Source organism: Dreissena polymorpha, chromosome 8, assembly GCF_020536995.1.
Source record: "Dreissena polymorpha isolate Duluth1 chromosome 8, UMN_Dpol_1.0, whole genome shotgun sequence".
NCBI lineage: Eukaryota > Metazoa > Mollusca > Bivalvia > Myida > Dreissenidae > Dreissena > Dreissena polymorpha.
The window spans coordinates 61,023,778-61,095,866 of NC_068362.1; the positions used below are offsets into that span (position 1 = coordinate 61,023,778).

Consider the following 72,089-nt stretch of genomic DNA (forward strand, 5'->3'; position numbering starts at 1 on the left):
GCACGTTGTGCTCAGGTGAGCTAAAAATATGAAAAACTTAAAGTTATCGCAGGATCCAGAAAAGTGTGACAGACAGTGCGCAAACCATAAGTTCCCTCCAGTTTCACCGGTAGGGGACTAACAATGTAACTGCCCATTGATTAACAATAAAGTATATCGCAATATTGACAGAACATGGTAACTTAACTATTCATAAATATATATTATCACCTTCAATAAATTAATAATGTAACTACTTAAATGATACATACAATAACAAAACAATTTGAAAACATTTTCACACATGAATAGTTCTGCATTGTAATGCTAACATTTCAATGATGACACGAATCTTGCCCTGGGACAATAATTGGGCTAAATGCATAGGAATGAGCAAGTCTTTAATTTTAAATAACAGTAGATGGAAAAAAAGGTAAATGAGCTTTCAGACATAAGACTAGCAAGCCCAAATATGAGCTACGTCGTTCGAAAATGGGTATTATGCCATAACTCTGGGGAGTCCTGACCAGCCAGCACAATCATACCGTCTGGTAAGGAGCTACATTGTCCGATATAAAGGTCACGTGGTCCCATCAACCATTTACCACTTAGATACATATTTATGGAGCGTATATTGATGTCATCTAGAGTCCATCTTTTAACGCATTTGTAGTCCGTTACAGTAACATTTAATTAAACAGCTTTTTAACTAAATTGAAAATGCTTCATTTCCAACACTTAGTTACTGATGAGCAGAACAGCATAAAACCTGAACAGACTGCGAGTTTCTTGCAGGTTGTTCTGGTTTTATGCTGGTTGCAATTGCCATTTTTACTTAACTTCTTATGGGGGAAAGGGTTAAGGAAAAGCTTAGCTTCTAATCAGACTGTGCGGATCAGCAGGCTGGTCTGCAGCTACGATGGCTGCATATGGCACAAGACCCATTTTCGTCTGATGCGGCTAAAATTAAGCTTGATAAGTAAATACCCATTAAACTGATGATAATATATATTAAAATTTTATTAAATTGTAAACAACATAAACAAATACTTAAAGACGATTCTTAACTTTTCTATCAATTAAATGCCTTTAAATTAAGTATTTGTCCAGTGCACTTATACATATTCATCAATTGAACTATTTCTTGATCTCCTAGACACAGGATCCTGTAGGAAACACAATAACAACATAATGTTTGACTAGAAATTTCAAATTAAAGAGAAGATAAGCTAATTATGTTCACATAACAAGGAGACGTGTTTTCAAAAAGGAGATTATATGTTACCAATGCATCAATGTGAGCAATACATGTGAAACATAATACAAGCCAAACATTTTGAATCTTAAAATTAATAAATATCAGTAACTCTAGAAACCTTTCCCTCAATCAAATATAATTCAAAGTTAAAGAAACCTGCAGTATAAAAAATACAATGCAATTGTTTAGCAATACAGATGGGCCTTCTTACAGGCATACAATAATTGATACAATTGGCAAAAAAATGTACAAAACCATAATTGCTTATTATTTAAAGTGATTCAGTTGATTTTGTTTGCACATAATGACATGCAAATTGAAATCATACAAATTATACTTAGTTATTTTACTTTGTTCACAAAATGTAAAACATCCGACACAAATTTATAGATTTATATGTTAATCATTCTGAAACAGGAAACCAGTCTTAAATCTTGTAAGTTGTTTAAGGGCATGGTAGACAACAATGCTCTATACACAGGGGATTTCAAAGGGTGAGATCCAAAAAAGAAAATCATAAACTAAACTAATAACAAAAAAAAATCTATAAATATAACACATATAAATTCAGAATGGTTGTATCTCAAAACAGATCACGACTCCACAGATCATTTCTGAAAAAAATCGTAGGACGCAAAAATCTTATTCATTAATATAATGAGCCTTACTCTGTGAAACCTGAGTTTATCCCTTTCCCACTTAGATACGTATTTTGACAACTTTGTAGTCCCTTAGAAAGTTACATTTAATTAAAGACCTTTTTTACTAGATTCAAGTTATAAAGGCTTCATTTCCAACCCTTATATACTGATGAGCAGCAAACAGCATAAAACCTGAACAGACTGAGTTACTTGGAGGCTATTCTGGTTTTATGCTGTTTGCACATGTGTATTCCAATCAGGGACAACACTTTCTGCTTTTTATGGCAGTTTTTGTTTAAAGGAAGTCTCATGTCAGTGAAAATCCAGTTGAGACGGAAAGTGTCATCCCTGATTAGCTTGTGTGGTCTGCAGACTTATCTTGTATAACACTACGAACATGCATTAAGCCCAGTTTTCCCAGAATGAAGATCATTAGCATTCCCCATTAAGATTCCTGGGACATATAAAAGGTTCAAAATAAAATCAAAGATTACCTGACTTTTATGACAAACCCAAACATTACATGGAAGTTAACACGTTCCAATGATTAAGTAAGCATAATAAATACACCATTATCAAGTACTAGCATTCTACATTTCTTGGCCCACACTCGAGCGAGTCTTCGCCGATGTCTTCAGTCTGATTGCCCACCCCATCCGTTTGTACACCATCCACATTAAGCAACCTTGTAGTAGATTTATTGCATTTCGCACCATCACAGTTCACTGACGAATGAGAAATATTGCACATTTTGTTGGCCACGTTTTCCAACAGCAGTCCAACCTGTTCATGATTCTCATCGACATCATTATAAAACTCCTCAAGATTTCCTCCATTATTACACTCCCCAATTTGTTCATCAATTTCATCATCAACAATATTCACCCTATTAGTGTTGTCACTTCCATCTATGTCACAACCGTTACTTTCCTGATAATCCTCATCGTACACATGCAGTTTCAAGCCCTCCTTGTCTGTGTCCCCTACATTGACCCCATTCCCAAAGTCAACAAGTTGTTCTACTCGACCCCTGGGGTATTCTGGAACCTGGTCTGTGACCCCTACACTGCCACCATTCCCAAGGTCTACAAGCTGTTCAACTCGGCCCCTGGGGTATTCTGGACCCTGGTCTGTTACCCCTTCACTGCCACCATTCCCAAGGTCCACAAGCTGTTCAACTCGGCCCCTGGGGTATTCTGGACTTTCACAACGGGTCTCAGGAGTTGCTGCATGGTTTACCTGACAATTTGGAACACTTCGTTCTGGTGGTTTAAGTAATGCTGGAATGTGTGAACTGTCCTGCACATTCATGTGACCTGTGAAAAGGATAAATAGTTTAAAATAAGTATTTAAGTTAAGCCTTTTAACTTCAGCTTGATATAACTGAAAGCCTTAGGCTTATGTAAGCCACATTCTGGGAAAACTGGGCTTAATCCATGTGCTGACTGCACAGGCTAATCTAGAATGATACTTTACGACAACACATTAAGCCCCATTTTCCCAGAGCAAGGGTTACTAATGTTTTGCATATACAATTATTACAAGCCATTAAATGTAACAAATTGTAAAATGTCTATAAGATAAACAAATTCCAACATTTATTATTCCAGAGAAATGATGTTTTAAACCGAACGTACAGATTTCACATGAATGTTTATGCCTGTTTTAACAAGATTAGCCTAATCTCCCTTTGTTCAGATTGCAATAAAGCATATGAAATGTTTATTTTACACATAATACAAGCTTGAATTGAAATTTAAATATAAAATAAAAACCAGGAATACTATTTTATACACCTCAATCAACATCAAAATAAAAATATGAATTTATGAAATAAGTGACATGACCCAGAATTTCTTTAGTCAGGCCAACATATTTTTTTGCAGAATCTAGGCATGACATGATTTTATAAAAATAACTATAGATTGTGAACATTTGAATTCCTATATGAAAACAGAAGCAGTATGTTATATGTTAACATTTAACCCTTTCCCCAATAAGAAGAAAAGTGAAAATGGCTTTTGCAATCAGCATAAAACCAGAACAGCATGCGAGTAACTTGCAGTCTGTTCAGATTTTATGTTGTTTGCTGCTCATCAGTAACCAAGGGTTGGAAATGAAGCCTTTGAAACTTGAATTGAGTAAGAAAGGTATTTAATGCAATGTAACTTTCTATGGGACTACAAATAAGTCAAAATACATATCTAAGTGGTAAAGGGTCAAATAGACATGTGTCAAACTAGATTACCCTAATTAAATATCTTGTTCGACTATCAATTTAGTTGACACTCCCTACTCCAGGATATATAACAGACTATGTTCTCCCTAACCTAGGTTATATCACAGACTTTGTTCTCCCTGCCCTATGTTATATCACAGACTTTGTTCTTCCTACCCTAGGTTATATAACAGACTATGTTATTCCTACCCTTGGTTATATCAAAGACTATGTTCTCCCTACCCTATGTTATATCACAGACTTTGTTCTTCCTACCCTAGGTTATATAACAGGCTATGTTATTCCTACCCTTGGTTATATCAAAGACTATGTTCTCCCTACCCTAGGTTATATCACAGACTATGTTCTCCCTACCTTAGGTTATATCACAGACTATGTTCTCCCTACCCTTGGTTATATCACAGACTATGTTCTCCCTACCCTAGGTTATATCACAGACTTTGTTCTCCCTACCCTTGGTTATATCACAGACCATGTTCTCCCTACCCTAGGTTATATCACAGACTATGTTCTTGACCTTTGAAAAACATATTCATATGATTTTTTTCCAGGAATCAAGAAAAAATGGGGTACATGTTGTGTGATTTATTGAGTGTGACACTGTTAGAGCAAACAAGGGACATAAAAATAATGAATATGAAGAGACACGCGCTCAAAGAGACCTGATTCAGGAAATAGTCTTACTCATAAACGAATATTATGATGCAACAACATGAGAAGAACAAACATTTCGCCACATTCCCCAGCTTCATTTTTTTTCCAATATTTCTTGTAGTGGACATACAAGTTTTTCCAGAAAGTCTCGAGGCCTGCCTCAAGCTTCACAGGCCATTGATAAGTTGGTTTATGCGTTTTGCTTCTCATCAGTATCTTAAGGTTGGAATTGTAGCCTTTAAAATTGAATCTAGTAAGAAAGATCTTGAATTTCATGTGATTTTCTAAGGGGCTACAAACCTGTTTTGAGCTCTCGATTGTGCAGAGGCTTGTCAGAGACTTCCTTGGTAGGCAGCAGATCTAGATCACCGAGCTCCAGGTTGTTAAGAGGCTTGCAGGCGTGCTGGGGGCTAGACTCTGGGGAGGGCTCAGGGCTGGAGCAGAGCAAATTGATTAGTAAGGATTCTGTGAAAATACCTTACATATTGAGCCTTGCTCATGGAAAACAGGGCTTAATGCATGTGCATAACATGGAATCCCAGACAAGACTGAGCAGTCCACACAGACTTATCAGGGACAACACTTTCTGCCTCAAATAGACTTTCACAAAGAAAAGACTTCCTTCAAAACGAAAAAATCGATGAACGCAAAAAGGGTCGTCCCTGATTAGACTGTGAGGCCTGCACAAGCTTTTCTGGGAAGACACTTTACATAAATGCGTTAAGCCCTGTTTTCCCACGACCAGGCTCCATTGTTTTCTTGAAAACTAGAAGAGCATGACATTTTATCTTTGTACATATTATTAGGACAACTTCAGTCTTTCAAGAATGGATACATGGATATCAGAAATATTGTACTTTTACCTTAAGGTTAATGTACTGCAGCTATAACATTTTAAACTGACAACAGGACTCATCTTAATAAGCTGAATAAACAACTATTGTCAACTGTATGAAATGTTCCTAAATTTGGATACAGTCATAAGTATTTAAAATGTAACACTTATTTTTATTCTTTAACACATATTTTTATTCTTTAAATTACACAATTTTAATGCATCTATAAACAAATGTTCATGGAAAGAGCAAGATGTAATGGCTGACTGTTAAACAAACAAAGAATTTTTACCATTCCATCCCCTACCTGTCTAGGGATGTAACAGTCTCAAGTTCACTGTCAGCCCCCTCTAAAAATGATAGCCTTTCTGAGTCCATCTCCTCCTCGGGGCTGTGTGAGGGCACCAGGGTACGGACATCGTCAATGTCCTGACGGAGTCTCTCAAGGCTGCTGGACGTGCTCGCTGTGGGCAGAAACATAATATTGAGCCTCTTTCTGGGAAATCTGGGCTTAATGCACAGAAAAGAATCTAAAATTGAGGAGGCAATCTAAACAGAAAAGAATCTAAAATTGAGGAGGCAATCTAAACAGAAAAGAATCTAAAATTGAGGAGGCAATCTTAACAGAAAAGAATCTAAAATTGAGGAGGCAATCTAAACAGAAAAGAATCTAAAATTGAGGAGGCAATCTTAACAGAAAAGAATCTAAAATTGAGGAGGCAATCTAAACAGAAAAGAATCTAAAATTGAGGAGGCAATCTAAACAGAAAAGAATCTAAAATTGAGGAGGCAATCTTAACAGAAAAGAATCTAAAATTGAGGAGGCAATCTAAACAGAAAAGAATCTAAAATTGAGGAGGCAATCTTAACAGAAAAGAATCTAAAATTGAGGAGGCAATCTAAACAGAAAAGAATCTAAAATTGAGGAGGCAATCTTAACAGAAAAGAATCTAAAATTGAGGAGACGATCTAAACAGAAAAGAATCTAAAATTGAGGAGGCAATCTAAACAAAAACACATCTAAAATTGAGGAGGCAATCTAAACAGAAAAGAATCTAAATTTGAGGAGGCAATCTTAACAGAAAAGATTCTAAAATTGAGGAGATGATCTCAACAGAAAAAAATCTAAAATTGAGGAGGCAATCAAAACAGAAAAGAATCTAAAATTGAGGAGACGATCTAAACAGAAAAGAATAAAAAATTGAGGAGATGATCTAAACAGAAAAGAATCTAAAATTGAGGAGGCAATCTAAACATAAAAGAATCTAAAATTAAGGAGCAATCTAAACAGAAAAGAATCTAAAATTGAGGAAACAATCTAAACAGAAAAGAATCTTAAATTTAGGAGGCAATCTAAACAGAAAAGAATCTAAAATTGAGGAGACAATCTAAACAGAAAAGAATCTTAAATTTAGGAGACAATCTAAACAGAAGAGAATCTAAAATTGAGGAGGCAATCTTAACAGAAGAGAATCTTAAATTGAGCACAAAAGCATCTTAAGTTGAGGAGACAACCTTAACAAGATTACTCGACTGGAGAGTGCCCTGTTTTGACAAAAGTTATTTGAAGAAAATTTGTTGATGACCACTATCTGGTGAGATGTACCAAATATCTAAGCTACAGTCCATGTTGTTTCATGGATGCAGGCTTTCATGTTTATTCATACTTTATTTTGAAATATCTGGTGACTTTCATATGCAGCAGACAAGAACCATTTGAACAAATTTTGCAAGAATCTCACACAAACATCATTCATGTTAAGTTTTTTTAAAATCTTTCTACAAATGAATAATGAAAAATTACACACAAAAAACAACAGACGAATGCATTCACAAAAGACCAAATTGACAGTCTTTTGCTCAGGTGAGTATAAAAAATATATGAACTTCACTCTGGCAAAATGGGGCTTTATGCATGTGCGTAAAGTGCCGTCTCAATTAGCCTTTGATTAGCCTGTGCAGTCTGCAGACAGCAAAAGTTAATCTGGGAAGACACTCAACGCACAAGCAATAAGCCCCATTTTCCCACAGCAAGACTTATTTTAGCAGACCACTTACCTGGCACACTCCAGAGACCAGTCAACTTATTTTAGCAGACCACTTACCTGGCACACTCCAGAGACCAGTCAACTCAAGGGTCTTTATCTTTTTCTCCAGCTCTGCAACCCTGTTACCCAGGATTCTGAAACATAATGGTCAACGTATATGCAATATTATAAACATTTTTAATTTGAACATGTTTTGATGAACTGACCATCATCATCATCATCATCATCATCATCATCATCATCAAAAGCAGCAGCAACACAACCAATACCTATTATTAGAAACAGCAAAGGAAAGACAACTGCGGCATGTCGAGTCAAATCTTAATGAGTCTGCCTCAAGTGGTGACCCAGTGATTTTGTACAGGATGGAAAATACAATAAATGGATGAAGTGCCATCCCAAATCAGGATAGCGCCCGCTGATGTGGGACGACAATGAGTTTAGATGCAGGAGGTCCATTTTCTCGTGACAATCTATTTGAAAAACATGCATTTTCTCATCCCTAAGGAAATGCGATTCAGTCTCTTCAAGGCTGGAATTTTAAGCACAAAACTTTACTATATTTTAGCCATGCTCTGTGAAATGAGGGTTTAATGCATGTGCGTAAAGTGCAGTCCGCACAGGCTAATCAGGGACGACACTTTCCGCCAAAACTGGATTTTTACTAAGAAGAGACTTTCTTTAAACAGAAAACATATAAGCAGAAAGTGTCGTCCCTGATTAGCCTGTGAGGACTGCACAGGCTAATCTGGGACGACACTTTACGCACATGAATTAAACCCCCTTTTCACAGAGCACGGCTCATTTTTCTTTTGGTAAATGTAAACTTCTTCAAATAGATATCCTTAATGAAAACAAAGTAAATGTTTTAATAGCTTTTGAATACTTACTTTACTGAAATAAACTTTAATGATAAAATTCAAATTTTTCATTAAAATTATTTTTTGGGAAGGGATGGACAACATACATGTATACTTCAGGCTGGGGGGAGGCAGGCTGAAATCACTCACTTGTTGGTCTTCCTCTGGTGTGACAGTGCCAGGTTCTTGTCATTCACAGAGTCCAGTAATGCCCCGGCCAATGCCTGCAGGTCTGTCATGGCCTTCACTGTTGGCACAACACTGGATCTAGATTCCAACACCTCTTGCACTGGAAACAAGTTGGTCTGTTGGTTTCGATGTTTCACAGTATTTGAGTCTTCTTCTGAGAATACTGGTAAAGTGTCGTCAAAGATTAGCGTGTGCAATCTGCACAGGCTAATCAGAGGAGACACTTTCTGTTTTATGACATTTTTCATTTAAATAAAGTCTCTTCTTAGCAAAAATCCAACTTAGGCGCAAAGTGTCGTCCCTGATTAGCCTGTGCAGACAGCACAGGCTTATATGGGACGACACTTTAAGCACATGCATTATGACCAGTTTCCTCAGAAAAAGGCTCATTTAATTTGAGCATCGCTCTGGCATCAGGTTTGATGTATTTGTGTAGTGTCCTACCAGATTAGCCTGTGCAGTCCATGCTGGGTAATCAGGGATAACTCTTTTCGCTTTAATGACATTTTTCATATAAAGTAAGTTTCTGCTAAACGAAAATCCAATCTAGGTGGCAAGTTTCTGTGTGCCACTATTTACAAAGGAATTTTCATGTTATTGAGAATTAGAAATGACCTTGAATTGTACCCAACATGCCCAAAATACTACCCCATGAAAGCTTGCAATATATTAGCTTTCAAACGACTGATAAATACAAACTAATGTCATTGACTGGAAACCACTTGTTTGCTAATATTTTTAAGTAATATTTTTAGCAATAATGCCCTTGACCTAATATTATCAACCTAATTATACATATAATTATTTCAAGTTGAACTCTGAAATAAACAAAAATAATAATTTCAAGTTGAACTCTTACATACTTTATTATCCCTTTACCACTTACATGCATATTTTGACTCATTTTTTGTCCCTTAGAAAGTTACATTTAATTAAAGACCTTTCTTACTAGATTCAAGTTTTAAAGGCTTCATTTCCAACCCTTAGTTGATGAGCAGCAAACAGCATAAAACCTGAACAAACTGCGAGTTACTCGCAGGCTGTTCTGGTTTTATGCTGGTTGCAAAAGCCATTTCACCTCGCTTCTGATGGGGGAAAGAGTTATATCTCACCTCCTGCAAAAATGAACTTATCCAATTGGCTTACAGCGGTCACCTGCCCATTATGTATTTTCCATACACTTCGAGAAATAGAGTAGTCGGTTGGGATATAATCGTTACACAGTAACTGATGGTGTATGGGATATACACCGTCATTAATTTCATACCATTCTCGAGCTACCATACTCGAGCTTCGCTCTCTTATGGTATGAAATTACTGAGGGTGTACATCCCAGCCACCATCACTTACTAACAGTGTAACAATAATAGTTCCTTCTAACTTCTCACCCATCCCACCTTGTCTTTGTGTGATGATCATGCCACCTCCTCGACTCTGTCCAAACTTTAGCGAGCTCTTAGTCTTTTTCTTGTCAAGCAGGTTCTGAAGACAAGAGATTGCAATGAGCCTGGCTTAGAGAAATGCATGTGCGCAAAGTTTCACCCTAAACTGAATGTTTGATATTTAGAGAAATCCTTTATAAAAAAAATAACAGAATAAAAGCAGAAAGTGTCCTCCCTGATAAGCCTGTGAAAAAGGCTAATCTGGGCCGACACTTTACGCACATGCATTAAACTCACTTTCCCCAAAGCAAGACTCTTTATCTAAACTTTGCAAATATACCATACTACTGACTAGGGTGTATTAATATAACGCTGAAATCATCTAAGGCAGCTAGATGCTAATCATTTAAATAATGTCAAAGTGTTGTTGTTGGTTTATCTTTTTGAAGAATGAGGTCAGGGCACATTGTACTTAGAACAAGAGATGTGTTTGTCAGAAACACAAAGCCCCCTAATGCGACGCTTCTAAGCCATATATTTGACCTTTGACCTTGAAGGATGACCTTGACCTTTCACCACTCAAGATGTGCAGCTCTATGAGATACACATGCATGTGAAATATCAAGTTGCTATCTTTAATATTGCAAAAGTTATTAAGAAGGTTAAAGTTTTGGGACACATACAATGACAGACAGACAGACGAACAGACAGGCCAAAAACTATATACCCCAGATCATTCGATCCGCTGGCATAAAAATCCAATTTAGTTATATTGGGAAATTATGACTCTTCTCTTCTAAATACAATAAAATTGAGAATAAAAGCTGTTACTTCAGATTATCAGGTTAAAACTTTCAATGGGGAATTTTAGGCAGTCATTTGATCATTAGTTCTGCCATGGGAGCTGTGCAGTCTATCTATGAAATGAACAATAGCTCTCTCTTGGCAAGTAAGAAATTTGCAGTATGCACAGGCATATCAGGGAGGACGCTTTCCCCTTTCACGGAATTTTTTATTTACAGGAAGTCTTCTAAATGCAAATCCAAAATTCAGTCTAGGCGTAAAGGGGCGTCCCAGATAAGCCGGTGCTGACTGAACAGGCTTATTTGGGACGTAACTTTACGCATATGCATTAAGTCTAGTTTTCCCAGAACAAGGCTCATATATACTTTGTACTTGGACACAGCTGCCAGGGCCATGGATTTCTCTTCTTCCATCTGCTGCAATCTGTCTTGAAGATACCTGAAAATGATAACTGGGTTTATCTTGGAAAACTGCCTTCAATGATAGTGAGTAAAAGAATTATATTCAATAAGCTCTGTAGAAAATTGTATAAGCATAAACACAAATGTGAAGATTCATGTAATAATACAAGTCACTCACCTGAGATACAAAGGAACTGAACCATTCTGTTCAGCCCAAGATATCATTAGAACAAATATTCTGACTTAGTTTCATTAACCATAAATGTAACCTTTAGAGTCCTAACAAGTTTTTTTTCAATAGTCACTTATGGATAACTTCCCGTCCATCTGGTGGCCATGTTTTTCAACAGACTGGAACCATTTTCAAACTCATCCAAGATATCATTAAAACAAATAGTCTGATTTAGTTTCATGAAGATTGGACTATAAATGTGACTTTAAGAATGTTAACTAGGGATGCAAGAGGTTAACCGGTTAACCTACCGAAACGACCAGTTAACCAGTTATATTTTCGGGAAAAGGTTAACCTTAAAAAAAATATTTGATCGTACGATTTTACTTTTGCGCATGACATTCTGCCAACTCGCGCTGGCTACTAGTAAGAACAACATGCCGCACCAACGACGGTAATAAATAACGTGTCAACAATCAAAGTTATATTGCAATAAATCAGTCCCTTTTGAAAACAAATAGGGGGTATGTTTTGATAACTGACACTATTGTGTTGTTTGACTCGCGAATATTTAACTAGCGAACTGCGGGGAGTTGGAGCAATTACTTCGCTATTAAATAAATGTACTGATTAAAGTATTTAACTTACATTTCGTTCAAAATTAATTTAATTTGCATTCGTGTCCTTTATTTTACCCACATTTTTAATTGTATAAAGAACATCAAACGATAATACTTCAGCTCCAGACGCTAAAATGCAAACAACAAAAAATGCAATTATCAAATAAGAAGAGATGCGGATTGTGGACCACACATGACCCACTTTACGTTGAATGGAAAGGGCAAAACACATTTGTATATTGAGCCAATTTGAGCTTCAAAAATTAAAACAGAATGAACAAAGGAACACACTATTTCTGGAGCGATACGACGCGAATGTAACATAAGCGGCCCAACCAAAAAAAGTTAATAACACTTGAAAATAACCATTGTGTAGTTCTTTAATTTTTTACTCCTTTGCATTTACGCATGAAAAATAAATAAAATATATAGCATACATTTACAAAATTGTTAAAATAAATTGTATAATACATTTTATTACGAAACTGGCATGTTATCAACGCAAGCGATTTCAAATTTGAAATTACTTTTGTTTCTACCAAGCGGTTCGAGTGGTACTGTATGACATTTTTGACGTACTCTTAATCATTTCAACTACGTATAAGGCTTTTCGGTTAACCGGTTTATAACCGGTTATGGAAAAAACAGTTAATGATTTTTGTAACCTCTTGCATCCTTAATGTTAACAAGTTTTTACTGTAGCCATATCAGGATTAATGCCCCACCACCTGGAGACCATGTTTTTCAACCAACCGGAACCAAAACTGGATAAATCTTCTTACCAAGTTTCGTGATGATCGGACAATTACTTAGGCCTCTAGGGTGTTAACAAAGTTTAACTATAGCCATATATGGCCATATAAGGAACAAGAGCTGTGTTTGTGAAACACAATGCCCCCTACTGCTCTTTGAAGCCATATATTTGACCTTTGACCTTGAAGGATGACCTTTACCTTGACTTTTCACCACTCAAAATGTGCAGCTCCACGAGATACACATGCATGCCAAATATAAAGTTGCTATCTTCAATATTGCAAAAGTTATGACCAAGTTTTAAGTTTTGGGACAGACACACACAATGACAGACAGAGAGACAGACAGGCCAAAAAACAATATACCCCCGATCATTTGATATGGGGGCTTAAAAATTCCCTGCCTCCTGGTGGCCATGTTTTTCAAGCAAACTGAACCATTTTCGAACTCATCCATGATATCATTTGAACAAATCTTACTTAGTTTCATAATTATCAGACAATAAATGTGGCCTCTAGAGTGTGAACAAGGTTTTAATATAGCCATTTAAGGAAAAATGCCCTGCCCTGTAATGTTTTTCAGCAAATGGAAACATTTTCTTACTCATCCAAGATCATTGGAAAATATCTTTTGACCAAATTTCATAAAAATCGGACAATAAATGTGGCCTCTAGAGTGTTAAGGCAAATGTTGCCACCGCACAGCCGACAAAAGATGATCACAAAAGCTCACCATAAACACATTGTGCTCAGGTGAGCTTATAAAAACAAGAGGGCCTGAAAGGCCCATGTCAATATCCACGATGCACTGCTTATCTCCCTTTAGTATGTAATGCAAATCTTAGAGATAAGGTTAAAAGAAATCATAACCCTGTACATAAGGTTATCATGAACCATATCTCCGTACTTATTCTCCATGACAAGTGCATCAATATCTAGGACCCAATGCTTGTCTCCCTTTGGTATGTAATACAAATTTAATCATAAGGTTACAAGTACCACAACTCCGTACTTATTCTCCATGACAAGAGCGTCAATATCCACTACACGGTGCTCGTCTCCCTTGAGTATGTAGTTGAGCTCGTGGTTGAGGCGGTCATACTTGGTCTTGTAGGCATCTCGCTCTGTCACTAGCTCCTCCTTCTCATCCAGCACTGTCTGAAGGTCTCGCTCCAGTTGTAAGTACTGCAGCAATTATGTTCTAGTTGTTATAAGTGTTGAAACAGACACATTATTATTTAGGCGTTCTGGAAAAACTGGCCTTCATGCATGTGTGTGAAGTGTTCTCCCAGACACAATTATTATTTTATATTAATATTACTTTTCAATTCTTGTGATGCCCATATTTATACCAGTACCAGGAAAAATATATAAAGTCGGCCGGGAAAAAAAAAGCCTCAATACTTACGATATTTATATTTCCCAACAACTTCTATTTGTTTTGGCAAAAAAAATTTCGGTAGGGATTTCATGCAAAACTAAAGATTATAAATGTAGATAACTTGTTTTGGTAAAAAAGTTGAATGATGAAAGGTATCAGCTTCACTCCTTAAACACAGGGTTTAATGCATGTGCGTCAAGTGTTGTCCCTGGTTAGCCTGTATAATCCGCACAGGCCAATTAGGGATAACACTTTCCGCTTTTGTTATATTTTCCGTTAAAGGAAGTATCTTTTTAGCAAATATCAAGTTTCAGAAAAAATTGTCCTCCCTAATTAGCCTTTGTGGACTGCAGAGGCTAATCTGGGACAGATTTCCAGTGCGCGACTCATTCGATAAATTTACCTGTTCACTGGCGGCCTCCAGTTTCTCCACTAACTGTTCTCGTTCGTGGGCCGGGAAGTGACGTATAGTCATACCCTCATCCGTCGTGCCAACACGCTGTCTGGCTATCTGCTCCCGTAGTAACTAAAAGTTGACAAGCTTAGACCTTCAACAGACCTTTATATACATATACATCATATTTGATCTTAAATTGAGCCTTGTTCTGAGAAAAATGGGCTTAATGCATGTGCGTAAAGTGTCGTCCCAGATAAGCCTGTGCAGTCCGCACAGGCTAAACAGGGACAACACTTTCCGCCTAAATTGGATTTTTGCTAAGAAGAGAATTCATTTAAAAGAGAAATGTCATAAAAGCAGAAAGCGTTTTCTCAGATTAGCCTGTAACACTTTACTCACATGCATTATGCCTAGTTTTTTCAGAACACGACTCATATTCATGTAGGAAAAGATGTAGGATCACAAAAGGTAAAGAGCGCTCATGAAAAGAGGCAGTATGGAAAGCCAGACTAGTCTGGTGACATTTTCTAATAATATAAAAATTAAAACAATTTCCCAAACAAACACTTGTAATTAATTCTTTTAAGTATGTTTTTTTATTATTCATTTAATATTTGTAAAAAATACTTATATTTTAAAAGATTGTCAGAAAATAAGTATCCACCTGATAACAGGGGCAAGAGGGGGGGGGGAGGCAACAAAGAGCACAACGCAGCGCCACCCTGTCACAGGGGCAGGAGGGGGAGCAACAAAGAGCGCAATGCAACACCCTGATATTTTGCTCAACATCTTTCCCCTATTTATTGGCCAATCATTTTCATGCATTTTGTGAGTCTGCTCAACCAAGATATCAAATTCAACAAATGTTAACCTCAGAAGTCTCATATTAGGCAATATGAACAAATCCACAAATTTAATATTCCATAGATATGCCCGATTTTACAAATCTTCTAAACTTCATGTCAACAAAATCAAATGAATCCCTAGTATCCAGTCATCATTCTTGTTCAATAGTTCAACTATTTTTACCAAAAAAAATGTTTATATTGAACATGATATAAATTGATCCTTTCACATTAAATGAGATAGATCAGTACTGATCCAAGAAGGTGGTTGTTGTATACACCTTAACATGGGGTCGGCATGTATCTGGCAGCCTGAGCGCTGATTGGCTGATGCGAGACTAACAAGAATAATATATTATGATTGACAGCTGGACAAATCAATATTGGCCACTCGCCAAGAAATTCATGGAACGCAATAGCTCGTAGGCGGAGTTAACGGACTGAATGGCTGAATTTACTGTTAAGATATGTATGTGCTGTGTATTAGAAAACATCGTACATGCGGATTATTTGACGTCCTAAGACTTCCGTCATTTGTAAAATGGATGTACGACTGACGTTTTTGGGCATAATTTACGCCCAGACATCCACTAATGGAAGCGCTGCTGCTATAACAAAACTTGCTCGCTAATTGCTTTTGTTGAAACCTTATCAGCAATAAAGATCTTCAGATTGTATCATGTGTACATGCTATGGAATTATTACTTCGGCCGCGTCAGACATAACAGACAAAAATGGAGATTGATTTGAATTTTTTTATTTCATAACGACTGATTCAAGACCCCTTTAAACAGGTGAAAAATGACTTTGCGAGTAAAATATTCTGGCTGTTGGCCGTAATAGCCAAGTAACTGTTTTTCTCAGGAGTAATATAGAACAAGGATATCAGTAAAACTGATGGATGCTCCCCTATGATGCTTTGTAAATAAATGGGTTAATTGTGTGGAAAAAAAGTGTGACCTTGAGTAAATCTATTATTAGCCTTGTCGACATTGACCCCAGTGACCTCAAACCTAATCAAAAGGTAGAGGTTCATGCAAGGAACCTACATGCCACATATATAAGAGATCGGTCAAATATTGAAGGCGCTATGAGAAACTGTACCAAAGTGTGACTTTGAGAAAATCTATTATTAGTCCTCAGTGACCTTGACCTTGATCCCAGTGACCTAAAAACTCATCAAAAGGTAGAGAAGAGATCGGTAAAATATTGAAGGCCCTATGAGAAACTGTAACAAAAGTGTGACATAAAATCTATTATTAGACTTGTTGCCCTTGACCTGACCCCAGTCAAACCACATCAAAAGGTAGAGGTCCGTACAAGGTACCTACATGCCAAATATGTAAGAGATTGGTAAAATATTGAAGGCGCTTTGAGAAACTATAACAAAAGTGTGATGGAAAATCGATTATTAGCCTCGGTGACCTTGACCCCAGTGATGTCAAACCGCATCAAAAGGTAGAGGTCCATGCAAGGTACCTACATGCCGAATATGTAAGAGATCGGTAAAATATTGAAGGCGCTATGAGAAACTGTAACAAAAATGTGATGGAAAAATATATTATTAGCCTCAGTGACCTTGACCCCAGTGACCTCAAACCTCATCAAAAGGTAGAGGTCCATGCAAGGTACCTCCATGCCAAATATGTAAGAGATCGGTAAAATATTGAAGGCGCTATGAGAAACTGTAACAAAACTGTGACAGAAGGAAGTACGGAAGTACAAACTTGCAACTATATGCTCCCCATATATATATATATATATATATGGGGAGCATAAAACATGTTGATTGGGGGGGGGGAGATCAGACTCACCGCTGTGGACAGTTGACCTTTGTTCTCAGGTGGCCGCCATGTCAGGTTGAACTGTATACCTATTTACGCATGAAGCATAAGAACTTAGACTGGTGTCAGATAAAAAACATCCAAATTCCTGTAAATTGTCTATACAGTCTAAAGAATTGGCCATCATTTGGTTAAAACTTTAAAAAACAAGACATCTGTGAGACCTTAATGTCTCCCTGAGCGTCATTGAGCTTCTGTTTCAGGTCGTCTGCTTCAAAGCGTAGAGATTTGGAGTTCTCACGAGATTCCAGCAGCAGACGAGCAAGATTCTGAAACGTTTTAAAGGTGTTATTTTAATTTAATTATGACATCAATATATTAGTTCAGTAATGTTATCCTATGCACAATTCAGTCTCAAGATATAATATCAATTAAAATAACGGTTATAAATTTAATCGTTTTTGGCAATTAATTATGATGATTTTACTGATTATTTGTTTAAATTTGAAAAAAAAAAATTGAGAAAACTCTTTAATAAAATGTACAACATAAAATTTAGTGAATGTCTCGTCCGTACAAGCTTTTGTTGAGAATAGCAAAAGGCCAGTGATTTTCCACAACTGAAACTACTCAATATATGTTTTTTTCGTGTCCATTTAAATAAGTGTAAATTAAACAAGAAATATCTTTAAAAAGATATACGGCGTTGATAGTTCAATGAATGAGATCAAGGATAGCGAATGTCTTTTTTTCTGTGCAGTTCTTAGCTGCATCACACGCAGTACGGGATGTTACGCGGAGTTTACGCGGCTTATTTTACATTATTACATATTGCTGGTCATAAACCTATAGATACAAAACAGAAAACCAAAAGAAGAATGGAAGTGAAATTAAAACATACGAGTCAACCGGCCACACGAGAAGTTTCCGTATTTATAGGCGCGTTCTTCGAACAAACCTGTTTTAGTGGTTTGTCGGGCATTGCTATTTGATTCGATTATTAACAGTATCGATAATCATCGCGCTCATGCTTAATACATTGGTCAATATGGTGGAATAATTATTGTTAAATTAATCAAAAATAATATTTATCATTGTATTGTTGAAACCCCATTAAGAATCTACATATTTCTGGTCTAAAGAAAATTCCAGGTCACCTAGTTCACGGATAGCGTATTTATTATATAACTATTATTTTACTGGCCGCGAACTCCGGTGATGACCTGTATATAAACTCTGACATCCATACACTGGCCGCGAATTGACTCGGGTTGAAATGCAATGTATTAAAGTGAGGCCTCGCTTCCACTGCTCTTTATACTTTTACATGTTAACATGTTGACAAGAATATGGAAGTAAGTACTAAATATGAGAACATAGCCTTTAAATATAAACCCGTTGCGCTGGTAATTCTCTGAAAAGAAAAGGTGTACGCACAAACTGTATTGATGTCGAGAATTGAGTGTAAAACTGTTCTATCTATTAAGCCTTTTCATTAGAAATACAATTGTTTCATGCAGTAAAACAGTGTTACAAAGACGCGGATATGTTTCCAATGTTCTGGTGGAATACTCAAATCAGCCAATGGAATAAATGAAGTGTATTCATTCGTACCTAGCCGCGGGAAATTTTATTTGAATTTTATTGGACACTTACAAAGGTCAGGAGAGGTGAAAAGCTGGCTTAATACAGCTTACGCCGAAAAACAAAACACGACATACTTGGCTTTGCGAGTCCGAGTATGGTCGACTGATCACTGTGTCGGAGCTACTCTGTGTGGGCTGTAACACAGAAACGATATGTTTGAGATATGCTCTGGGAAAACTGGGCTTAATGCATGTGCGTAAAGTGTTCTACCAAATCAGCCAATGCAATCGCGCAAGCTCATCAGGGAAAACACTTTTCGTCTAGACTAGCTTTTCATTTACAAGAGATGTCCTTTTAACAAAAAACAAGAATATCAGTGAAACTGATGGATGCTTCCCGATGATGCGCTTTGTCAAACTATGTGTTAATAACAACCTAAAAAAATCTATTATTAGCCTCGGTGACCTTGACCCCAGTGACCTCAAACCTCATCAAAAGGGACAGATCCATGCAAGGTACCTACGTGGCAAATATGAAAGAGATCGGTAAAGAATTGAAGGTGCTATGAGAAACTGTTAAAAAAGTTTGAATCTATTATTAGCCTTGGTGACCTTGACCCCAGTGACCTCAAACCTCATCAAAAGGTAGAGGTCCATGCAAGGTACCTACATGCCAAATATGTAAGAGATCGGTAAAGTATTGAAGGTGCAATGAGAAACTGTAACAAACGTGTGATGGAAAAATCTATTATAAGCCTCGCTGACCTTGACCCCAGCAACCTCAAACCTCATCAAAAGGTAGAGGTCCCATGCAGGGTACTTACATGCCAAATATGAAAGAGATCGGTAAAGTATTGAAGGTGCAATGAGAAACTGTAACAAAAGTGTGACGGAAAAATCTATTATAAGCCTCGGTGACCTTGACCCAGGTGACCTCAAACCTCATCAAAAAGTAGAGGTCCATGCAAGGTACCTACATACCAAATATGAAAGAGATCGGTTAAGTATTGAAGGTGCTATGAGAAACCGTAATAAAAGTGTGACGGAAAAAGTATATTATTAGCCTCGGTGACCTTGACCTTGACCCCAGTGACCTCAAATCTCATCAAAAGGTAGAGGTTCATGCAAGGTACCTACATGCCAAATATGAAAGAGATCGGTAAAGTATTGAAGCAGCTATGAGAAACGGTAACAAAAGTGTGACAGAAAAAGTATATTATTAGCCTAGGTGACCTTGACCTTGACCCCAGTGATCTCAAACCTCATCAAAAGGTAGAGGTCCATGCAAGGTTCCTACATGCCAAATATGAAAGAGATCGGTAAAGTATTGAAGGTGCTATGAGAAACGGTGTGACGGAAGGAAGTAAGGAACTACAAACTGGCAACTATATTTCGAAATATTTCGGGGAGCATAAAAATCATAATTCATAGAAATGGAACTCCACATGCTAGGACGACAATTTAAGCACATGCATTAAGAACCGTTTTCCCAAAGCAAGCTTAATTTCTAAAATGTCACTTTAAAAATGTTATAGTAGCAGTAATGTTTTCAAAGTCTCCATTAAACTCCTATATAATGCTTGACCTTCCATAAAGACCATTTAATTTCATGATAATTACTTACACAAATCCAGTTTTAACGTAACCATAAAAAAAGTCTCTTAGAAAGTTCCATTTAATTTAAAACCTTTTTTACTAGATTCAAGTTTTTAAGGCTTCATCTCCAAACCTTAGATACTGATTAGCAGCAAACAGCATTAAACCTGAACAGACTGCGAGTTACTTGCAGGCTGTTCTAGTTTTATGCTGTTTGCACATAGCTATTTTCACCTTGCTTCTGAGCGGGAAAGGGTTAAGTTAACAGCTTAAGTGGCCATTTTCAAGTCCCTGTTCAAGTTCTGTCACTTTTTGGACCCCTTGACAATTTGTAAAAACCTGCTATCATATTATCATAGTAATAATAAATCAATGCAACAAATGAACATATAAATAATCTTGTAAATGTGAATAAATGCCAGGTTATTATAAATAAACTCAACTATGCACATATGTTGCATACAACCCTTGAAATAATATGAACTCATTTCAGGGGATCTGTACCAGCTGTTGCCACTAGAGAGAAAGATGATGGCATAGTTACCATTGTTGTTATCTGTTCACATACATCAAATGACAAAAGCCAGAAAGATGAATTGCATATTGTGTCACCAGATAAGAGTTACAAACAGCTGCAACAGATTTCACGCAAAAAACAACCAACATCAGCCTGTGTACCTGTGCAAAAATGTACTTCTGAGATATTATGGACTTGTTTGAGCAACTAAACAAGTAGTAGTGACATGTCCAGCATGGATGTGCATAAACTTGCAGTATATGAAGTGGAATTCATTTGTTTTGTCCTTATACAGCATTTCTTCATTCTGTTTTTTTTTAAATGGGAACTACCTTCAAACGCATACAAAAACTTATTTAACTATGGAAAACAAAAATGTATGTGTGGCTAGGTGAAGGAGGGATCAGCCAGATACTCAGACCTGTGGCATCAATAGCAATTACCACTTTGATCATGGTCATGTCTTATGTTAACATATATTTCCATTGTTAACCAGTGAATATACATCTATTTTATTGAACTTTTTAATTTGAGAACATGGTTTTTTATGCTTTTAATGTATTTGATGAACAACAATCTCAATTTTTAACAAGAGTTTGTTTTACTTTTAACAAAATATAGCTATTTATTTGAAAAGGAGAGTGATGAAACAATGTTCATTAACACCGATATGATTTTGATTTTGCATGCCAAATCGTTTAAATAAGTATTTTGATATAGGCTCAAGAATGAGTCAGTGGATTTTACACAGTCACTGTTAGTTGTTTTTAAATATAAAGTGAACAAATTCTTAAATATTTCACTTGAATTCATGTTACAATAAACAGAAAATGTATCAGGATCACCTTCTCAGTTACGTAACTACTTTCCCATTCAGAAGCAAATCTATAATGGCTATAAAAAAAACCCACAACAACGCAACAGCTTGCGAGTAACACGAAGGGCTGGAAATGAAGCCTTTAAAACATGAATATATTATTAACCCTTTCCCAATCAGAAGCAAAGTGAAAATAGCCATGTGCAAACAGCATAAAACCAGAACAGCCTGTTCAGGTTTTATGCTGTTTGCTGCTCATCAGTATCTAAGGGTTGAAAATGAAGCATTTAAAACTTGAATCTAGAAAGGTATTTAATTAAATGTAACTTTCTATGGGACTACAAATGCGTCAAAATACATATTTTAGGTGGTAAAGGGTTAAAAAAACTCTCAAATTTAATTTAATTTTCTAATGGACCATAAATGGGTCAAAATGCGCAGGAGAGCAATAAAGGTTTACCTGGCCTGAGATGCTTTTCTTCATGGACTGGTATCGTTCCTGCAGCTGTTCTGCCATCAGTTTGAACTGGTCCCTTTCACTGCGACATTGGTCCAGGTCCTGGCTGAGAATGAGCAGAGCCTCACATTTGCTGTCCAGTTTACGTTTGCACGCCGTGAACTGAAGAGACAAGATGGGATTGGTTTCTTACTGACCTGGGCTAAATTCCTGTGCGTAGTGTCGTCCCAGATTAGCATGTGCAGTCCACCAGCCTCTGCCAAACATGGCCGAACCGATGGACATGTCCTGTAAAATTTTGTAACTACCAGCCTGTTGGTCTAATTCAAGGATCGATTGTACTGTAAAAAAATTGAGAACGAATTTGTTGGTTTGTCTATGTTAGTTTATTGCTTTGAAAGTTTCCTCCAGTGTAAATATATAGATAGCGTCTTCATACATATGCTTTTCTGTACCAATGCTCTTTCAGCTGATTGGTAAATTTTTGTGCATCGCTATTATCTGTTTATGTTATCTAAAGCAGATATAAGCTTTTTTCTGTAAATTAGGTAGCACCTATAATGATATTATATTGATATTTGATTAAAATCTTTCAGAGGTAGTTGCAACAATTCAACTCTCAGCTTTAAAACCCAAAGAGTGCTGAGAGTTACAATGCGTGGTCTATTTTCCAAAGGTGCAAAATTTGATCACCAATGCAAGGGCTAAGGAACACTCACATTGCAAAAACTTACCAACTTTTACAAGTCTAAACCACTAAAGCATGCAAATGGTACCATTAAATCACAAAATAAATGCTTTCTATTTACTCGGTTTTTCTTTCTTACTCTCTATCCACCAACATAAAAAACTGGCGCAATATTGTCAGATAAAAAGTGTTGGATCGGTTAGGTTGCAGTACACCAATCTTTTGTTTTGGGATGTAGCCTAAGTTAATACCGAATGTCAAATATTTACACTGTTCCAAATTTCAACATAGAAATGTAAACAACAATTGTGTGATGAAACATTGTCATGATTTTTTAGGGTGCATGCAAAGGATAACGTCAGGAGGTTGCCATTCATGTAAATTTAATGTGTTTTTGAAGTTTATTTATTGCTTTCCTTAATTTGTCACGAACGATGTGCACTGATCAGTAGTTGTGATAATCCAAATCCAGGCCACTGGGAAATGAAACTTGTAACGAGATTGTTCATGATAAGTCTTCCGCCTAGAATCCAGGCGTGAAATGAAATTAATAGGTGAAATGAGCAACATTAATTAATTTATGGCATAAATAAACTCAAACAAATTATTTATCCTTAATGCTCAAATTAAAACAACTTACCTGATACAGTGTGCTCGCAGAATAATGATATTAATCCAAGTTTCAAACATTGTTTTATTGCCAGGAGGGCAAAGGGATATGGCGCATTACTTTCAATAGGGCATTTTAACGCACAGTTTTGGCAAAAAAGGGCAACAACATTCCATGAATACCTGGTTTTGGGAGAAACATTTAATCGCATCAGAGGCAGTTGTGGAAAAAACATAAATATAAACAAGCACATGTGAAGTATCAAGCCAATCAGTCAATTTGTTGATGAGTTATTGATCGTAAAGAATTTTTACACTTACATGTACTGTGAGTGACCTTTGCCCAATTTACCCCAATTTCAAAAGGGGTCATCAATTGTCCAAGGCCAATGCACACATGAAGTATAAAACCAATCGGTCAATTTGTTGATAAGTTATTGATTGGAAACGATTTTCACACTCATTGTAAAAGTAACCTTGACCTTTGAACTAGTGAACCCAATCTACTGTCCAAGGCCAATGTACATGTGAAGTATCAAGCCAATCGGTCGATTCGTTGACGAATTATTGATCGGAAACAATCTGGTCTAACGACAGACAGACCGAACGACATCCAGCAAACCAATATCCCCCTCTTGTTCGAAGGGGGCATAATAAAGCAATATATGCATATGAATCTGATTATTCACATATACAATAACAGAGCTACAGATAAGCTTTTTGGGGTAATTTGGTAATACCCTTCAAAATAAGAATGAATTGGGAAATGGAAACAGTGATTGCGTATCCAAAAGTATGATACCCATATAAAAAATTGGGTATAAATACCAAAACAAACAATTGAATTTGGTAATTGCAATAAAACATTAGTTTAGCTTCTCAAAAACTTACCTACATATAGTTATGTATTCAATGGAAGTATAGGTTGTTCCATCTGTCAGTGACAATACAGTCATTTGGTCTTTAAAACAAACACTAGCACAGTCCTCAAACAAAACATGGAGTGAATAATGTCATTAACTATGCCCTTTGCAATTGTTTTGCAATCAGATTTAGATATATTATCCACGACAAAGGAATCTATACTTTTTTTGTATTTTGGGGGGAACTTTTCATCAGCCTCGAAGCGCCATTTTGTTTGACTTGCATGTGTTTTCATCTAAACGCTTGGTAAATACATTACCAAGTACCTGGCCATGATTTTATCGTGGAGGAGTACACATTACGGACCAATTAGTTTGCAAAGTATAACAAAGCCACTGAAATTATTGATACAAATTGACACTGTGTTATTTAACTTATTCACGCATGACTTATTCACAACAGCACGAATCTTTCCTGACTTGAGGCCATGATTCTCTGATACTAGTTAGCTAAGAAGTTTGGTCAAGGGGCAAATAAGATGTTAATAATAAGGGTGCTTCAGAGCTCCAGATAAGGTTTCGGGTCAATTAGTTTTCACTACAAGATTTTTTCGCAATTAGTTTTTTTTTCCAAAATTCATTATTTTCAATTAGTTTCTTTCTTACAATGAACAATATATGATAACAAACTAACTCTATTGACCTTTGCATGAGCTACTGTGTGCATACCAGTCCATTTCTAGATTTAAAAGCCCTCTCTCGCCCAGACAGACGCCACATTGTGTAAAATACAAGAAGAACATTCCAAATCGGCATCCGAGCCTTTAATCTGTAACCAGGGAAAGTCATTTTTCCATGCCAAGATCTGTTTTTGTGGGGTACTGATTTTTGTGTGATACTGCGATGTTTGGGTATGAACCGCTTTTGACACTATATAAGATAAAAGACTGCCAATACAAGACTTTGGACTTTGTTCTGGCCGCGAAATGAAACCATATATACTTGGCACTGTCGCAGAATGAAGTTTCTTTTGAACTCGTCCAGGCTTTGCAGCCGCCATGTTTAATTTTGTTAAAAGAAGAGTGGAAACGGAAATGCGAATATTATTGGTTACAATCAAATAATTCACGGATGCGGTATCGGAAATCTCGTTATCATTTAACTTTCGCTGCGCAGAACTCGGAAATTCCGTACGATCAAACGGCTGGTCATAATTCGGATCCGTCTGTCTCAATTCGTTTTGATACAGTGTACAATTGATATTGATTTTCTTTTCGTTTTTCCTTAAAAAACAAATCGTTATAACGATAAAACGATGCTTATCTGGAGCTCTGGGTGCGTAAAGGCTTATGCCTTTGAAAAGGGCAGAGTTGTGCTTAAGAAAGGCAGCATGGTGCAGTGCCATGCAAAAATGGCCTGGGAAAAACACTTAAACAAGTCAACGGGTCACGAAAATGTGTTAAGTTTTTGCAATGGAAAATGCAGAGTATTTCGAATTTGAAAATATGGCTATGTGTACATAGACTATCTTCAGAATCCTGGCAAGATAGATCTCGTGTCAATTGGGCTAAAACAAGTATTTTTGGAACCTCCGTTATCACTTTCTCTCATCGTATCGCCCCTCCTCATCGTATCGTCACGTAATGAAAATCGATAAGAATCAAGGCTCGCGCTTATCCGAAGTTGTCCGAATACGGTTCGTTTATTGCAAGCAGACGTATTTTGCCTTTCAACATTGAAATCATGCGTAAAAAACAGGTATAACACATTTAATCGTATAAAAAACACTGGAGTTTCAAAAAATATTTCGCAATTATCACTCTAAAATGTTTTAATTCCCAATATTTACCGTCTACTTCTGCGAATCTTTTTGCATCCTAGGCTAACCTTGACATTGCCTGTTCACCGCATGCAGATGCTTTATGTATACGACAGTTCAGTAGCTGTAATCTACCGCTTCAAATACACCACATTCACGTCCAAAAATTAACGCGCAAATTGCCTTTGTAATTTTACTCTCATTTATTATGACGTGACCATAAATCCAAAAATATCTAAATTGTTTTTGAGAAAAGTGTGTGCATGAGTAGGGTTAGTGACTAAACTTGTGTGAGTTAGGGAGCGACTGGGCGATTGAGTGAGTGTCTGGGCGAGTGAGTGACTGGACGAGTGAGTGAGTGACTGGGCGAGTGAGTGAGTGACTTGGCGATTGAGTGAGTGACTGGGCGAGTGAGTGAGTGACTTAGCGATTGAGTGAGTGACTGGGCGAGTGAGTGAGTGGGCGAGTGAGTGAGTGACTAGGCGATTGAGTGAGTGACTGGGCGAGTGAGTGAGTGACTGGGCGAGTGAGCGAGTGGGCGAGTGAGTGAGTGACTGGGCGAGTGAAAGCTTTCGCGAAAAGGACCCAATCGGAAAAGAGAAGGCTTTAAAAGGCGGAGAAGAAGCAGTGAAGCTGTTCATGGAACAACACATCAAAACATCGCAGGACCTTTGTTCTATCAACAAAGCATGTCCGATGTGTAAATGTTCATGTCGCATGAAGAAAGATGAACAAAAGGATGGGACGGTGAAGAAGCCGTCATCTGGTGGAAAAGAAATAACAAATGACGTGTTTCATTCGTAACTTAAACAATATCAAAAACATCGGGACAACAAATTGAAAAAAATAATGAAAGCCAAGACACCTTGAATGCCATACAAACTCGTGAAATTCAGATGCCATCAACAAGTGGGATAAATCCCATTCGAAATGAATTTCATGATCCGTCTGACTCAGATGAAGAATTGGACGATGACATTCCGTGCTGTATGTGCAACCAGATCACACCGCCTACACTACGCAATCAACCTTGTCTGAAGATTGTAAATTGGGCCCAGTGCGACAAGTGCGATGGTTGGGTGCATCTTGCATTCTGCACTTCAGTTCGGGTCGTGAGGTGGAATAGTCAATTCTTTTGTCCAAAATGTCAAGACGATTTGTGAAATTAACCTTTACCGTTGGAAAACATTGACTTAAATAGTTAATTGTTGGTTTAATTGTTCATTTGTTATTGGTTACAATTGTGTATTGAATTGCGTATTTTATGTTTGAATACGCTTTCTGTTACAAATTGATTATATATACTTAAAAAAACTACTTAATATCCTAAACCGAGTTACTTCTTTTAACTTTTTCGTTGTCCCTGTTACGTTCAGTTGTACTTCACTTTGCGAACTGAATTGTAGCATGAACTCTTGCCCTTTCCAATAATAAATAGCAACCAATCACGAGTGGCGATACAATGAGACAGCGCTCGAATGACATGAAGCAGCAGAGGGAGGTAAGTCCGGTTAATGTAAACCGATACCGTTTATATTTTTGTTCGGTCTTTCACCCCGAATTGACAGCTTACATGATAACCAACAAAACAAATACAAAATCAATGTATTAATTATTAACTTTAAACCCGCTAAACCCGTTATGAGTAATAAGAGGGTCGATACAACGGATGAACATGCTATATAGATTGAATTGTCAATTTTAAACTTGGGCTTAAGGTTTGATTATGTTTTTTATTATCAACCTTTTGTTTCTAGCATTTATCAACAAAATCATGCATGTCAATGTTAAGAGTTATTGCGTTTGTTTCAATATATAAGGTTCCTTGAATTTGATTTTATAGATAAACTTGTGACTTAATTTGTTTACATTGCATAGAATGTTGTTTTATCCGAAAGAAATCTGAGTCTGAGCTGTAAAGCCTGTATGTTGCACTGATCAGCTGTTGTGTTTATGAATGGGTTCGTATGGACTTCCAAAGCTGTCACAGCAAAAATTATCAAAGGCTCTGGGAGTCCGTTTATAACTTTATATGGACTTCGTTCAAACTCAAAGTTAAACGATGATATTCAATATGTGTACTGATGCAAACAAAACCCCTATCATAGCAAATTGTTGTTATATTTGTCTGTCAATACCTCATTTTTAAGACCGTCAAACTTCGTCTGCAGGCGTGCATATTCCTCGTTTGATATAGTTACAGCTGCATGTTCTTTTCTTTTTATCATTTTCCTCTCATCACCAACAGCATCAACCGAGCTTCCAGAGCTACTTGTCCGAATAGTTACGAATTTGCTGGGTTCAGAATTTCAACGGAGAAACTATAATAGTCGGGAACCAATGACATAATACCACAGAATACCAAAGTGATTTTTGGAACTCCTGAGTGAAAACGAAAACGACAGGATAATCAACGAGTTGAATGGGGTCGTCAACCGGTAGAAGAAAAGCAAACACGTTTATTTTATTTTTTTAAATGATGACCACCATCGCGTAACCGTGACCAATTCCGTTTTCATTTTTTATTTATATTGGCTGCGCTGAAAGATGCGTTTTCCCTATACGTCTTTATTGGCTGCGTTAAAAGATACGTTTGCCTAATTAACACTAATCTCATGAAAATAAATAAAATAAAGTATAATAGAGATAATCAATCGATTCAATTGAAATAAAATTACTCAATAGTTTTTTAAACCATCAAATGAACAGAATGACATTTTTTTGGGCACGATATGTAATACAATTGATTTAAGAGTAATAAATTTCTCATAGATTTCAAATGTTTTAAATTTTTTTCGCTAAAATTTAGGATTAAGAGAACTCCAAAACATTCTTGGAATATATTATTGGCACCATCCACAATTCTATTATCTAAGGCAACTGCTGATTGCCTGTAAAATGCAAGACAAAAACCATCATCATCAATCATCATCAATCCCTTGACCGGTTTGGCCGTCGAAGGGAAATGAGGGACGACGATACAGAAATCCTCCTCAAGTAAGGTTTGTTGTGTGCTGCTGAGAGTAATTCATCCATGTGAAGAGATGTCCACTCTTTTATATCGTCCATCCAGTTTGTCTTCTGACGGCCTCGATCGACGTTGAACTCCTTTAGCGTGCCATGGAAAGCGGTCTTGCACAGAGTGTCGTGCCTAGTGACGTGTCCAAACCATGCCAGCTTTCGTCATGTGACGGTCGCCTGTAGGGGCTCTTGTGGACCAACAAGTGATGCAGTCATGTTACGTTTTTTGTTGGTCTTCTGCTCCGTATAAGAGATGCGGAGCAGTCTTCGGAGACTTTTATGTTCAAATGTCTTTGTCCTGCGTTCTGTGTCCGCGTAAAGCGTCCAGGTCTCGCAGCCGTAAAGTAGGATGGAGAATACGAGGGAATCGTAGAGCCTGCACTTGGTGGGGAAGCATATGAAACTGCTTGTCCACAACCTGCTCAGTCTGGCCATCGCTGTGGTTGCCATGGCAGTAATTATTCGGACCTCAGCGTTACTGATACCGTTCTTGGACAGGGTTGCGCCTAAGTACTTAAAGCTGGTCACTTCTTCTAGCTTCTTGCCGTTTATGGTGATGTCTGCATTGGTGTTGGTCGTGCTGTTTACCATGATCTTCGACTTTGCCGTGCTCACCGTCATCCCTTGTGCTCTTGCTCTTTGATAGAGTCGGTTGGTAAGATCTTGAAGTTCACTGCTGATGCCACCCATGCGGTCTATGTCATCAGCGAATCACAAGTTGAAGATGGGTCTTCCACCGATGGAAATGTGTGGTGGTCATAGAGAGTCTCCTGCATTATGTGTTCTCAAGGAAAATGTTGAACATGACGGGAAAGAGCAGACATGCATGACGGACGCCCACTGATGTCATTACGAGGTCCCCCCCCCCCCTGCTGTCCGTTGATAAGTAGTGCACTGCTGGCCTTTCCGTCGAGTTCTTGAATAACTTGCACCAGCCTTTCGTCAATGTTGAATCCTATCATAACATGCCATAGGCCATCATGCCACACGCGATCGAAAGCTTTCGCAAAGGCAATGAAGTTATGGAAGAGCTCACGTTGGTGTTACAGATGTTTCTCAATGATGATTCTGCAGTTGAAGATCTGTTGCACTGTGCTCCGTCCAGCTCTGAATCCTGTCCGCTCCCGGAGATTTTTCTGCCTCAAGACTACGCACTGCCTACTCCACCTCTGCATTACGTATGGGCGGACTTTTTTTGTCTGCGTCTGGACTGGGATCGTTCTCAAGGAGACTGGAGTCCGGTTGAAGCGGTCAGTTGTAGAGGCCACTGCAGTATTCACTCCGTCTGTTTAGGACTGCGGTACTCTCGGTAAGAAGATTCCCGACAGCGTCTGATACAACACTGGCCTTGGGCTGATGATCTTCGTGAGAGTCTTGAGGGTACTGTAGTCATTCTTTCTGCTGAAACCTATCAAACCTATTATGCACATATACTACTTCCGATGTATAAAATACTGTGTCTAACCTATGTTTCCAGAAAATATGCTAAATCAAACATGGTTTCATCATCTGTCCTGAGCAACCAGCAGATTGCTCATCTCACATTAAGAAAACAAATGACATTTTGTATAGTTAGCATGTTTTTAAATGTGTACTAACATAAAAGGACGCCTGTGTGAAAACTCATAGGTAATTATGTAAAACAATATACGACCGATTCACATTTGCTTAGTGAGATAAATCCGGTTTCAAATTAAAAACAACACTTGTTTTAAACAAAGATCGATATTTTCCCGATCACATTTCATATAGCTGCTTCCGATCCGTATTATCGGTCGGCCAATTACACATTCGTGCACTGATCCGCCCAGAACTGCGTAAATTTCAGATTGGTATTCTTTGCGCGATAATCCGCCATCCCATCATGTTGCTATCGGTTCCACAGGCAGTTACGGACAGCGACACTTCAATGCCTTTCATAGATCCACAGCTCAATAGTGTACGGTAGTCTTATTTTTCTTGTTATAATTTTTACATATAAATGCTTTCGTCACGCCTGTGGGACTCAGCTGTCGACATGTTTATTCAGTCTTTAGTGTACGTTCTTGTAATATGTAGGACCAAAACTGATCTATAACGTAAATCCAATGGCAACGCCCTAGCAAAAGTCCGATGAATAAATAAATAAGCTCCCCACGCCCTCCTATATGTGATAGTGCCTTGTGCAAATCACTGAAACTGAATTGTACCGATAAATAAAAGATTCTTACAGGTTCGTGTTTTTTTTGCAGCTGATCTCAAATTAATCCTAAAGTTTAGTAACACCCTATGAATCACATTATATTGTGCCGTATACTGTAAAATACTCAGCAACAAAATCTAATCGAGGCAACGAAATAATTTCAATTGTGCTTTTTCTGAGGATAAGTTAAAAGTAACGGATTTTGAAGATTTTTTTATAGAAAATAGTATAACGTATGTTTAACGGAAAAGCGCATAAAGCCTCAGATTCATTGATATGGTTTGCGATTAGCATGCGAGAAAATACTGTACTGTAGTTGTTCGCCGATAATGTGTGATGTACACGCAACATCTTAGCGATGTTAGCGACTACCAGATCGCCACAACGACATCAACAGAGAGCAATCGCGATTAATTTGTTGCGGTGACTGGTACATTACCAGTTGTCTTGAAGTTAACAAACTGTCACCCCATGTTTTGAGTGTGACGATACTTTTGTGTCCTTATTTTACGGCTATCTGAAAAACGAATCGGAACAACAAGCTAAAATGACACATGACAATCGCCACAAGAAACACGACGTCGTTTTCTTATTAGTTTACAAGCACACGTGTCTGGCTTTTGACGGTTAATTGTGTTTTTCTGTTTTATACGACTCTTTTGAGTTAACTATAGTATATAAAAATTGTGTGTATTTAAGCCATAGTCTGGGAAAACGGGGTTATACTGCATGTTCGTAAAGTGTCGTCCCCAATTAGCGTGTGCCGGCCGCACAAGCAAATCAGGGACGACACTTTTGCTTTTATATAATTTATCGTTTACATGAATTTTCTTCTGAAAAAAATCCAATATCAGCGAATAGTATCGTCGCTGATTAGCCTGTGTGGACTGCGTTGCTTATTGATTGAATTAATAGATGACTTGAAGACAGAAATATCGAATACTGCCAAGTAATTGAATAAATGTTATATTCACTGAATTGTAGCGCTTTTTCAGACTGGCATCTTCTCATGGACACTTGGCTACTCTAGAGCAAGTTCTACTTATAGGCACTTCGCTATTGTAATGGAAGTTCTACTAATCGGCACTTGGCTTTTGGAAGGGAAGTTCACATAATGGACACTTGGCTTCTCTACAGAAAGTTCTACTAATGGGAAATTGACTACTCTATATGAAATTCTACTCTCGGGCAATGGGCTATTGTAATGGCAGTTTTACTTAACGGCACTTGGCTATATTTTTGGAAGTTCTTATTATGGACACTTGGCTATTTTAATGGAAGTTCCAGAAATTTTCCATCGTATTCAATAAATTTAATTACAATTAAGTTTACACTGATGTTCATTACAATCGATCATATTCACTAATTTTAATAGTATTAATACAGAAAAATAACTAATTATAATATTTAATAGAGATTGGGTCTATTTCGAATGATTGGCACTTGGCCATTGTAATGGAAAGTTTTACTTATCGGCACTTGGCTGTTGTAATGAAAGTTCTACTAATGGGCACTTGGCTATTGTAATTCAAGTTCTACTTATGGGTACTTGGTTATTCTAATAGAAGTTCTACTAATCGGCCTTTGGTTATTGTAATGGAATATCTACAAATGGGCACTTAACAATACTAATAGAAATTCCTCTAATGGACACTCGGCAATTGGTGTTCCATATCATATTCACTGATTTGAATGTTTGTTACAATCAGTTATATTCATTTACTTTATATTAAGACACCGAAATAACTCAAAAGAATGCTAAGTAAAGATTGAGGCTATTTTTGCTAATGGGCATTTGGCTATATTAATGGAAGTTCTACTAATCGGCACTTGGCTATTATAATGAAAGTTCTACTCATGGGCACTTGGCTACAGTATTGTAATGTATGTTCTACTAATGAGCACTGTATACAAATGCAAACTGGTAATCAAAATTTAAATAATTTAAAGCAAGAGATGTTTGTAAAACACGTATTTCCCAAACTTGAAGCAAAGTCGTCCCTAGCTGTTGCCACGACATTGAATCACTTAATTCGAAAATCCTAAGTCGCCAAGGCTCGTTGTTTTTGATTTCCAAGCCTCGCATGACAAACCTTATCTGTAATCAACACTAACCTATTATTCTCTTTTTCAAACACTGAGAATGATTCCGGTTGAAGAAGTGCGTTACGTAACATAACATTTGTATCCGCAATCGACGTAACATCTGCGACTACATTTGTATGATTTTAAGTGTAATTATCAACGAAATCCGCGTCTACGTGGCAATGCGCATGCGTTCATACTGTCGGTTAATACTTCCGGTAAAATAGCCAACATGTCACTGAACAGAATTCTCATATTTATTTCAACACTAAGTGTTGTTTCAGCACTTTATTTTCACATCGGTGAAACTGAAAAGAAATGTTTTATAGAAGAAATCCCAGACGAAACAATGGTGGTTGGTAAGTATCTGCATGCTGAGTTAACAATGTAATTTATTTGGGAAATATTAAAACAGCAACTCAAATTCCTGTAACACTTACAGTACAGGCACCGTGTACTTAAACAAACGCCACTCGCCGCGGTGTTCATTTCACTGTGTTTGCTTACCAATTAAACACCACGATGGATGTTAAGATCAAATGTCGCAGGGGCCGTTTGCCATAAGGCGAACGCCGCGAATCGCCAAATAATATCTACGGCGGTTTTCATCGTGTTTGCTTGAAATAAAATAATTCAACAGGATCATAATAAATTAATCCCTTTAGTTTAAAAGTGATAATGAATAATGTATTTCACACCCATGCCCACCCGTCTGTAAATGAAGTTAAATTAATAATTAATTTTACTAAGCGCACTCTAGAGAAGTTTTAATAAAATTAGTACATATCAGAGAGAGATTCTAAAGAAGAGACCATTTATCAGTGGAGCCACAACAGCATAGCTAAATTACGGCCCAACAGTCCAGGTATCCAGGTATGACAGTGTTTTGTCTTTTTAAACGCTGCGTATAAAAGAAAAGCGTGTTCCCACCTAGCTGTAGGATACCGCACCTTCCATGGAGGAGTGTTAATTGAGTGTTTGTTTATTCTATTACCAGTTTGAAGCCATCGAGAACTCATAACTGATTGTAGTTATCGTATTATCCCGAGTCCTTGGATTCCCCGATACTGTCTCAATCGCATACATGCAACTTCTCCCATCTATACATTACTTGATAATCCCATATATGCCCGATTTCCATGTTTAAAATCAAATTATGGGTGGGTAATACTGTCAGTATACACGATAATAGTCATAAACACAAACGTTTGCAATTTTCGAAAGTATCAAACAAATTTCGGCATATGATTCTATTTAAAGATTTGATGAAATAAGCGCCCAATCAGGACAGTTCTATTGCAACATGCGTATAGCATCTGACGCGGTTTGCACACGTCGTGTACAGCTATTTAAGGTTACAATTTCTACATGAAATAAATTAATTTCTTTGTCCAGAAAAAGTGCACGAAAATTGGCATGAGTGTATTCATTTGTAAATAAAAATTTAGTAGCAGGTACAAAATTGAGATCATTTAATTTCCATGAAAAGTTTCGTTGTGAATTTCAACTGAAGTACCGGGATATTTCGCAAATTATTTGGTATTGACATTTCCTCTTAATAAAATATGCTACCGAATTGTTACCGTTACGCTGTATTCATTATTGAAACAATTATTGTATTGTAAACTGACTGCACACAAGTGTCGTAACATACTGATGAAATACGTAAATTCTGACAGTACTTAATTCGACACAAGTAAATAAATGATTTAATACTCTCTTGATTTCTTTGAAACTCGATATTTGTTGTTAAAAAGGGCGATTGCATTGATATACACCTTAAGAGTTAATAGTATTGATCATCTAAACGCTTTATTTACTTTTTCGAATTTACGTACTGTCCGACATACTGATGGCTGATGCAATACGTAAATTCGGACAGTACTTAAATCGGACACAAGTGAATAAATGATTTAATACTTTCTTGATTTCTTTGAAACTCAATATTTGTTGTTAAAAAAGGGCGATTGCATTGATTTACACCATAAGAGTTAATAGTATTGATCATCTAAACGCTTTATTTACGTTTTCGACTTTACGTACTGTCCGAATTTAAGTATGCATACATGTGCACATACATGTAATATCTACATGTAGTATATGATTTTCTTTTGTACATTTACATTTAAAACGCGTGAATGACTCTCGTAGACAGGTGTTTACGGTGGCTGTGCAGCATCGCGGTAATCACCGGTAATCCCGTTCACAATACATGTAGCTTGTTATCGCAGCGATTTCTGGTGTTTGATGAACACCGCGGTCAGTAGCGTGTCCGCCCCCGCGAAATGTCACCCATCGGAAAAAGTGAACACCGCGGTCAGGCGTTTTTGTTGAAGTACACGGTGCCTGTGCTGTACTGTACATGCTTTTGGTTGTCAACATTGAATTCAACATATTGTCTGCATTGTAATTTCAAGTGCGCTGATTGCAAAATTGCACCCACGTCCCATGAATACCATCAAAGCAACATCTGAGCTAAACCAACTGTTGGTACTTGCTCACACACACTTCACTGTCATTGAATTAACACTCAAACTTCAAAGCAATCATGTCAAAAATTTACTTTTTAAACTATAAAAATGAAATTGGCAGGAAGAATGTATCTTTATTTATATGCCAACTTGGTTTTTGTTATGTAGAACACAGAAAAAGAAAGTTAATTGTAACTATTTAAATAATTATGAACCTGTTAAGTTTATGGCGTTAATATCAGAATCATTATTGCTTTCATTGGCTTCCCCAGGCTGATTACAGTGTCCTTAAACATTCACTAAGTGTGTAAAAGTAGTGCTGGAAAGCAAGCACATATCATATACAACTATGGTTTAGTACCATAATAAAGTTATATTTGCTGTATGCAGTCACTATGTTGCAATCTATGTTAAGAATAAGAGCACAGAATAAATCTGTTGACTCAAGTGCCATACAAAATCAACCCTTGTCCCAGGAACTGGGCTTGTAAAAAAAATCTAAGTAAAGGCACAATGCTTTGTTTAATGTTTAATGAATATTTTCTATTCCAGGCAGATACAAAGTTCTCATTTTTGATCCACAAGTCAATGAATATGTGCCTACAACTGCGGGCTTAGGCATGCATGTTGAAATCAAAGATCATGATTCTAAAGTTGTTTTGTCTAGGGTAAGCAAAGTGTGATGAACAACAGTGCTTTCTCAGGTTTGTTGAAGTGTCATTCATCTGTTTGGTTTTACTTTGTTACATTAAATTGTAATGCAAGAAAAAGTAAAATAATATTTCCATGTTTTCGATTTGCATTCAAAATTATGGCGACAGTTTGGACGTCAGTCATACAAGTGTGTTTGCAAAAGAAATAGCAGATGAGTGTCACTATCACAGGCGTGTAGTTGAGTTGCTTCATATATTTAGTGTGTTATGGTTTTGCACTAAATGTATGGACACCCACTCAAAATATAAATGATAACCACCAAGCATGCAGGTTGTTTCTGTATGACACTATGCTTTTATAATTTGATGCATTTTCTGTTTATTTTATCGCATACATTACATGCTATTAAAGCTTTTGGCTAAACATTTTCAACCAAGGATATGGATACATCTGTATGTACAATTAGAAACCTGAATGTGTAATTGTGTATGTAGAGGCAATGGTTCGCTTCTTTTCTTGTTGATGCTTCAAAATCTTTAAATGGTTAACTGCTTTTACATAAATAAGGAATCCTAATGTCATGCAAAAACACCTGTCCTGCTTTTTTTACCAGAACTTGCATTATTGCCATTCCATTAAGATTAAACACATCTTAGTGTGCCATTTTCAGGAAACTACAAAGTTCAGCTTTACGATTATAACGTAAAAGATTATCTACCTTCGGCCCCTGGTATTGGAATGCTTGTCGAAATCAGGGACCCCGAAGACAAAATTGTTTTAGCTCGAGTGAGTGCTTTCATTTCACCAATATTTTTGGGTAAAGGGACCAAGATAATGTTGAAGGGGGGTATGTATTAAGAACATAAGTGTGAAAGATTATTAACCATATTCTATTCAAAGTTTATATAAATTAAAGTTGTCCTAATTTAGAGACTGCTTTGAATATTCCACATTGTCTTAAAGATTAAAATACTAATCTTTTCTAGTCTTTTTAAAAACGATCACTCAGGTCTTTTGTAATAGTATGTAAGGCAATTAAAAGAATTTCTGATTTATTAATACGTCCAGTAAATACAAAATTAAACAAAAATATTTCAGTTATTTATGTGACATATATTCTTAATGGCTATCATTTGAGAGTTGTTAAATGTCCTTGTTTACATCGTTATATTTTATTATGAGTTATGAAAAGTATAAAATTAATAATCCTAATGATAATATCATGATAATACTAATTTCACCATACACATTTTGGGTTAGCATGAAATGAGCTACAGCATGAACCAATCTGGTGAAAGCCTATGACTGGTTATGGTGTTTAAAAGTTGAGCATCATAATCATATTTGCCTTGCTGTAGGAAAACAGGGTTTAATGCATGTGCATAAAGTGTCTTCCCTGATTAGTCTGTTCAGTCCTCACATGCTTAGTATGACACTTTCCGCTTTTATGGAATTGTTTGGTTTTGCGAAAATCAAAGTTTAGACAAAGAGTGTTGTCTCAGATTAGCCTGTGTGGACTGAGCAGGTTAATCTCGGACAACACTATGTACATGAATTATACCCTATTTTCCTAGAACTAATGGACAGAGAGTGGTGTCTTATATAAGCCTGTGGACTGCACAGGCTAATCTGGGAAGACACTATGTACATGAATTATACCACTTTTTCCTAGAGCTAATGGACAGAGAGTGGTGTCTTATATAAGACTGTGGACTGCACAGGCTAATCTGGGACGACACTATGTACATGAATCGTACCCCATTTTCCTAGAACTAATGGACAGAGAGTGGTGTCTTATATAAGCCTGTGGACTGCACAGGCTAAACTGGGAAGACACTATGTACATGAATCGCGATTGTTTAATAGCTTTTCCGACTGTGTCGGCAACTGAACATACAACATGGTTTAAGATCTTTTCTATAATGTCTTTCTTAACATTCAAATTCTGCTCACTTTGCATACAATATGTTAAAAGCGTGTTTTTGCACGCTTTGCAGTTTTTTAGGACGCTCTCTAGGCGCGGCCATTGTTTTTTGACAGATAGACTGTACACGCCGCTTTATTGGAAAAAATGCGCTTTGTTAAACAAACCCGATAACCATTCTATATAAGCACCGAAAAGATCTTTAATACGCGAAAAGAACTCAATAAAAATCGATAGGAACCGATGTAAAAATAATATTCGTTTTGTAATTCTTAATGGTACGACAAAATTTTGAAATAAATACGTAACGAACTTAAAAATAATTTGTAATTACGAAAATACGACCCTTATCTGGAGCTCTGTAATAATCCGTGGTCACCCAAGCATACTCTTTCCTTTATTTCCTAATTTGTTCCTCCTATTTATGTGTTGCCACTATGTTATTGTCTTACAAACCCTCTTATTTTATCCAAGTGTGCATGTACATTATGCATGTTAATTGGCTCTTTGTTTTTGCACAATTTACTCAACACTTAACATTTAACATTTACATATATACAAAGACAATACCTAATTCCTAAGATGTACTGTTTTTAGCAAAATCTGGTTATTGTAACGTTTATCTAAGCTAAAAGGATATCTTCCCATATTTTAAAATATTTCAGATTTGTCATTAGATGTATTGAACTGAATGTAACAAGAACAGGTGCTTGTTAATAATCTAAAATGATTACAAAATAAATAGAAAATACTATGAAATGAAAAATGCCTTTACTGCAATTAGCCTTGCCAGTGATACTAATATTTTCCAAATTTCCATTTAATAACATTTTAAAGGCTTTATAATTTTATCCATTTATATGACCATAAATAAAATTATTAAAAAAATATTTTTCTATGCTTTTAGACTGTTTTCACTTGTTTATTAAATATAATAATTGTTGAATTTCACTATTGAGTTCAATGTACATGACATGTTTGGTGAAATTTGTCATTTTGCCCATCAAATAACAGGTCCCTGGATAAAGTTTTAACAGAGTGACCTCAGATTTAATGTTGTATATCTTGTAATTTACGGCCTAGAACTGTTTTCATAAATCTACTTAGGGAAATCTTGCACATTATTTAATAGCTTTGAACATTGTAATACAAGTTATGTATGATTGTGTAGTAACTTAAGGCTTTGGAGCATTTTTAATTTTAGAACTTTAGAGTAAGTTTTCCTTAAGTGTAAGTGTAAGATCCTTTACAATCGCAAAAGACTTCGTAAAATAAAGTTAACACCTCAACAATCAGTGTTCCTTATAGCAATAGCCAAAATTTCAACGCTAGATGTGGTATGATTACATAGATTTTTGTAGATACAAAATGCTTGTTTTTATTTATTTGTTGCCACAATTAATTCCCGCGAATATATCTATTCATACGACACACAAACACCATTTTAGTGTTCATTTATCGTATGAATACATGTAGATATGCAAAACAATAATAAAAACGAGCATTTTGTATCTACAAACATCTATTTTACCAGACCACATCTGACGTTGAAATTTCGGCAATTGCCATAAGGAACACTGATTTTTAATTGGTTAACTTTATTTTACAAACAATTGTACGTTATTTTCGTTGATTTTGAATAGTAATGTTACTTTAAGGAAGAAAATGTAAAAATAAATAAACAAATAAAGGGTTAGGCACTTTATGTGCCCCAGCCATAGTCTTCATGAAGAAAACATTTACTTTTAACAAGCTCTGTGAATACAAGTCCAGGGTTGGATGCATTCCTCATGTACATGACGTGATTTTTTCAGACGTATGCGTCCGAGGGCAGATTCACTTTCACATCTGCCAGTGCAGGAGAGCATTCCATCTGCCTCCATTCCAACTCCAGCGCCTGGTTTGCCAGTGGACAGCTTGTAAGTAGACATGTAACATGTTGTGGACAGCTTGTAAGTAGACATGTAACATGTTGTGGACAGCTTGTAAGTAGACATGTAACATGTTGTGGACAGCTTGTAAGTAGACATGTAACATGTTGTGGACAGCTTGTAAGTAGACATGTAACATGTTGAAAACAATCTCAGGGTGGGGCCTCTGGGCCAGTGGACAGCTTGTAAGTAGACGTGTAACATGTTGAAAACAATCTCAGGCCGGAACCTCTGGGTTCCAAGGCAGATGCTTTGCTGTATGGGAATAAAAACAAGACTATAAAGCAACATGTCATTTTCAGTCAGTAACAATACTTCTTTTGAAATACTTTTTTTTTAAATGCTTTTGGGCATATTGGTTGGTAGTGGTGATGAAGGTAGCTTGTCTGGAATGTAACCAGCATGAACCAATTTTAAGGTCAAGGTAATAATTCAAGATCAATGGTTAGATATACAAGATCTCTGAACACTTTGTCTGGAGCATTCATTTTTCCAGAATTGATAGACTTTCAATTAAAGAAGACCAAGAAGTTATGAAATCTATGTGAAACCAAAATTCTGAACAAATCAGTTTTACAATTTACCATAGCAGGACTTGCTGGCTTGTGCTAATTTTGATTATTTAACTTGGCAGAAGTGAACCTTATTGTTGGACTGAGTGTAGCGTGCATGTAGCATGTGGGACATCTAGCCTCTATTGATGACAGCTGAAATGCCAACGAAAATATGCATTTACACCCTTTTCACACTCCAATATTCTCGAGAGAATAGTCTTTCGATTGTTAAACATTTAGTGCTATGCAACCCATGCTCCTGAGGCTGATCTTTAAGCGCTTACTTCTTTCAATATAATATAGAGCTTTTCAATAATGCAGATTAATTGATTGCGCGATAGTAAAATGGTGGTCGTTTTTAGTCCAATTTCCTAGTTTTTTTGTCTTGAAATACAAATGTATGTTCTCCATTTTGGAATTTTAAAATCAGGTGCTTTGTGTGTTATACATGGTTGCGCACTATACACTGTAAAGTACAGTACAATGATTTCATTGTAGAGGGTTCACCTGGACATCCAGGTGGGTGAGCATGCCGTGGACTACCAGCAGATCCAGGCCAAGGACAAGCTGTCTGAGCTGCAGCTGAGAGTGAGACAGCTGCTAGACCAGGTGGAGCAGATCACAAAGGAACAAAACTACCAGCGGGTACGCTAGTAAATGATAAACACAAATGCCAGCGGGTAGGCTAGTAAATGATAAACAAAACTACCAGAGGGTAGGCTAGTCAATGATAAACAAAACTACGAGCAGGTAGGCTAGTAAATGATAAACAAAACTACCAGCAGGTAGGCTAGTAAATGATAAAGAAAACTACCTGTGGGTAGGCTAGTAAATGATACACAAACATGCCAGATGGTAGGCTAGTAAATGATTTTGAAAAAATTCAGCGGGTCGGCTAGTCTATGACAAACAAAACAATCTGCGAGTAGGCTAGTCAGTGATAAACAAAACAACCAGTGGGTAGGCTAGTAACTGATAAACCAAACTACCAGCAGGTAGGCTAGTAAAATATAGTAAATGATAAACAAAACAATCAGTGTGTAGGCTAGTAAATGATAAACAAAACTACCAGCGGTTAGGCTAGTAAATGATAAACAAAACTACCAGCATGTAGGGTAGTAAAATTTAGTAAATGATAAACTTAACAACCAGTGGGTATGCTAGTAAATGATAAACAAAACTACCAGCAGGTAGGCTAGTAAAATTTTATAAATGATAAACAAAACAACCAGCGGGTAGGCAAGTAAAATTTAGTAAATGATAAACAAGACAACCAGCAGGTAGTAAAGTAAAATGTAGTAAATGATAAACAAAACAACCAGCTGGTAGGCAAGTAAAATTTAGTAAATGATAAACAAAACAACCAGCGGGTAGGCAAGTAAAATTTAGTAAATGATTAACAAAACAACCAGTTAGGGTTATTGTTCAGTACACAAAATTAGCCAATGGTTTCACATTAGCATACTTTGCAAAAATAGTTTTCTTTTTGCTAAAATGTTTTCTTCATTCAAGTTAATGTTATGTCCAAAATGACAAGATTTATGTTGTTACTTATAAGGGAATTTTGAGTTATTACAAATTTAATTCATGGGGAGGCCTGTATCAGCAAGTACAAATTAAGCTGATAAGCACATGACGCTTTGTATGGACATTATATGCTGCAATCTGTCACTGAAGCCTGTCACACCTCGCACAAAACCTGTAAATCTGTGCTAATTTAACTATAGATATGTATGTTGTCTGCAGAATTTCATGTTAAACTTTGTTTAATGGCTCACCTTCTTAATGATAGATGAAGAATTATTAAAACTATGGATGCTAAGATTGAGCTTGATTAAGAGAAAAGATGTAGATCAAAAGCACTTATTCGACTGCTTAAAGACAGCATTACATCTAATGAACTTCAAAATTGGTCATCTGAAATAAAATTAACTTTATTTTTGCGTTAATGACAATGTTCTTATTTGGACATTGTTATCTTATCTTCTATTTATTATTATTGCTATATTTCTTCTTCATTTCCGTACTCCTCCATGCCATATTGCTTGAGCATATTCACACAATGACACCGTTTGTGCACAGCTCCCCTCTTGGGTTTTTTCCAGTATCGCGAGGAGCGTTTTCGCGCGACCAGCATCAGCACCAACGAGCGCGTGCTGTGGTGGTCCATCTTTCAGACCGCCATCCTGCTCATCACTGGCTTTGGACAGATGAGGCACCTGAAGAGTTTCTTTGAGGCGAAGAAATTAGTATAATACTGGTGCTAATAGAGACACATTTTATAATTAGAGCAGCGTTTTGGGAAAACTGGGCTTAATGCATGTGCGCCAAGATTGGCCTGTGAAGTCTGCCTTGTCTGTACTGGAATTTTGGTAAGAAAAGACTGACTTTAAACAACAAATTCTATAAAAGTGGAAAGTGTTTTCCATAATAAGCCTGTGCAGACTGCACAGGCTCATATGGGAGGACACTTTATGAATATGCATTAAGCCCCATCTTCATAAAACAATGCTCAATGGTATGTTTTCTTTTAAGTTATGCATTCTGAAAGTGATTCTTTGAAGGAAAGAAAATATGAATGATAAAAGCGTAATCTTTTTTATATATATTACTTAACAATTTACAACGTGATTGATTTGATGTGAAGTTTTTGAAGATAACAAGGAGATTATGATATTATATCTTTATATGGACAGACAAGATATTTTTTTTAATGAAATAATTGATGTAATAGTTTATTCTTTCAAGCGGAGTAGTGAGAATTATAATTGATTTTTTTTCTCGAGGATGATTAATGTTCTTAGTTAATTATTTGAAGTGAAGAATATAGTATAATAATAGTGGTCGTAAACATATAAGATATATATGTTATCTTACACAAAATGATCGTTCTTTATTATTTATTGATCATTGTGAATTGTGTATTTATAACAAATGTAGTTTAAATCAGTGTTAAAGCAAGTTGTTTTGTTTGACTGTGTTCCAACTGTGTTTGGATCTGCATTATGTGACGGTTATAAAATTGATAGAATGCACATTCGTGGTTTTACATAGACTTAGTAATTGTAATGATTTTTGATGAAAACTCCTGATGAAAGTGTCATATTTGTATTGCTCACACATGTTGTCACGATATTATTTGTATTTTTGTGTACCAAAAGATTGAAATGTATGTAACTTACTGAACAATGTATTACTTATTCATTAAGCCTTGTCTTTCCTTTTAAACACAATAACTACAGTGCTAACATGTCATACTTGCATATGTAACATTGTAAAAGGTTTAAAGTTTGTCAAATGTTTGTCAAAAATAAAAGAATGACATCTTGACTGTGTCCAACATTATATCTTACCGCATTGTATAATTCATGACCATGTTCATTCACATCTCCCATCACATGTGTACACTTACCCTCCATGTTCACATCTCGCATCACATGTGTACATTCACCCTTGCTACTACCTTGCACATTTGATTTGAAAAAATGTCATGTTTGATCGTTTATTATTTTACCAAACTTTTTGAAAACACTTGTTGTTTTCACTCTTAATCTTAAACTGTTAAGACGTGACTGAATTAATTGGCATACTACATACAATTGAGTTTATCTGGAGTTCTTAACACAAATAATGAGGAAATAGAGTGAAACAAAACAGTTAAACTAAACATGCAATTTAGATAGGTTTCAGTTTGTTTTAGAATCATGGCACATTAAAATTGAATCAATTACAAATTGCTTCTATTTTATTGACCAATGAATGCAAATGGGACACAAAACTAGATATTAATTGTTTCCAACAATCCCCCCTACGTAAGTTGTATACATAATGGTGGACTGTTGAGTGATTATTGATTTTCAGAAGCGTGAAGAGCGGTTCCGATATACGAGCGAGAGTACAAATAACCGCGTGTTCTGGTGGGCTGTAGCCCAGACATCCACCTTAGTTGTCATGGCTTTATTGCAGACGTCACATTTAAGAAGATTCTTTATTTCAAAGAAGTTGGTGTGATGTGATTTTTGCCTTAATAATTTTTTCATTATTGTATGTGTGTGACATATTAGGTGTCTGAGTTTATGCATGAGGGTTGGAGGTTTATTAATAATGCTGAATTTTTATTTGACGTGAATATAATGGTAAAGTAACTAATTGAAGAAATCTGTATATATGTATTTGACATTGTTTGTACTCATGTATGCTATTAGTGATATCAAGCAACCAAAATTGAAATTAACTTTGGAACCTAACACAATATTTTATCTAAATATAAATAAAAAGCAGAAGTTATGGTATGAAACTGATATGGTGTGACACAGTTTCAATAAAATGCCCTAGTGTCTCGACAATACATAAATACTTGCTAGACACGTATGAGTATTTCATGTCATTTGGTATATGCGCTATTGAAGCTGTTAATAATTAACATCGGTTGCCTGTTTAATGTCTTTATTTTATGATATTTATTTCACTTTGTATGGTTCAAAATATGGTTCATTTTTAACTCTCATTTATCATTGAATGAAATGAATAAACTTAAATCACGTAACACACGTTGTTTTCTTGTATTTTGATGCATGCCCTTTTTAGCTCACCTGAGCACAATGTGCTCATGGTGAGCTTTTGTGATCGCCTTTTGTCTGTCGTGCGGCGTCAACATTTGCCTTGTTAACACTCTAGAGGCCACATTTATTGTCATAATATTGGTCTCGGATGAGTTCAAAAATGGTTACGTTTGCTTGAAAAACATTGCTGCCAAGGGGCGTGGCATTTTTCCTTATATGGCTATAAGGGGAGTTTTACTTAAATGGCTTTATAGTGTAAATTTGTTAACACTCCTCTTATAAATTACCAATGTACACCATGAATGAACTGTATGCGTATTATGTTTTTCATGATCTCCATGCAGTCATCTGAATATTAATTCTGCCGATAAGATATATAGTTAAAATTGCCAAAAAACTACATTATTTTTTGTTTGTTCCTTTCTGAACAGGATTATTATGATGATGATTGGTTGTGGATGAAGGGCAACAAACATATTTATGCAATCTGAAAACCCTTTATTAAATATTCTCAAAATTTCAAGTAGTAACATTGATTTCGCAGAAAATTACTTAGGAGAGAAACAACTGTTTATAACTTAAATTAAGTTTGACCTCCAATCATGAATGCATTGCTTGTCAGGAATGCACTCTTATGTCTTCAAATGAACCCAATCAGCCAGCTGCATATCAGCAACTACTTAAAACTCTAATGACTATACCTGCATTGTTCTGTTACGATAGTATTTATTGATGCCTTTTGAAATGGCCATGTGATTATTGTGTAACAGGCTTGGAGCTTAAATTGTCGTAGTCCCCAGAAATAGGCCGCAGCTGGGAACTCAAATCAAAGTCCTTCCGACTGATAAGAATGGAAAACATTTTTTTTATTGATGCCGTCGGTACTTTTGTTGCGATTATCAAAGATGTGTGTTTTAAACAGGGTTGGTTGCTGTTTTAATTGGAAATATGATTGCAAGCGGAGTCTGAAAATAGTTCCAGTTTATTTAAAAACAAGGCCCACAGGTGGGTGGCAGATCTCTTTTTGTCCCCTACCGGTTTCACTTCTGGTTTGCGCTCTTTCCGTCAGTCTGTCAGTCAGTAACACTTTTCTGGATCCTGCGATAACTTTAAGAGTTCTTAATATCTTTTCATGAAACTTGAAACATGGATATATGGCAATATGGACATTATGCACGTCATTTCATTTTGTTCCTTCGTCAAAAATTCTGGTTGCTATGGCAACAAATAGACTAGAAATACTGATAATCTCTTATGTTGAGAAATTCTAAATAACAGACAAGAAAACCTTTGGTAGATGTATGATTAGAGGTTTTTGAAAAAAAAAACAATTTGTAGAAATCGCATAATAAGAGGATCTGAATAGTTGACAAGAGACTATTGATAGATGTCGCATAATTAGACGATTGGAATAAGAGACCACTATTGGTAGATCTAGGTCGCATAATTAGAGAGTTTAAATAAAAGACCAGAAGATACTCTTTGTAGATGCCGCATAATTAGATGGTTTGAATAAATACCAGAGGCTTTATAGGTAGATGTTGTATAAATAGAGAGTTTGAATAAAGACCAGAGACTATTGGTAGATGTCGCATAATCGGATGCGCTGAATAACAGACCAGAGGCTATTGGTTGATGTCGCATATAAATAAGAGGCGCTAAATAATAGACCCGAGACTATTGGTTGATGTCGCATAATAAAAGGCGTTGAATAGTAGGCCGGATACTATGGTATTGATGTTAGACTACCTCGCATAATTAGAGGTTCTGAATAAAAAGACCAGAGACTATTTGTAGATGTCACATAATTAGAGGGTCCTGAATAATAGACCCGAGACTATTGGTTGATGTCGCATAATACCAGGCGCTGAATAATAGACCAGAGACTATTAGGTCCGATGTTAGACGACCTCGAATTATAAGCGGGTCTAAATAGTAGACCAGAGACTATTTGTAGATGTCGCATAATTAGAGGGTCTGTATAGTAGACTAGAGACTATGGTAGATGTCGCATAATTAAAGGGTCCTACGAGCAAACCAGAGACTATGGTAGATGTCGCATAATTAAAGGGTCCTACGAGCAAACCAGAGACTATGGCAGATGTCGCATAATTAGAGGGTCTGAAGAGCAAACCAGAGACTATTACCAGATGTCGCATAATTATAGGGTCTGAAGAGCAAACCAGAGACTATTAGCAGATGTCGCATAATTATAGGGTCTGAAGAGCAAACCAGAGACTATTGGTCCCACTGATGTGGTCTGCATCTTCAGCCACAAGATATCATTATATTGTTGTAATTGAAGAATTAATGCAATGTTCATGTCAAAAGAAAAGAAGATAGTGAACAAAATCACAAAATATGGAAAGTATCTATTTTCTTTGGCAATATGTGCATGTATATATGTAAAATCCGATGAAGAATAAGAAGTTTTGCAATTCAATTATCAAATATAAAACTAGAATTTCTCATACAATTCTTAATATTTGCGTTGAATGCATTACACATATAACTTTGCTAATCAGCGTTTAATTAAATATGGGAGCATTTAGTGTTGTTTTTTATTCAGCCCGAATCTTTTATGTAAATATATAAAGCACTGTAATTATATATATATATATATATATATATATATATATATATATATATATATATATATATATATATATATATATATATATTGTTTCTATGTACGCAACAATAAAACAACCTTTAACAAAGTTCAATCACATGATTAAAGGGATCTTTTCACGCTTTGGTAAATTGACAAAATTGAAAAAAGTTGTTTCAGATTCGCAAATTTTCGTTTTAGTTATGATAATTGTGAGGAAACAGTAATACTGAACATTTACCATGGTCTAATATAGCCATTATATGCATCTTTTGACGATTTTAAAACCTAAAAATTATAAAGCGTTGCAACGCGAAACGATTGAATAATTTGGAGAGTTCTGTTTTTGTCGTTAAATTTTGTGAAACTACGAAGATTGCTTATATAAGGTATAAAATACGTCAGCACGTGTACTCGGCGGAATAGCTCAGTAGGCTAGAGCGTTTTTACTTCAGGACTCTGGCAGGACTCCAGGGGTCACTGGTTCGAAACCTGTTCCGGGTAATGTTCCTTTCCTTTTTTTAATTTTATTCTTGATTTTTTACTGGAGCTTTTACGATCCAATGTTTACATTTATCGATATAAAGCATTTAATGAATAAGTTAAAAAATGCCAAAATCTGTGAAAAGGCCCCTTTAACATCAGCCAAAAGTAAAATGTTCAATATAATGATAAAGTAAAGTTATTCATTGGGTGTTTATAGTTCATTTTAAATACTTTAAACGTTAAAAACATTTATAGATTATAAAATGGCTTAAAAGTACACATCTTAGACATATTCTGGTAATTTTTGTATATCATTATATATGGTTGTTATAGATATCAGATGTGGAACACCCTGTAAGATTCAACACACCGGTAGATTAAATATAAATGCGTTCTTAGAACATTTTTGTTTCAAGCCTATTTTTGATTCTTAGGTTTAAGTCTGCAAGTATTGTGACGATCTTCATCTCGGTTTCCTATACTAGTATATTAATTAATATTCAAATATTATAATTAACAATAAAAAATCTAAATCTAATACAACTCGAGTATTGATTTCGGACAAATGTGATCACGTGATTGGTGAATGCTTCGACTCTTAGTTAAGGCATCCTTTATTGATCTTTAGTTCTGTTACGAAAGAGTGCATTAGGACCCTAAGAAGTGGTTTGAACTCCGGGTCGATCACAAGTGCTGTGCCCATCAAGTCATACCTCACTCTGAAATTAAGAAATTCCTTATTAAAAAAATAAAACAGTCAACTTCAGCTGTCATCTTCAAGACATTTACTTGCGAAAATGAAACTTTAACACTGCAAAAACACGTCACAAAGACAAAGCAAAGCTCACATAAACCATAGAGTTTACAACTAAACGCTGGCCTATATCGTGCTGAGAATTTAATGCATGGATTTATTTCGAATATACTAAAAATAACAAGCATTTTTATTATGTTAGGCCTCGTTTAAGGAATGTCGGGTCCCACTTAGAATAAAGAAACTTTTAACTAAAATTGTTTTTGAAACTTTTTTATCCAAATATTTTCGTCCATGCGTTACATTGGCCGCTAACTATTTTGAGAAACGAGGTTTGGGTTATGTATGTTAATTCTGTACAATAAGGTTTTATTGATAAAGAAATCGCAAACATTTGCAGTTGAATGTCTTACCAAGAACCCCACACATATGTCGAATGAAACATACAGGCACATGTGTTACCTCGTCATTCCATTTACATTGAAAGTAGTCCCGTCCTTGCCTATTATGTAATAGATCTTTCCCAAAGTCAGTTCGGGATGTGAACATGTCACGTCCCATTCGAATTCCATGTCGGCTCCCTCTCTCAACGCGTCTCTACCTTTTTTTGAAAATGTACAAACAACAATAATATTACACATTTACTTTTTTCGTGTTGGAGAAGGGAATGTTTTCATGCTAATTCTCAAACGTACAATTCGTACTCATTCTAAATATGTAAGATGTAAAGTATATAAATAGCTGATATTGAAATTCCCCAATAAAGCGTTTTTAAATATCGTCAATCCGAAAATCCATTTACCTTGCAGCAGTGCTTCCAAGATGACAGCGTGTGCAAAAATTACATCCCTCTTAGGGTTATTGCTAACGTCTGTCACGTTGACTTTAACAACTGAAGATGTATTTAAAATATGTTATATAAACAGGATCGGTCACCAGTTGTCCGTCAATGACACATCATAAAACATTCTTCAGTAATTGTGTCTGTAAGATAGACTTTGGCAATGTTACTTATTAATTTCCAGGACAATTATAACATGGTACGAAATATTACGGCGGATGTTTTCAGCAGAAACATACACCATAAAACACGTAATAAAAGTTCTTCTTAGTAAATAATAACGGTTATATTATACTACTACTACTTTTCCTTATGATGATAGTGAGTATAATAAAATCAAATTTAGAAAATGATATACCAAAGTTTGCTTTCTTAAAGTTGCACGCATAGTCCATCAGAGTGTCGACTGGTTTAGGAAGCTTCCGTCGTTTCGCAGCATCTTTTTCCGAGACAAATTTAAGCGCCATTTCAAAGAGCTCCTGATTCACTTGCTTCATACAACCTTTAAAAAAGTGGTATTATATTATTAGTGCCAATGCATTCATGCATCTATGATCAAATACAAACTGGACGACAAAATGTGCACATACAGGACTTCCTGGGATAATATTAGCAGAGGAACTTTTTAATCAGATCCATCCTGTTACTTTCTTAGTTTTTATGAAATTTAAATGTGTCATTAATATGTTTTGCAGCTCGTACTCGTAAATGTGTTATGGTATATGGATATATGTTGATTTCATTGTCAGATAATTTCAAGAGTGAAAATATAAAACACGTGTTTACGCGCCGCATGACAACAGCTGTTTAAAAACTAATCACAATTGCGATCAATACTTTTTAAATAATACACATGTTCTTAAGTTACTTCATACTTTCTAAACATTACATTTACAACTAAATGCATATGCTTTGCTTATGTGTCGTGCGATTTAATGGTTTTGTAGAAAAAATCTGTTTAATCATATGGGACAAAAACTCGAAGCTCACAGCGGTAGTAAAGATAAAGTGTTTATCATATGCTGTCTCTAAATTATATATTTGTATTGAATATTATGTGCTTTCTTTTAGTTTGACAGTCAAACCACTTGCCTATGTTTATATGTACAAACTGAAAAAGTAGTTTAATATACCCAATAGTGTAATGATAATCATTTCATCATATAATGAGATAATCGGGTTGTAACTCTCTGGTATTCTCCATTCATTCACTAACAAAGCATGCACTAAATATTATTTGTGATGTGCACTTTGTACAAAGATAAATCACATTCATTTAAATCTCTTACTTTGCGTGCATTGACACTGGTCGCTCCCTTCCATACACGTGTATTTTATTCCTTGTCCATGGTTTGAGCTGATGCTGTACTGCTTTATACACGATCGTTCTGATATGAAACATAATTGTAAGTGATTTATTTGATACAGTTAAATGTATCTCCTTGTGTTTAGTAATGATCTTTCATTAATATAAAATAAAATTAAAATACCAATAAATAATTTAACTTAATATTGATCCGCAAACGATAGTAGAAAAATATCATCTGTAAATGGCTGGAGGTCATGGGTTTGATTGATCTGATGGACCGTCACTATGGACTGAAACAGTAGGTTTCGGGAAAACGCGGATAGTCGTAACAACATCGCTAATATTGATATGTTTTCTTCTGAAATAGTTTCAACAATCGCATCGTGGTCTTGCTTTTTTCCGTGTATATGGCGTTCAAACCAAACGCTTGCTTAACGGTTGCAATGTGTACATACTGCGATCATCAGAGGTCACGGATCGCACACTACGTTTTAGACATGCCTTCCGCTGCTCTTCCGCGACTGCAACTTCACTTCAACTATACAGCGTATACGCTTCAAGTGGCGGAGACTTCATGTAAACGTTATGCCTAAGTCTATGGGTTTTTGCCAGAAAGAGCAGTCAAGAAATCTCCATGAAAGTTTCAGGGTCGTACCAACAGTCTACTGACGTACTAGATACCTGTCAAAGCCCCCATCCAAAAAAAGGGGAGCGGACAGGAGCAGTAGATGCGAAAAGAATGAAGAAACTATGATGCCTGAATCAGAAAACACCATAACATATTTATTAATAAAACGACAACAATAATATCGTACAATGCTAACGGAAAAAAGATGCCCTCTGGCACGCCTTCTTCACAAGGACGTCACTATACTGACGGTTATTTATCGGTAGATCCGCACAAGATATGGGAGGTCGGCTGAATCTATCATCTGTGACGGCAATGCGTCCCCACTACGTTCTTTTCTTAACAAAGTGAAAAGGTATGCATTTATAATCGTTCAAACGCAATGCTTTTAAAGTGATTTCCCCGAGTTATTGTCTTTTGGAGACGGAAAAACAAAACTTGTGTTTTCCCGACTTCTTTTTTTTGAGCGGTGATGTCATCTTAGTGCCACCGTAGATTGAGGCCACTTGTGGATTGTTTTAACGTGTGTTCGTCGTTTTAAATTTAACACTGTGTTAAATCTTGCCTATTGAATGGCGTGGATTTGAAAATAGTTATACGCATTCGTGTCTTAGTTTATGCACTATTGTGTCCACAATGAAACGAATGCCAGTATCCGTCATATTTTTAGCAAAGGAACAGTGTTCACGATGTGATTATATAGGCAGAATTTTAAAGTTTACTATGATAAGTCTTCGCTATGGTTTATTTAGATAAATAAAAAAGCATCCGTTTTATAAGATACAATATTATAATGACCGGTGCTGGTAGAAAAAACCAACCGAAACAGTAGTAATTCTCACTGTCAACGACATGTGTATGTATGTTTTAAGTATATTGAATTACAATTTTTTCTTGTAGAAGAAAAAACCAAAATGTATCCTTTTTTTGGTTACATTTAACTGTATTTGTCGCACAGAATCGAAGGTAGCTGAACGGAGAAAAAACGATATATTTTGGAGGGTAATGTCTGTTAATTGTAGTTTACATTTGAGAAAGCTCATCGGTTGGATAGTCGGTACATTGCTGTATCGATACGAATACGAGTGTGCATTTTTGTTCTCGTATACATGTAATTGCAAAACAATTGTGTTCAAGGCAACACTTGAAGCCCAGGTTATAATATAATCTCAAATGTTATTAAAGTATTAGCTCTAAAGGATTGAAATTAATTTATGTTGCGCTCATGCGATTATTCATGAAGAGCTAACGCGCATTATGGAAGTGCTAGTTTTACAGTGGACTTCATAATATCTAATGAACGCCACCAAACTGATTTTAATCGTTAAATAATTATGCCGTAAAAAACAAATGTACCTGGCTTGTAGTAGTCGTAAATCTTAATAGTCGCTGGCTGACGGCTTGAATCGTTGTCTGAAAACGCGTCCTCTACTCTGAATATAAGTTTTGTCTCATCATACGTTATATGTAAAAGTATCACCACTACCTTTATATGATTCATTTATCTCATTGTAAGTGAACAAAATAAAAACAAATATAATTGCTGAGTCAGAGGCGTTGAAAATCCCATAATGCGAGAAAGGCCATATAACGAAATAGCAGACTCACCGACTGTGACAATATAACTAGGGAAAAGCTACCTGAAAGTTAGTTGGAGTGTTAAGCGTCAAATCATTTAATAAAATATATATTTTTAAGCTGATGCAAGTGTTTCACGCTCAAATCTTACAAACCGTTACCATAAATAGCGATAATATACGGGATGGCCATGTAATGGAAATCCTGTCCCCAAAATGTGTTAATAAAATTTGCTTAATGAGTATTATTTATAACACTCAAGCAGACAAACAATAAATAACCGAGTTTGTTATATCAATATGAAACTTGTTTATGTTATTCCTTTACTTTGTAATATACATACAGTGTCCAGATAAATGATGACGAATCCTTGGCCATAATTTGACATCTCGTAGCGAGGAAACACATTCTCCGTCTGCATTTACAATGTAAGGCAAATACCTAAAATATGAAACTCAAGGTGCCATCCGGAGATAAACAATTGCTACAATCCTCTAGTATTTTATTTAAGTATTAGTAGTAGTAGTAGTAGTATTAGTAGTAGTAATAGAAGTAGTAGTAGTAGTAGTAGTAGTAGTAGTAGTAGTAGTAGTAGTAGTAGTAGTAGTAGTAGTAGTAGTAGTAGTAGTAGTAGCTGGAGAATTTCGCTGGAATAATGACGTCATTTTAACTGTTTGAAACAGTGAATAATCATTTTTAATTCACTGATATTTCTCTATAATCCCCCGGTTAGCATACAATAAATTATATAATGTTTGATTGGTGTAATAATAATATTGATAATTATAATAATATTAGTTGAAAAAAATATTATTAAAGAATATACGAAATGAGGTTTAAAGATAATAGATCTGTTTTCTTTTGTTAGCTCTCTTCAGTGTTGGTGGATCCGTAGAATCGTCACGGGTAATGGAAAGTGGACAAATGTCGTTAAAACATGATTAACTTTCATAAATTATACAACTGTGGATGACGCTATCCCGCAAACTTAATTAACAGGATACAAAATGAATTTTGGAAAGAAACATTGAAACCATTTGTTGAACTTTGTAGAATAAAACATTTGAAAATCAGCTTCTGCTTGAAAACGCTATATTCAATAACCCAGACTTAACAATTGGTAACAAAGGTGTATTTTTCTAAATCATGGTTTGAAAAAGGCGTTTAGTTTGTTGGGGATTTAATGCACAATACTGAAATTTACAGTTGCGATGAGTTTTGTAAACTTTATACCAAACTACCTGTTTTTTCTAGGCATTATTAACGCCGTAAAAAGATACATGAACGTTAGAAGGCCTAATTAAAATAATTTTGTGAAGCCTTTCATCCCCTACGTTCGATCTAAGTGAACACAAGATTACAAAACCTATGTATGATATATTTACAAACAACCAGTCTTCGCCAGTGTGAGTTGGTATAACATTGTTAATTATATTGAAACAAAACAATGGCGACACATTTTTAAAATTCCATTTCGTGTTACACGGGATACCAATTTACAATGGTTTCAATATAGCATTGCACAAAGAATCATAGGTACTAACTCCTTCTTAATTAAAATTGGGCATGCCAACACAGCCAACTGTACATTTTGTGACACTGAATGTGAAATTATTCAACATTTATTTTGGAAATATAAGAATGCCAATATGTTAATAACATTTTTTTCTGGATTTAATTATTTTTTGACCTTCTAACTATGCCCTCCTTTATACTGGGACATCTAAATACAAATGTACCTTTAAATTAATTATTACGATGATAAAATTCTTTATTTATAATTGTAAAATGAATACATCTAGACCCACTTTGAAAGCAGCCAAATCGTACGTTTACTTGCACTGCCATATACTTAATAAAACTAATTATTTTAATGATTTTTGTGATTTTTGTACAAGTAAAGAATTAGACTTGTTGTTACCCCTGTTCAAGTAGTTGTGAAAAGGGAGTGTAATAAAAAAAAATAGCGATACAAATATTGTGTATTTTGTAATGATAAAGCGATTGAGAATAAATGTATAAAAATGTGTTTTAATATGCATATATTCCTTGTACACTTTGTATGGTATGGAGTGTTATTCCCTCGACCCACACACACCTATTGACGAGGACAAAAAAATACATGGAACGGAAAAAAGTAAATAATACTTTTAGTATTAGAAGTAGTTGTAGAAGAAGTAGTAGTAGAAGTAGTAGTAGCAGTAGTAGTAGTAGTAGTAGTAGTAGTAGTAGTAGTAGTAGTAGTAGTAGTAGTAGTAGAAGTAGTAGTAGTAGTAGTAGTAGTAGTAGTAGTAGTAGTAGTAGTAGTAGTAGTAGTAGTAGTAGTAGTAGTAGTAGAAGTAGTAGTAGTAGTAGTAGTAGTAGTAGTAGCAGCAGCAGCAGTAAGTAGTAGTAGTAGCAGCAGCAGTAAGTAGTAGTAGTAGTATTAGTAGTATTAGTAGTAGTAGTTGTAGTAGTAGTAGTAGTAGTAGTAGTAGTAGTAGTAGTAGTAGTAGTAGTAGTAGTAGTAGTAGTAGTAGCTACAGGAAAGGCTTAAATGGTGCTCCGCGTCTATGTTGGTTAGAAAGCGTGATGGGTCGGTTAGGTGGTGTGTGGATTACAGGGGTTGAACTCAGTCACGGTGAAGGACGTGTATCCTTACCCCTGATTGAAGACTGTATAGACATGTTAGCTGGCCAGAAGTGGTTTTCAAAGCTGGATGCTAATTCTGCTTATTGGAAGATTAAGATTAAGGAGTCAGACAGGAAGAAAACTGCTTTCACAACATTGTTTAAATAAAAAATGCAGCCTCCAATATTTATTGGGTTTATTGTCCATGTTTTAAATTGGAAGCTGATCTGCTTTGGGGAATCGATTCAAAGTCAATTCTTCAGCAATTATTTGTGCTAATAAAAATGCGAAAAGAGATCATGGTCTTGAACCATGACATTCCTATGTCGGGGCATCAGAGCAAGCAGAGTATCATTGAGATGGTTAAGGCAAAGTATTTCTATTATCGCTTGTCAAAGGACATATATAAGTACGTATCCAGTTGCCCACGTTGTATTGTTGGCAAAAAACATAACCGTAAGTCTAAGGGCGAGATGATTAAATTTCATTCTGGACTTCTAGGTCTTTTGCCATTAACACAACGGGGAAATCGATATGTGATCGTGGTGGTGGATCAGTTCACTAAATGGATAGATTGTATCCCGTTACCTTCGCGGTCAGCTGAGGTGACTGCGGAGGCAGTGTTGAATCAAGTTTTCTGTAGGTATGGAGTACCTATGGAAATAATGACTGATCGGGGTACTTTGAGAGGCTTTTTGTTCACCTAAATGTGTAAATTATTGCACATTCATAAGACTCGAACAACTGCCTCTCGACCAAGCACCAATGGTCAGGTGGAAAGGTACAACCGAACACTCATGGATGCAGTCTGTTGCGATGTGGGTTCCCGACAAAATATGTGGGACGAAAATCTACAGCAAATTGCGGCGGCAATGCGTTCAGCAATGTGTAGGAGTATCGGTTTCACCGCTAACCGCATGATGCAGGGAAGTTTATACGCCCGCGGAAATGGTCTACCTATTGCCACTTCATGAGGCACAGCCTGTGGCTGAGTATGTCCAAAATTGAGAACACATTATGGTGTCAGTTCATGAAACTGCTCGCAAGAGTTTAAGTGGTTATCATGCTCACATGAAGAGGGATCATGATGTGAGATTATGATAGAACACCTATCGGATAGGTGACCTGGTATATGTGCTAAATATGTCGGGAAAGATAGGCAAAGCTAAGAGGTTGTTCCCACAATGGACTGGACCGGGGGGTTGTAGTGAAAAATTTAACCGATTTTATATACCAGGTCCGATTAGGGAAAAAGAGGGTCTATGTAATCATGACCGTTTGAAGGGTTGTAAATTAGACAATCCTTCTGCATGGGTAGTTCGAGAGCGAGAGAGTTGCGGTTTTGCAGAAGATGTCACGGAGGAACAGGGTGAGGATAAAGATCTATATACATGTCCATGGTGTAGTGCAGGTTAGATCTATATTTATCGTACATGTCGGTAGATCGTGTAGCTTATTCAAATTGTGTTACACATTTTTACGTTTTGCAGAATGTCACGTGTGGTGGGCCGCATTGATGGCCGCGACGTATTTCGCAAGGTCGATGTGGCCAATGGTCGGGAAACACTCTGGAGCTCGGGGCGGGACCTGGTCGTTAAGCTGGGGACCATGTTGCCTTTGGATCATGGACGGGTAGAAAGGGCAGTGGAAGGCCGTGTTTGTTAAGTTAGAAAGAAAGATCGCAATGGCTTAATAGCCGAGGTCAGAAAGTACGGCCACCAAATTCTAAGTGACTCGTTTATTCAGAGGGTGTTGGCCGGTCCTCAGAAACGGCGGAGGACTCCGGGGGCTTCACTCAGCGGGAGGCCCTGGGTAATGTAGCGCTATCCAGCCCTAGGCCCCCGGCTCAGGTCCCGACAGCACTGGACTTTCCTGCGTTGCCAGTGAGGTCGGGATCGGAGAGGGTTAAGGTTGAACCTGAGGTAGAGCCACTCGTGCCCAATCCGACTTCGCTGGATTTTCTTGCGTTGCCTGTGAGGTCGGAATGTAAGAGGGTGAAGGTCGAACCCGAGGGGTAGGAATTTGTGTCTAATCCAACATTGATGTACTTCCTTGCGTCGCCAGTGAGGTCGGTGGAGATAATGGTCGAGTCTGAGGGGGAGGCCACCATGGTCTCGCAGCCATCAGCACTGGGCTTCTTTGTGTTGCCAGTGAGGTTAGCGGAGGCTGTGGTCACAGCTAGTCCCGAGGGAGAGGTTATCATCATCTGATTCGGAAGAGATGGAGGTTGAAGCTCCTTTGATGGCTTATTTTGATCAGGAAATAGCGTAGGAGGCTGGCGTTGCACGGCCTGTAGATAAAGTGGCGGAGCCCGTAAGGGTAATGCCACTTAAAGGTAGGATGGTTAGATGTATGGACCGGTGTGAGATACGGTACAGGCCTCTAGATAGAGGTACAGAGTGGAACTGAGGGGTTGGGACCCGGGACATAAATACGTTAAAAGAACGCAGTGCAGTATCGGACCTTCCAAAGACCAAGTCATAATTTCTGACGGAGGTTAATTCTGTGCCGCTACTGACGATGGAATAAAGTGCAAGCAACTAACTTAGGTAAGTAAATTAGTGTTTTTTATCTATAAGCACTATAGTAGATATTTTGCGCGAATCATAGTGACGTTGCTTTACTTTCGTTAAGTACCAAATGACGATATAGTTTGGCGCCAAAGTCAACGATATGCCGTTCGACAAAAATGAAATCGAAACTGAAACATAATTCATACGCCATCGTTTAGAAATCCGCCGTTGCCTGTAGATTAACATTTAACGAAATTTCCGTCTTTTGTGCTTGAATTATATGTATGTTTAGACAAGTTGTGCATTGCATCGGTGTATGAACTGTTGAGAAAATTACGTTTATGCAAGATTTTTCTCCACTATCTCTACGTCATATTTCAGTTTTGTATTTATAATTTTAAATACCTTGCAGAATCAATTCTAATGGCATATCGAGGATTAATACTATATTACATTTAATCAATAATAATACATTTTAAACCTACGTTTTATATGGTTGCTTGACGCGAATCTCATTTTTTATAAATTCGCAATATAGTGTTTATTTAAATTTGTATCCTCTATTCTATACTAATTTTCTCTGAAAATATACTGCTATTATATCGGAAATATATGGATTCTTTGTGATGACGCATTTAACAAGTTTAACATCGATTGGACTGATATCGAAAGGTCAAATTTCGTCATCTCGAGCTTTTCTGTTGTAAAACATTTCAATCTTCAACACAACCGACCCTCTTCCACTAACTGTGACATTGAACTTACTGTCGCCGGTCTTTACGAGAAGCTAATTTATAGAAATGAAGGTCATATATAACACTCACAGTCCATGGTGTATTATTTAATATTTATTTAATTAACATTATTTTTATTTAACTGAAAACAATGTATCTATATCTTGTTTAAACGCATGCAATCGCAGAAATACGGCATGCGCTTGAGAAATGACTTACGATGTAGGATAAGTAGGAGGTATAGAATGTTCGGCTCGTGCTATATCAAAAATTTATGTAAGCATTTTCGACCTGCTTTTAATTCGACTTTTTCTTTAAGATACAAAACGCGCAGTTGTAACATTCCCGCTTCCTTTGTTATGTGTTTATCTGATGCCATAAAATAATGCTGATATAATGAACTGTGAACGATTTATTTAATTACTACTGCTGACATATTTATAGAGATATTAATGGCGACAATTAATAATATTGTCACATGAACATAGTTTGACTACGATACTATTTCAGCGAAACCCCATGTACACGCAGAGCATTTATCACGAGTCCTTATAATTACCATTTATAAAACCAATAGGACACATCGGGTTATGAATTAAAGGCAAACTTAAGCTTCAACTGACGAGGAGATCCCACATACCACTTTCATTATGATGTTGAACCTTTTCCATAATAGCTCAATTTTGAGCTTTGATTGCCTAGAATGCGCTTTATTTTTAGACTCTTTTCTTGACTTTTGTATTTTTACTTGACCTTAATTGTAGTCATGTGATTAATCATTGTGGCACGCCTATACATATTTGCTCTGATCGTAAAATCGGGTTCAAAGACGTCGGTGAATGACAATAATCGACATGTTCAATCGATGTGTTAATCGGTTTTATAATCGATTGGTTAAATTTCTGGGTTGACACGATAATATAAAGAAGTGAAACTCCAGCTGCTGGAGCAGTATTGAATTCTCATTAAAAACAATTAGTTGGTCCTTTATTTAAGGCAAGTGACCGATTGCCCAAACAGTACAAAACAGCACAATACAGCACAATACAAACCAACATAAACACAAAATATGAATAAAGCTGGGGTCACCGCCGTGGAACGGTCAATGCAAAGCATTGGGGGTTTAAACCGGTTAAAGAGCGCTCAACCTCACACTTGGCCAAGCAATATTCATAATACATTTAAGTGTAAATAAAATTTAACGTCATAGCATTGTTACTCAAATTAAACAATAATAAAAGGGAATTAAAACGCATTTAATTACAATTTAATTACTCAATGGTATTGAAGATACCAGAGCAACAGAGTTACAACTTTTTGACGAACGATAAAATGAAACTACAAACAAGTGTCAAATACATTCCTTCTTTATAGAAAAAGATTTAAGAATATAGTGTCATTAAGTTAATATTTCAGATAATCATCGCGCAAATACAGGAAGAAGCAGCAATAATGGGTGTAAAAATCCCATATTACATTGCTTGGTTGTTTATGTGACTGCTAAAAATTAAATTAATAATAATTAAATAAAAAAAGAAACGCCTACCAGAGAGAAAATATAAATAAAATTGAACGTTAAGCATTGTTTTACAAAAAAACTATATAATGTAAGTTCAAGTTAAATATCCAAATATGTATATTATTAAAATAAGAATATATTTAGAAAATTCAATCGAGTGAACAAGAATAAAAATTTGCTGAAAACGTATTTATTGCAAATTATACGTTTGGAATTAGTCTCTGAAGACGGGCATTTTCTCTGTTTACGTATGCAATATTTTTCCAACCTTCCTTTCCAATTTTAACTGTGAAGTCGACATCTTGATTATACGCGCGAGCGCTGTATGTCCCTAGGGCTTGCATAGCAACCACAGTAGCCTACTCAAACAACAAACAAACAAACGAATATTTCAAAAGATGTTAACTTAACAGTATACCGGCAAAGGTTTGCGTTAGTCCTTTAAAAACAACAACAACAACACCGAATACAATAACAAGACAACATCAAAATCATAATGTGTCGTATCAAAAAAGACGCCCTCACGCTGCGCGTGTTTGATTCATTTAGTTATGTCCATGTAGAAATACCATAAAGTGTGTTTCCTTACTTGCAATGAACGCCATTTTCCAACTGCATCGCGATGTTTCGTCAACCATGCCACAATCTTGTGGCTTGTCTGAAAGTCATCAAATATCAGGAACGCAAGGTGGGCAAATGCCGTCGCTTCTTCTGCATACGAGTCCGCAGTACAGCTACTTGACCAATGCAGACGACCTGAGGTTAAAGTAACATTTAAAATGTGTTGTCAAACAGTCACTGGTCTATCTGTATGTGCTTTGGATAACAAATGGTCTAAGCAAGAAAATCATTACTTGTCCAGTATGGTGACCACTAACAACACGCAAATTTGCCCGATAATAAACAAACGATCCTGGAGGAAAAATGTGTTTACCGAATTCTGTACTAACCAGACTATTAATTTAATACTAAAATACCGTTACTAATTTAACATCATACCGATTAAAAAAATTAATGGAGCAAAATAAATATCAAATATGTTATCCGAGGGGCCACTGTTTGCTGGATTCTGATAGATGACGGTATACAAATTTCCTCTTGTAATCTCCAGTCGGATACGCTCATAAACTTTCCAATACATTATTAAAACGCATACATTGTCCGTTGTTTGTTTTCAGAATTTCAAACCAAAATTGTATACTCATTAGTATCTTCAAAACACTATTATTCGTTAAACCTGCTGCGGTTAATATTTCGAGGTGTCAGTTACTAATAATAGCTTAAAGAGTCAATGTACGTAAATTGGAGAACGGTGCAGAGGGCCGCAATACACATTTAATCTAAAACATGGACGAATTGATCATTGAGGAAATATAAAAGATAAAGATATTGAATAGTTCAAACCTTCGTCGTTTCGGTCGAGTTTGAAGAGTTCCTTTCTTAAATCATGTTTCTTTGCGCTAGATAGTGCTAAAGGTATGTCGATATTCCCAAAAGATATGGATTGTTTTTCCAAATAAACACAGGCAATGCCTCAAGTGCCGTAATCGCTCGGTAGATGGACACAATGATCTCCTAAAAATGCAATATGTAACGTAAGTTGTATGTTTTAGTATAAACCAGACATAACCAGGCTACTGTGTAATGCGCAGCTGTATAATTACATTTGTGTCTTTGTGGTCAACATATTGTAACAATTACTTAATTAAGATGAGAGTTTCTAATCACATCTCGATAATGATGTTGCATGGCAAATCATATAGCAAATTAATGTAATAATATTATAATAAATCTGTTAGGTCTGTGCATTCTAGCAAGGGTATCAAAACAAAAGCTGTCAACGACGGATCTGATATCCCATCGAATTGACCCACCCTATATTTTAATGATGTTTTAGAGTTAAGGCACGAAGTGACATTTGGGAATAGAGAAAGCGAGTACATTATAGTCTTAAAAGGGCCTGTTCACGTTTTGGTAAATTGACAACATTTAGGAAAAATTGTGTCAGATTCGCAAATTGTCGTTGTAGTTATGATATTTTTGAGAAAACAGTAATTCTTAACATTTACCACGCTCTAAAATAGCCATTAAATGCATCTTTTGACGAATTAAAAACCTGAAAAGTATAAAACGTTGCAACGCGAAACGATTGAATAATTTGAAGAGTTCTGTTGTTGTCTTTTTATTTTGTGAAACTATGAGGATTGAATTTGCTTAAATAAATTATTGAATACATCCTTCATTGTATGAGCACGGATGGCCGTTTGGTCTAAGTGGTAGACTTTTACTCCAGGGCTGCAGGGGTCAGTGGTTCGAGCCCTGTTGATGGTTACTTTTGTAAAGTTATTCTTGATTTTTTACTGAAACTTTTTAGATCCAATGTTTGCATATCAATATAAAGCATATAATGACAAACTTCAATACATGCCAAAATTTGTGAAAAGGCCCCTTTACAGCACGCAGGAAACATTATAAGATATCTATTAAGTCAAGGGAGTCGGAATGTTCACTATTTGGATAACAAATGACATACTCGTTAATTCTCGTGATGTCATCCTCAAATTATTATTAACATATATTGTTGTTGTGTTAAAAAATATATATCTTTTAACAATATTTCTTTGAAAAGCAGGATGTAATCATAACATTTAGCTGATCTTTATCGCTGAATATATACCTTACTATTATTTGTGATATGAAATTATAATAAACACACTTCATTTGATTGAGGCAGTGCTAGGCAACAACGAGATATTTAATATGTGTATGTGTTGCTAAAATGTTAATAATCCTAAAAGTTCGTTTTCCCCCACCGAGGGAGTCATTTCATTCGATAAGATAAAGAGTCGATACGTTTTGCGACTGTTCACAAAGCAATTGTCATTTGTAGTTTATATCAATTATTTGATGAGCATGTTTAATGATCTTTGGTATCTTCATAGTGTTTGTTTTAAACACATATTCAAAAATAGATCGAGATAATGTACAATCGAATAGCCAACAAGTATACGTATTAAAGACAAGCCGATGAACACAATTGCATATACAAATAACCTAACAATAAAGCCATAGGCATAAATATGAAAATATCAATTGTCTAAGTTTAATAGTCAACTACAATGGCTATAGGCGACTAAGAGTGGAGACCAATAGTGGTATTTAATAAGCCAACGACTGTAACTTAAGAAGGCGTAGACATCAATGGTGCTACTTAAATAGCACACTACTTTTTCATAGGTGACACGTGATAAAGCAATGGCGATATTTTAGTAGCCAACTTCTTAAGCACCATAAGTGAGCAAGAGTTGGAATCAATTGCACAATTTTAAATGTCGACTAATGTTGTCATCGGCGTTGAGATGAAGTTTACTATTTTAATAGCTTACATTTTTAACCATTGGCGATCAGGCGTGGAGATCAAAAGCGCTATTAAACAGCCAACTAATATCGTCATATGTGATCAGGTGTGAGTATCAATGATGCAATTTAAACAACACAATGAAAGTTGTCAGGAGTAGAAAACAATAATGTTTTGTAAAGAGCAAAAGTAAATTTTCCGTAGGTGACCAAGCGTTGTTACAACCCGTTTTGTAATAAAAACCCGAATTGTTATAATTATTACAAAGTGGGTTGCGATGCATTATTAAGTTTCGGGTCGACAGTAACAACCCGTTTTGTAATAAAACCCCGAAATGTAATAAATTTTATCATGCCCATTAAATCAGAGATACAGACTTTTTTAGAAGTTATTTTCATGTTTAAATTAGTTTCAGAGTAGGTATTGACTGTTCCCCCGACCTTTGTTCTTACAGACTCCATCAACAAATCATGAATGTAATACTTTATTACAAAGTGGGTTGCGATGCATAATTACATTTCGGGTTGACAGTAACAACCCGTTTTGAAATAAAAACCCGAAATGTAAAATATTTTATCATGTCCATTAAATCAGAGAAACAGACTTTTTTAGAAGTTATTTTCATGTTTAAATTAGTTTTAGAGTAGGTATTGACTGTTCCCCCGACCTTTGTTTTTATAGACTCCATCAACAAATCATGAATGTAATAATTTATTACAAAGTGGGTTGCGATGCATTATTACATTTCGGGTCGACAGTAACAACCCGTTTTGTAATAGAAACCCGAAATGTAATCAATTGTACCATGTTCGATAAAGTTCCAGATACAGTCTTGTTTATATTAAATTGCAAGTTTAAATTATTTTTAGAGTAGGCATTGACACTGTTTAGAGTAGGTATTTAGAGTAGGTATTTAGGGTAGGTATTCCAGCGACCTTTGTTCTTATAGACTCCATCAGCAAATCATGAATGTAATACTGTTTTACAAAGTGGGTTGCGATGCATTATTACATTTCGGGTTGACAGTAACAACCCGTTTTGTAATCAAAACCCGAAATGTAATAAATTGTACCATGTCCGATAAAGTCCGAGATACAGTCTTTTTTAAAGTTATTTTAAATTTTAAATTAGTATTAGAGTAGGTATTGACTGTTCCCCCGACCTTTGGTCTTATAGACTCCATCAACAAATCATGAATGTAATAATTTATTACAAAGTGGGTTGCGATGCATTATTACATTTCGGGTCGACAGTAACAACCCGTGTTGTAATAAAAACCCGAAATGTAATAAATTTTATCATGTCCATTAATTCACAGACCTTAGTTCTAATATGTTTTCATCAAACAATCATAAATGTAAAAAAGATATTACAAAGTGTGATGAGATGATGTGAGGGAGGGAGAGAGGGAGTCTCTGATGGCGTAAGCTATTACAGTTCCCAGGAGTTTCAACATTTCCTGGCTGAATGGGACATCAATCATGTTCAAAAGTAATACGATTACAGTTTAAATATTTTAACATAAAATTCAACAAAACTATCTGCTCCGAAAACAAGTTCATTATGCAACTCATTTTAAATTCACGTCAAGGAAAACGTAACAATGCAAAAATTAAACAATTTATGATCGTATAATCAATTTGTAGCACCGATTATAAGTATTCTCTAGTTAATTCGCGACATTGTCGTGTAATCAATAGCTTTTAATAATATTTTATTAATATCGTATTAAAACTTTGATATTTACAACCTTATATGTTTTTTTGTTCAACTTAACCTTAGTAAAAATTAACAACTATGTTAGTTTGATTAAGGCCCTGCTTTTGCTGAATCAAGGATGATATTAATAATATAACATCCTAACATTTAGTCAGTGTTCATAATTATTTTTATAATGCAGAAGCATGTATAATTATACAGTTAAAGTAACATGTGAAGTTTACACGAGACCGACTGCATACATACCTGAATGTTCAATGGCCCGACGTAATGATTCACTAGACCTGAACAGTCAGACTAGTAGTCATGGCGTCTATTTCAGTACGATATGATCAATAAAACATATGAGCCGCGCTATGTGAAAAGGGGGTTTAATGCATGTGCGTAAAGTGTCGTCCAAGATTTGCATTTGCAGTCCGCACAGGCTAATCAGGCACGACACTTTCCGTCTAGACTTGATATTTGCTAAGAAGAGACGAAACGAATAATATCATAAAGTCGCAAAGTGTCGTCCCTTATTAGCCTGTGTGGACTGCACAGGCTAATCCGGGACGGCCCTCTAAGCACATGCATTTATTGTATGTAAACCGCTATGTAGCTAAGCTTACTCAAACGGGAAGATCAATTCATTAGTCTTCTACATATGTCAGTGTCAAATAATTATTATTATTCTATATCCAATAAATTCATCCAATCGGTATTCTTCATATGTACCACGTGACCGTCCAATATATTCCGGTATTGGATCCAAAAAGTCTGTATTTTTTCCATATTGGACAGATGAGTGCAAGTGCACTAAGCAACTGTTTTATAACGATAAAAGCCGTTACCGAGAAAAAGTATCCGAATGTACTATAATCGATTCACACAGGCGATATTTTGCTTGTATGTCTCTTTTTCGGCGTAAGCTGTATTAAGCCAGCTTTTCACCCTGACTTGACCTTTGTAAGTGTCCAATAATATTCAAATAAAATTTCCCGCGGCTAGGTACGAATGAATACACTTCATTTATTCCATTGGCTGATTTGAGTGTAACACCAGAACATTGGAAACATATCCGCGTCTTTGTAACACTCTTTTACTGCATGAAACAATTTTATCTCTAATGAAAAGGCTCAATAGATAGAACAGTTTTACAATCAATTTTCGACATAAATACAGTTTGTGCGTTCACCTTTTATTTTCAGAGAATAACCAGCGCAAAAGCGTTTATACTAAAGGCTATATTCTCATATTTAGTACTTACTTGCATTGCATTTCAACCCGCGAGGTTTCGGGTCAATTCGCGGCCAGTGTGTGAAAGTCAGAGTTTATATACAGTTCATCACCGGAGTTCGCAGAAGGGGTTGCGATCTTTTCAATTGAAGGAAAAAATTGGAATCTATGCTATATTTGTCTGATGGAGTAAATAGTTCGTTTAGTCGCTTTGTCGATATATCAATATTTTAGGCACAGCTGTTGCCTTGGTCGTGTACAGTTGGCGTAAACAAGCCGTCGTTTCAGCAGCAGAATTGTTACCTAACTTTAATGCATTGCATTCCAATCCGCAAGGTATCAAGGTCAGTTTGCGGTCAGTTGCAGAAATCTTTATATAAACGCCGTCTCGTAAATTTTGTGCACTTGAAGTCTGTTTTGACCAGAAAGATACTAAATAAAGATATTCGGCGATATTATTGTGGTATGTCAATCATCGATTTTTAATATGTTTTCAACATTTGCATGATAAGGACCAATTTTGATAAAATTTATTAGAAATTTTTATCCATTTAGACCAGTTTATTAAGCATGAGCACAATAATTCACTATACTCTAATTATGCAATTAAATAAGATTCGAGTATTGCCGGCTGACCTATATGCACTCGTTTATTTTCATGTTTCTTGTGTTTTTCTATTCTGTAAATATAGATATCTGAGTAATAATATCACATAAAGCAAAATAAGCCACGAAAGGTGGCGCAACACCCCGTAATTGATTTGCTTGTGATGTAGCTAAGAACTGCGCAGAAAAAAGGCATCCGCTACTTTTTATCTCATAGAGATAACTTTTGATCGTTCATAAACATCGACCACAATCAACGCCGTATATCTTTTTTAAAGATATTTCTTGTTAATACTTTCCTATTGAAAATATGAGAGGAAATAAAAAAACGAATCGAGAATGTGATATTTAATTAATTTTTATTGTTAGAAATTTAAAAAAAAATGCAAAAGCAAGTGATATTGTTATTGCTAGAAATTGAAAACAAATATGCAACAGCAAAACAAAAAATCAATTTTATTAACCTCAATGACAACTTTAACCCAATGCTAGCCTAATAACAACTAAGTTACAATGATATGCATTTCCATTTTCCATTTTCTGTTCTTCTATCCATTTATCGAAATGTATTTTAAACCACAGTATTTGTTGATAGCGTTTGTACACATGCTCACCATTCTGACCCAAAACACAATTTACGAATTCGTAATCCTGTCGGAGCGAGTTTTTTTTATCCTGCCTCAGTTGCAAACATTGACCAAATAAAGCAGGGTCGGATAAACTATTTGATATCCGGCAGTACATCACGTGACCGTGATCTAACCGTAAGTATGTATTCATACGCGCCGATTAACATGTTCTAATATTTGACCTTTGAAATTTATTGGGACGCATCATGAAAATTATCGTAATATTATATATCATCATTTTTATCTTCTTAAAAATATATTGCCAAACCAGACTTCCGTATTTATCATGTTCATTTACTTGATTACGCAATTTATGACGTATCTAGTGTGACGTCATTTCTCTGACAAAACATACTATCTAGTTTCTCTCAGGATTTTAGGGACAACAATTTTGACGTGGTGGTTTTAACAGTATTTTTTAATATTTTAAAGCATCGAACGAATCATAAACGATTTTCGGAGTGTGTGTTTGTCATTCATAAGTGTTAACTTCGAAAGGAATAAAATAATTCGCTACGACAGGATTACGGTTTCGTTAATCGGGTTTTGGGTCAGAATGGACGGTTAGCATTCGATACAAAGCTATCAAAAAAGAGTGTGGTTTAAAATACATTCCGATAATAGAGATGGAAAAACAGAAAATGGATTCCGACAAAGGAATGGAAGAACAGACAATGAATGTGTATATCGTTGTACATTTATTGTTATAAGCAATGGATTAAAGTTGTCATTAAGGTAAATACAATTTAGTTTTTGTTTTGCTGATGCATTTTGATTTCATTTTTTTACCAAGAAAAATATCACATTCTCGATTCGTTTTTTATTTCTTCTCTTAATAGTTTCGATAGGAAAGTATTAAAAGGATCAGTTTAATGTGGAACTATTTTTAGCGTGACACAATCGGTAGTTATTCGGTCGTCAGGAATTTAGGAGGCCCGACAAGAATAATTATATTGTTATGTAAATTAATCATTTGTCTTTGATAAAATGTGTCAACGGCATGAAGCAGGATAAATCGAATACATGGTTGGTGCCGAGATGGAGAAAATTTATCCGGTTCGGCCCGAAAAAGAAAATTAGGGCTCGCTAAAGCTCGCCCTATTTTCTTTTTCTAAGCCTCACCGGATAAACTTTCTCCATCTCGGCACCAACCATGTATTCTCTATATTCCTATCGAAGTTAACAATTATGCATGACAAACACACAATCCGAAATACATTTTGCCTTTTGGATTCGTGCAATGCTATCAAAATGGTATAATTTGCTACTAGATTTATTAAACACTACCACCTCCATATTGTTGTCCCTAAAATGCAGAGTCTTGCTAATACTAGTATGTTTCGTCAGAGAAATGACGTCACACGAGATACGTCATAAAGTGCGTAATCAATGAATGAAAATAAAAATACGGAAAGCTGGTTTGGTAATGAGGATATAGAATAAAAAGTTTAATATGATTATAGGTGCTACCTAATTTACGGGCAAAAGCTTTTTAAGTTTTTTTGATAACAATGTATTTTTAATAAATATATTGACATGATTGTGTTTAAAATATTATAATTGTTGCAATAATTAAGTAATGCATCCTAAAAAATCAATCTTAAAACAAGTTACATGTTCCAAGCTTAAAGATCTAGCATCTTATATTTTTTTGTTTTCTAGCCACAGGAATTTATAGCTGGTTCGGTGTCTGTGGTATAATGGATGGGGTGTCTGCTAACTGGCTTAGTCACTGGGAGGTCTCTGTATTGATCTCTTAAGTGGGAGCATTCTTTAGATAACCCTAAAGACATACTATGGCGTACCATTTGGGTTGAAAGTCAAGAAGACCTACAAGTTAAAAAGAGAAATGTACGTCAAAGTACAATAATTGTACGTCGACATAAATATAAAATACACTTCGAAGTATATATTTGTACGTCAAAGTACAATTTGTACTTCGACATACATGTTTGTACTTCGACGTACACATTTTTTGAACAGCCAATCAAAACACTAGTCTCTTGAGCCGCTTTTCCTTCAGATTTATTCATAAGAAATGTTTAAAATCTCTTTTTTAATTGAGGACAAAATAAATAAAAATATCAGAATGGCAAAAAAACAACACATAGAAGTTTCAAGTATTTAATGCATTGAAATAGATTATATACAAATTTGAAGAAGATTCAATTGTTACCTTTTTAAAATTAAAATTATTCAGCATTTTGTGAGTATTTATTGATCATGGGGGGCGGAGTATCACGACCGTCCAGTGCATTACTGTCTAGGAAATTCCCAACGGTAACCAAACAGTTACCAAGCATTAACAGGATAAATAATGTATTATAACCTCTCCGTTGGTCGTATTTTGTGATAACCATAACTTGCATAAGTCAGAGGTTAATTCCGCCACGCCAGGTCAATAAATACGCACAATATCTATGAGTTAGCGGTCGATAGTCACATAATTCGGTATAAATTATAATAATAATAATGTTTAATAAATACGCACAATATCTATGAGTAAGCGGTCGATAGTCGCATAATTTGGTATAAATAATAATAATACTTATGTTCAATGTCAAATATCTCTAAAAGCAACAGATGTAAGGTGTCTTCTGATTGGCTAACACTCAAGGGTCGGTGAAAACTGTACGTCGAAGTACATTTCTCGTTCTACCTAGTAGGTCTTGTAGACTTTCGACGTCATGGTACGTCATATAGACACTAAGTACTGGTCCTACCCAGGAACCAGTTTGTTTCATCAAATGTCTCAATTCAACTTGACAGCTTGCTAAAGCAGTTGCATTTAGCATACAGTACATGTGATGTGTCAAATCAATTTTGATTGACAAATTTGACAGGATTTTTTTTAATCCAATAAGTTTTAGACTGCCAAATAACACACACTACGTATTGAAAGCCATACCTGGAGCTTTCGTCTGTATACAACTGACTTCATCAGAAGAATGATTTCTACTGTTGGGAAACGTTAACACCACTAATTGTCTTCTTATTTATTATCAATGTATAATTATGTGTAACCGCATAACAACATACTTGTTTCGCAATTAAAATATTTAATAAATACAGGTATCTTGCAGGTTTCTAATTTTCTTTCGCAAACTATTGTTGAATAGTTTAAATTGTGTCGCCACTAAAAAACTAGCCATTTTGTAGCAATTCTAAAATCACAGTCTAAACTGCATACACTTAGCTCTACAGTTACAATTTTAATGCAAATATTAGAATGCATCATGTTATACAGTGCTCCAGATAACATGCGTAAAGGCGTAAACACGAATTAAATTTCTTAAATAACGATTTAGATTTAAAATCTTTGCGTAAAGTTACGCATTGAAAAAATGAAACGCGAATTCGAAATTTTCGAACGTGCGTAAAACTTCCAGTAGCAACTTATA

General features: G+C 35.9%; 3 protein-coding genes and 1 long non-coding RNA gene across 5 annotated transcripts; 1 reads left to right on the plus strand and 3 right to left on the minus strand.

Annotated features, from left to right (window-relative positions):
• Positions 1 to 1,825: 1,825 nt before the first annotated feature.
• Positions 1,826 to 28,463, minus strand: LOC127842414 (coiled-coil domain-containing protein 149-like). The gene is made up of 13 exons (XM_052371910.1): positions 28,333 to 28,463; positions 22,219 to 22,377; positions 18,964 to 19,023; positions 17,467 to 17,571; positions 14,620 to 14,742; positions 13,848 to 14,020; positions 11,256 to 11,328; positions 10,102 to 10,186; positions 8,666 to 8,804; positions 7,713 to 7,789; positions 5,915 to 6,071; positions 5,072 to 5,205; positions 1,826 to 3,194 (listed from the first exon to the last, which is right to left on the minus strand). Exons 1-13 carry the CDS (start codon positions 28,420 to 28,422, stop codon positions 2,461 to 2,463), a joined length of 2,109 nt encoding a protein of 702 aa, XP_052227870.1. The 5' UTR covers positions 28,423 to 28,463; the 3' UTR covers positions 1,826 to 2,460.
• Positions 28,464 to 33,665: 5,202 nt separating this feature from the next.
• LOC127841767 (transmembrane emp24 domain-containing protein 4-like) lies at positions 33,666 to 45,562 on the plus strand. Of its 2 annotated transcripts, none has more exons than XM_052370821.1 (5): positions 33,666 to 33,841; positions 36,506 to 36,621; positions 40,346 to 40,450; positions 41,515 to 41,661; positions 44,878 to 45,562. In XM_052370821.1, exons 1-5 carry the CDS (start codon positions 33,715 to 33,717, stop codon positions 45,025 to 45,027), a joined length of 645 nt encoding a protein of 214 aa, XP_052226781.1. In that variant the 5' UTR covers positions 33,666 to 33,714; the 3' UTR covers positions 45,028 to 45,562. The 2 variants fall into 2 exon arrangements, with proteins under 2 accessions (XP_052226781.1, XP_052226780.1); XM_052370820.1 differs by lacking the exon at positions 44,878 to 45,562 and adding an exon at positions 43,122 to 44,344 and having other exon boundaries at positions 33,667 to 33,841.
• A 3,374-nt stretch (positions 45,563 to 48,936) lies between these two features.
• On the minus strand, positions 48,937 to 54,290 carry LOC127842579 (complement C5-like). Its single transcript, XM_052372147.1, has 7 exons — positions 54,131 to 54,290; positions 53,564 to 53,674; positions 51,560 to 51,658; positions 50,629 to 50,772; positions 50,232 to 50,321; positions 49,892 to 50,030; positions 48,937 to 49,394 (listed from the first exon to the last, which is right to left on the minus strand). Exons 1-7 carry the CDS (start codon positions 54,204 to 54,206, stop codon positions 49,274 to 49,276), a joined length of 780 nt encoding a protein of 259 aa, XP_052228107.1. The 5' UTR covers positions 54,207 to 54,290; the 3' UTR covers positions 48,937 to 49,273.
• A 7,091-nt stretch (positions 54,291 to 61,381) lies between these two features.
• Positions 61,382 to 63,225, minus strand: LOC127840960 (uncharacterized). Its single transcript, XR_008030645.1, has 3 exons — positions 62,566 to 63,225; positions 61,751 to 61,917; positions 61,382 to 61,520 (listed from the first exon to the last, which is right to left on the minus strand). It is a non-coding gene; the product is annotated as an uncharacterized LOC127840960 (long non-coding RNA).
• Positions 63,226 to 72,089: the final 8,864 nt, after the last annotated feature.

Bases quoted from the DNA above. Each gene is read 5' to 3' on its own strand.
- LOC127842414 (XM_052371910.1), bottom strand. From the start codon at position 28,422: ATGATAAAAAGAAAAGAACATGCAGCTGTAACTATATCAAACGAGGAA. The intron at 22,378-28,332 runs GTATTGACAGAC...TTGTCTCTTCAG, and splicing joins TTGACGGTCTTAAAAATGAG to TTCACGGCGTGCAAACGTAA. The intron at 3,195-5,071 runs GTTTGTAGCCCC...TCCTTTTCACAG, and splicing joins CAATCGAGAGCTCAAAACAG to GTCACATGAATGTGCAGGAC.
- LOC127841767 (XM_052370821.1), top strand. From the start codon at position 33,715: ATGTCACTGAACAGAATTCTCATATTTATTTCAACACTAAGTGTTGTT. The intron at 36,622-40,345 runs GTAAGCAAAGTG...TGATTTTTTCAG, and splicing joins CTAAAGTTGTTTTGTCTAGG to ACGTATGCGTCCGAGGGCAG. The intron at 41,662-44,877 runs GTACGCTAGTAA...ATTGATTTTCAG, and splicing joins AGGAACAAAACTACCAGCGG to AAGCGTGAAGAGCGGTTCCG.
- LOC127842579 (XM_052372147.1), bottom strand. From the start codon at position 54,206: ATGCAGACGGAGAATGTGTTTCCTCGCTACGAGATGTCAAATTATGGC. The intron at 51,659-53,563 runs GTACATTTGTTT...GTTTCATATCAG, and splicing joins TTACGACTACTACAAGCCAG to AACGATCGTGTATAAAGCAG. The intron at 49,395-49,891 runs GTAACACATGTG...TCTTAATTTCAG, and splicing joins AATGTAAATGGAATGACGAG to AGTGAGGTATGACTTGATGG.